Source organism: Zea mays, chromosome 9, assembly GCF_902167145.1.
Source record: "Zea mays cultivar B73 chromosome 9, Zm-B73-REFERENCE-NAM-5.0, whole genome shotgun sequence".
NCBI lineage: Eukaryota > Viridiplantae > Streptophyta > Magnoliopsida > Poales > Poaceae > Zea > Zea mays.
In genome coordinates this window covers 40618304-40679251 of record NC_050104.1, presented here as the reverse complement: position 1 = coordinate 40679251, position 60948 = coordinate 40618304, and the positions used below count along the sequence as shown (strand labels likewise).

At 49.0% G+C, this 60948-nt stretch overlaps 2 protein-coding genes across 2 annotated transcripts; both read right to left on the bottom strand.

Moving 5' to 3' along the window:
* Window positions 1–4482: 4482 nt before the first annotated feature.
* On the bottom strand, window positions 4483–40026 carry LOC111590160 (uncharacterized). The gene is made up of 4 exons (XM_023301084.1): window positions 39306–40026; window positions 39132–39222; window positions 4623–4868; window positions 4483–4525 (listed from the first exon to the last, which is right to left on the bottom strand). Exons 1-4 carry the CDS (start codon window positions 39928–39930, stop codon window positions 4483–4485), a joined length of 1005 nt encoding a protein of 334 aa, XP_023156852.1. The 5' UTR covers window positions 39931–40026.
* A 6773-nt stretch (window positions 40027–46799) lies between these two features.
* On the bottom strand, window positions 46800–47708 carry LOC118473441 (protein PRRC2C-like). The gene is made up of 2 exons (XM_035962821.1): window positions 46988–47708; window positions 46800–46906 (listed from the first exon to the last, which is right to left on the bottom strand). The coding sequence occupies exons 1-2, from the start codon at window positions 47685–47687 to the stop codon at window positions 46800–46802; spliced, it is 807 nt and encodes a 268-aa protein (XP_035818714.1). The 5' UTR covers window positions 47688–47708.
* Between the last annotated feature and the right edge of the window lie 13240 nt (window positions 47709–60948).

The following is a 60948-nucleotide window of genomic DNA, read 5'->3' as shown; positions in this document are numbered from 1 at the left end:
GGTCAATCGGCCTATTTATGAATCAATGGATGAGAAATAAAGTAGGCAAGAATTAGAAGGGAGAAACCCTCCTCTTGCTCGGCCGTGGGCAGAGGCCCCCAGCCGACGTTCCTGCCCATCGATAACCCCTCTCCAATCCCTCATCGATCTAGCAATCATAACAATCACGAACCGGAGTAGCATAGTAGTTGGCAGCGAACTAGGAACGACGAAGGTCTTGAAATGATGCAATGTTCTGGAACTCCATGTCGCTAGAGTTTAGGTCCAACTCGTCCACTCTACCAGATCATAGAGAAGGGATAAACTGCTGCCTATGAAGAATTGGCGCCACTTCATCTAAGAAGATACCCCTGTTCACACGATTTGAGGGAGACTAATAGGGGTTGTGTGGTACTCAGCCTCGTCGGAATCGAAGAACATGGCTACAATTAGAGAGACCAAACAGTCAATAACGAACGAGTATATACAACCAACCTATACTCATAATACATCTCATCAAATAGAGGAGTCCAACATTACAAAAAGGTATCCATAGCTAAGATAACTAGGTACTTGTCATACAGCTAAAAAGCACCCACAAATCCACTCCTAGCACAATTGGTTTGGTTACATGAAATATCTGTTTCACAGATGTGTAGAGCATGGTGTAAATGATTCCTATGTTGGCTGCTACTTTTGTTTTGACAAATTGATTATGTTGTTATGCTCTTGCCCTTAAGGTTTCATCTTTACATTTCGGTGTCTTGGACACATTCTTTTTTGTGATGCTACTGATGTTTTTTTGTAGGCTACTAATAGCCAATATTATGTTTGGTTTATATCCCCCTCTAAAAATCTTGTTACTTTATAGGAAACTGTTGTTTGGAGGGCAAACTTTGCTCACAATTAATCTTGATTAGAGCTGAAAATTTGAATGAAAACCATAGCTCAATCAACTACTATCTGAAGCTACTGTTAGGTGGTAATGTGGTCAGCTACTATCTCAACCATGGTAAGCTGTAGGTTGGATGGTCTGACGATATCACTCGCTGGCAAAACTGTGAGAAATAAATTAACTGGACTATATGTTCACTTGGAAATATAATCAGCTAATTGCAAAACAAAGTGAACATCAGTTAATTGCAAAACAAAGTGAACATATAATCGAGAGCATCCATCACTCTAGACTACTCATGTGTACTGAGTGGCGGCCATGCTCGTGCCCATGGCCAGGCATTCGAGTTCCCTGTTGTTCCTGCAACACCCTAACCATGTTCCCCACCTGGCCGATTCGAACATAGCACACACACACACATTCCTCGAAAGCACTCCCACATGTTTGCAGCGGTAGGAGACATGGAAAATCCAAGAGAATGAAACACAGAGGACTGGGAGAGGGGGCGTTACCTGGAACAGTGGACGGTGGCGGCGGTGTAGGGCACAACGGCGCCGTAGGGCTGCCGCGGTGGCCGGTGGGGGACCAACAATGGCGATGGAGTGAACCAGTGGAGACGGGCTGCCGGCGAGACACGTCCCACCCTACCGGCTTGGCGTCGCCGTGAAGTGCGGCGCCTGGCTCTCGCGGTCTCGGGTCGGTGGGGAGAAAGGGGTCGGACTCGTTAGCTGGTTTTAGCCGGTGTGGGTAGCTAGGGAACTAATGAATATTTGGGATATAACTAATTATTAATTATATTTTAAATTGTACCGTTTAGATGTACATAGCTAATATTAGTAACTAACTATTAGTTCTAATGCATTCAAACACCTCTTTGGCTATGTGAAACTTGGAGCTAATGTGAAGTCGAGTAAAGAAACAGAGGAAAGTAAGTGAAGGAAAAATGATACAATAAATATTTTATCATTTTCCACAGTGAGTAAAGAATATTAAATAAATGATTTTTATCTGAACAAAATAAAGCTAAAAATATGTTCTACTATAGAAACCATAAATAAAATTGTTTTGACTGTAATATCAAACATAACCATATATACTAGCCTGTTGTCCATGCTTTGCTATGATTTTTTATATCATATAAATAAGTATTGAGATAGTTATTTAAATAAGGTAGGTGTAGTATGATGGTTAGCCCCAAATTTTAGGACAGAGATGTAAGTTCAAGTGTTCGCTTTGTACTATTTTTTATATAATTATTGTTTATTTTTAAACACTAAGATACGTGTGGTTTGGTTGTAGGTGCGCAGGTGGGGTCGCCTGCTCAGGCGCTGCGGCCCACCGGGCAGTAGCTGTGCGGGCGCTGAGCGTGGGTGTAGGATCTAGGACACCGGCTAGAGGGGGGGTGAATAGACGGTTTTGACTAAAATAAAAAACACTAGAGAAATTTAATCAATATGACAAGAGGTATAAATTCTCTAGTGACAACAAGTAAGCAATCTATGAGAAACAACTATGGTAATTGTATACAAGAGAGACAATACACGAAATACTAATTACTTGCACGGTAATAAGTAATGCGAGAAGAGAAAGACACCAGATTTTATCCCGTGGTATCAGTGATTTACCGATCACCCCTAATCCACGTTGAGGTGGACTTCAAGCTCTCACTTGCTCCTCTATCAAGACGCGGCTTGATCTTTGAGCCAAGTGGACAAGAAATCTCTCAATACCTCATTTCCACTAGCGTCGCCTTTGCCGCTCCGGCGAGGTAGGCGCGAACCCCTCACAATCGACACCGCGGCTCCTCCACAATCTTCTTGGAGAGCTCGACGGAGACAACACCCGAGCCGTCTAGGAGGCGGCAACCTCCAAGAGTAACAAGCCGATGACGCTTGCCCGGTGTACCACCTAGTGCCTCAAGAATCACCAATGGATGCAAAAGCACTAGGAGCTCTCAATATCTCACTAGAATACAATCTCAAGCAAGGAGTGTGAGAGAATGAGTGGGAGGATCACAAATGAGCTCAAAGTGTGTAAGGAATGGCCAAGAGAGCTCTCACACACGAGCTCCGCTTCTATTTATAGCCCACTTCACATTTCTAACCGTTATGTGCAACTAGCACAACTTCTGCGCACACGCGGACGGTCCGCGCCCTTAGGCCGGACGGTCCGCCATACAAGTAACGACTAGATTTCTCATTTGAAATATGTCAGAGCTGTCAGAAAAAGCGAAGTCCGGACAGTCCGCCAACCTTGGCCGGACCGTCCGAAACCTGGCAACATGGAGCACCAAAGATCTGACCACGATGAGCTAACACACGCGGATTGTCCGCCATACAAGGCCGGACGGTCCGGACCTGGGAGTTAGTCTTGTCCAGGCTTAGGCCCCGGACAGTCCGTAGTACAAGTGCCCAAAAACACACAGTCCCTGCCCAAACTAATTTGGCACCTGCGGATGGTCTGCCGACCCCGGCCGGACAGTCCGCACAATTATACAGGGACTGTGCAGAGAGCGACCCTCTCTGGTCAGGACTGCGGACGGTCTGCAGTACAAACATACAGGACCAGCCCGAATTGAACATACTTCGGACCCCTCTGGATAGATCGCGGACGGTCCACCAACCCCATGACTTAACAACTTTTCAAACTCGCTTTCGAAAATATTTTTTAACTCTCGAAACCAGAAGCGCTGTTAGACCTCATGCAAATGCAACCACTTGATGCTCTATGAGGCACTAAGTTTTACACAGACCAAAGTCATTGACCCCTCTTAATAGTACGGCCATCTAGCCTACTAATCCGGTCAAATGTCTTCTCTAAACTCCTGGAGATCGGCAAAAACAAAAACCTATGTTATACCTTTGCCTTCACTTGATCCACAACCAATGCTTATAAGTCTCCAAGATTTTCTATTCTCTGTGGTCCAACCTGCATTCTTATTTCTCTAAGAACTGTTAGTCCACAAATAGTTGTCATTAATTACCAAAACATCACTAAGGGGCCTAGATGATTCACAATCTCTCCCTTTTTGGTAATTGATGACAACACTACACATTTTATCCAAGAGAGGTTTTTATTTTCAAATCTTCCTCATACCCTAGATATAAGAAGGATTTTAGAGATGAGTTTCAAAAGACTTATCTTGATTTGAAGTTCCATCTGAGAGATAGATAAGTCTCAACAAAACTCAGAGTGTAGGAATAGCCCCCCTATATGTGTGCATGATATTTCTAGTTGAAGATATGACACACATAATCGATCGGAGTTTTGATGGAGATCTTCCTACAATCATTATTATCGAGGCATACAAGAAGTATTATGTGAAATAAGCGCAACAAATTTAATCACTCCTCGATCAACCATTCACAGGATAATTCGAACTAATAGAAACATAAGATTTAACAGACATAGTTCGATCCACAAAATATCACCAGACATTTGTCCACAAACACAAGACATAGTTCAACAAATGAATAAGACAAAAAGTTCAAATAGTAAACATGCATATGCAAAGTCTCAATGTCCACATGAGCTCCCCCTGATTATGACATCTCCAACTTCAGCTTCTTCTCTCCCCCTTTGGCATCAGATGCCACAAAGGAGGGGTCTCACTGATCACTAGGTGGAGGGTACATGCTGTAGTAATGGGTGCTGAAATTGTCGAAGACAGAGGAGAACTGGCCAGAAGACATCAAACTGAAGCTGAGTATGAAAAAACTGAATGTTTGTATGAGAGGGCAGATCATACTGCTTAATTGTCCTCCTGGAGCAGTACTCAGCCATAGAGAATCTTCTCTTGGGATATGTCCATCCTGTGACATCAATTGGATAATCTGGATGAGCGTGTGGAGCATCCTCTGTGTCCATAGAAATGCTACCCCCAGCTGATGATTGGGCCTCAGAGTCTGTAGCTGGATTATAATCTGCATCATCTGCACGACGACGCTTTGACTGAAAACGGCCTGCAAGCTTCTTCTTAAGACCACCCAGACCACTGCAATATATATGAGGAATATCCACTGGTTAATAGTTGATGATGTCACAACATAGAGAAAGGAAGTGTAAGTTTCTGTCACGGACCGGACTGTTCGCGCTAGGGGGCCGGACTGTCCGCGCCATCTTGGCGGACGGTCCGTGACCGTCCAGAGGCGATTTCTAGAACCCTAGCCGCCCCCATCCATCCAATCATTGATTTGACAGAAAATAACCATCCAAATCCATTCAAATTTTTGCATCATATTCACAATGAGTAACACGAGCAATTCCACCAATCAAAATTGTAATTCCACTGCCTAATTCTAGATCAGAGAGAAAAACCTATGAATCCCCAAATTTGAATAAATTAGACATATTCCATGAGATTTGAAATACCGAGATGAAGACATGGTTGATGAACTCCAAACAATCTCCCGGTCAGTCCGTGCGCAATTTCGGTTCACCGTCCGCTCACAAACGACAAGAATCACCTTTGGCATGTGGAGTGTGAGAGAGAAAGAGACAAGAGTTGAAAGTGACAATCTGACTGCCTCTGCCCAAGTTATCTGTCTGTCACGGATGGTCGCGCGTGGGGTCTGCGGATGGTCCACGCCCTGTCAATTCAGACAGTCTGCTCTGCTGACTCGGACTGTCCAGAACCTGATACGTCGGACGGTCCGCAGTCATTACCCGGACGGTCCGCGACCTGATACTCAAATATCCAAACTTTGTCCACTTTCTGATTTTGAATTTCAAATTTGGTTTATCACTCAAATATGGATATTTTGACCAATCCAAGGGTTAGTATGCATGCATATACACATTATGTACTTGAGTAACACAAATTTTCATATAAAACTGTTTAGATCAAGCAAGAATCAAAAAATCATCAAAAATATCCATTAAATAGCCTAGAGAGCACATTTGGAATCTAAATGCAATACTACACATGTGTATTCAACCTCAAGCCACGTTTGAGAGATCTATCACGTTCATTTCACTTCTTAATTTGCAAAACCTCGTTTCATCTAATGGCTTTGTAAATATATCGGCCAATTGATCATCCGTGCCAATCGAATATATAGAGATATCTCCCTTTTCAACATGATCTCTCAAGAAGTGATGCTGTATATCAATATGCTTCGTTCTTGAGTGTTGGACCGGATTTGTAGCCAATTTTACTGCACTCTCATTATCACACATGAGAGGCACATTCTTGAAAGTGATCCCATAATCCAATAGAGTTTGTTTCATCCATAATAATTGAGCACAACAATTATCGGCCGGTATATATTCTGCCTCGGCGGTAGAGAGAGCAACGGAATTTTGCTTCTTAGAAGACCATGAAACAAGAGACCTCCCAAGAAATTGACAACAACCGGAGGTGCTCTTCCTATTAACTTTGCAACCCACATAGTTCGAATCCGAATATCCAATCAATTCAAATTGAGCACCTTTGGGATACCATAGACCAATATTGGGGGTATACTTCAAATATCTTAGAATTCTTTTTGTGGTTTTCAAGTGAATCTTTCTAGGTGAAGCTTGAAATCGAGCATACATGCAAACACTAAACATAACATCGGGCCTAGATGCGGTAATGTAAAGCAAACTACCAATTATTGAGCAAAAAAGTTTTTGATCAACCATTGTACCTCCCTCATCTAAGTCTAGATGACCATTTGTTGCCATAGGAGTCTTGATAGGCTTTGGATTTTCTAAGCCAAACTTCTTGAGCATATCCTTCAGATATTTTGATTGACTTACAAAGATTCCATCTTTCAATTGTTTGATTTGAAGACCAAGAAAGAAGCTCAATTCTCCTATCATAGACATTTCAAATTCCTTTGACATCATTTTTCCAAACTGAAAGCACCTAGAGGGGGGTGAATAGGTGATTTTGTAAAAACTTAAGACTTAAAGCCACAAAAACTTGATTAAGTGTTAGCACAATGAAATCAAGTGGTTAAGGACCGAGCTCTTGTGAAACACAATAGTCACAGTGAGAACAAGCACAAGAGACACGATGGTTTATCCCGTGGTTCGGCCAAGTACAACACTTGCCTACTCCACGTTGTGGCGTCCCAATGGACGAGGGTTGCACTCAACCCCTTTCAAGTGATCCAAAGATCCACTTGAATACCATGGTGTTTTTCTTTCTTTCACTATATCCCGTTTGCGAGGAATCTCCACAACTTGGAGCCTCTCGCCCTTACAAATGATGATCACAAAGAAGCATGGATGTAAGGGAGGGAAAAGCAACACACACAAGTCTCAAAAGCAACAGCACAAACACGCACACTAGTCACAACTTGAGCTCTAAGTTCACACACGGAGTTCTCAACCCAAGAGGAGCTCAAATTGCTATCACAAAGAATCAAATGCGCTAGAATGAAGTCTTGGTGCTTAGAGATGATCAAAGAATGCTTGTGTATCTCCTCCATGCGCCTAGGGGTCCCTTTTATAGCCCCAAGGCAGCTAGGAGCCGTTGAGAGCAATCCAGGAAGGCAATTCTTGCCTTCTGTCGGGTGGCGCACCGGACAGTCCGGTGTACCACCGGACATCCCCTGTTCACTGTCCGGTGCAGATCGCCTTCCTAAATTGGCGCAGCCGACCGTTGAAGATTTTGAGCCGTTGACGCACTGGACACTGTCAGGTGCACACCGGACGGTCCGGTGGCCCCATCAGACCGTGGGCTCAGCCACGCATCACGCGCGGATTGCGCGGCCGACCGTTGGCTCACCGGACAGTCCGGTGAATTTTAGCCGTACGCCGCCGACGAATTCCCAAGAGCGGCCAGTTGACTAGACTCCAGCCTGGCGCACCCGACACTGTCCGGTGCACCCAGACTGCGCAGAGACTTGGCTGCTCCAGCCAAGTCTTTTTCCTTTTGTGTTTTCTCTGATTCTAGCACTTAGACAAATATGTTAGTACACAAAAACCAATGTACTAAGTCTAGAATCATACCTTTGTGTTGATTTACACTTCATCCACCATTTGGCACAATTTAATACTTAAACCATTTGTGTTGGGCACTTAATCACCAAAATACTTAGAAATGGCCCAAGGGCACATTTCCCTTTCAATCTCCCCCTTTTTGGTGATTTATGCCAACAACACAAAGCAACACATAGAAGTGCAACATTAATGCAAACAAGAACAAGAATTGTTTTTTATTCAAATTTGGCATATTTGGATCATTCTTTGCCACCACTTGGTTTGTTTTTTGCAAATCAAACTCAATTTCCTATCTCTAAGTCAAATTCACTTGTTGAGGCATAGAGAGAGATATTCCAAGAGAAATTGATCAAAGATTCAAAAACTCCCCCTTTTTCTCATAATCAAACATTCTCCCCACAAGAGACCAACTTTTGACAAAAAGAGACAATAAGAGAATTTTGACAAACAAAGACTCTAACTCTACTATTTTCAAAATTCTCAAGTGGTAGCTGATCCATTTCTTGCTTTGGCCTTAATTTATCCCCCTTTGGCATTAAGCACCAAAATAGGATCATTTTTGGCCCTTGAACCCCATTGCCTCACCAAAAATCTTCAATTAAGAGCAAAAAGGCAATAAGAGCATGGAGATGAACTTGGAGTTAGTTACCCTCTCATCGGAGTGCAGTGGAAGTCTTTCATGGTCCAAGTCCACCTTTCCCTTTCAATCCATTTTTGAGACTAGAACAAGTAAACTCAAACACAAGGTTAGTCCCAAAGTGTCAAGTTGTAACATGCCTCCCCCTAAATAAGTGCATCACTTGCAAATGGACTTGTGAGGTTCGGGGATCATGTGTACAACTTGAGCACCATAAATAAGCAACAAAATGCATAAGGAACATGATCAAGGCATAAAACACATGTATGCTATGAATCAATCCAAGTTACGCGAATCTAAGACATTTAGCTCACTACGCAGCCTGCAAAAGGTCTTCTCATCTAAAGGCTTGGTAAAGATATTGGCTAGCTGGTTCTCGGTGCTAACATAAAACACTTCGATATCTCCCTTTTGCTGTGGTCTCTCAAAAAGTGATGCCGGATGTCTATGTGCTTTGTGCGGCTGTGTTCAATAGGATTATCCGCCATGCGGATTGCACTCTCATTATCACATAGGAGTGGGACTTTGCTCAGATTGTAGCCAAAGTCCCGGAGGGTTTGCCTCATCCAAAGTAGTTGCGCGCAACACTGTCCTACGACAACGTACTCGGCCTCAGCGGTGGATAGGGCAACGAAAGTTTGTTTCTTAGAACTCCATGACACTAGGGACCTTCCTAGGAATTGGCACGTCCTGATGTACTCTTCCTATCAACCTTGCATCCAGCATAATCGGAGTCTGAGTATCCAATCAAGTCGAAGGTTGACCCCTTTGGATACCAGATCCCGAAGCATGGCGTAGCAGCTAAATATCTAAGGATCCGCTTAACGGCCACAAGGTGACACTCCCTTGGGTCGGATTGAAATCTAGCACACATGCATACGCTTAGCATAATATCCGGTCTACTAGCACATAAATAAAGCAAGGATCCTATCATAGACCGGTATGCTTTTTGATCAACGGACTTACCTCCTTTGTTGAGGTCGACGTGTCCGTCGGTTCCCATTGGAGTCTTTGTGGGCTTGGCGTCCTTCATCCCAAACCGCTTGATCAAGTCTTGCGTGTACTTTGTTTGAGAGATGAAGGTGCCGTCCTTGAGTTGCTTCACTTGGAACCCAAGGAAATAGTTCAACTCGCCCATCATTGACATCTCGAATTTTTGAGTCATCACCCTGCTAAACTCTTCACAAGACTTTTGGTTAGTAGAACCAAATATTATGTCATCGACATAAATTTGGCACACAAATAAGTCACCATCACAAGTCTTAGTGAATAAAGTTGGATCGGCTTTCCCAACCTTGAAAGCATTAGCAATTAGAAAGTCTCTAAGGCATTCATACCATGCTCTTGGGGCTTGCTTAAGTCCATAGAGCGCCTTAGAGAGCTTACACACGTGGTCGAGGTACCGTTCATCCTCAAAGTCAGGGGGTTGCTCTACGTACACCTCCTCCTTGATTGGCCCATTGAGGAAAGCGCTCTTCACATCCATTTGGAACAACCTGAAAGAATGGTGAGCGGCATAGGCCAACAAAATGCGAATAGACTCTAGCCTAGCCACAGGAGCAAAAGTCTCCTCAAAGTCCAAACCTGCGACTTGGGCATAACCTTTTGCCACAAGTCTAGCCTTGTTCCTTGTCACCACTCCGTGCTCGTCTTGCTTGTTGTGGAACACCCACTTGGTTCCCACAACGTTTTGCTTTGGACGAGGCACCAGGGTCCAAACTTCATTTCGCTTGAAGTTATTGAGCTCTTCCTGCATGGCCAACACCCAGTCCGGATCTAGCAAGGCCTCTTCTACCATGAAAGGCTCAATAGAAGAGACAAAAGAGTAATGCTCACAAAAATTAGCTAATCTAGAGCGAGTAGTTACTCCCTTGCTTATATCACCCAATATCTGGTCGACGGGATGATTCCTTTGAATCGTCGCTCGGACTTGAGTTGGAGGGGCTTGTGGTGCTTCCTCCTCCATAACATGATCATTTTGTGCTCCCCCTTGATCACACGCCTCTCCTTGATGAACCTGTTCATCATCTTGAGTTGGGGAATGCACCATTGTTGAGGAAGAAGGTTGATCTTGCTCCTTTTGTTCCTGTGGTCGCACATCTCCAATCGCCATGGTGCGTATTGCGGCCATTGGAACATCTTCTTCATCTACATCATCAAGATCAACTTGCTCTCTTGGAGAGCCATTAGTCTCATCAAATACAACGTCGCTAGAGACTTCAACCAAACCCGATGATTTGTTGAAGACTCTATACGCCTTTGTATTTGAGTCATAACCTAACAAAAACCCTTCTACAACTTTGGGAGCAAATTTAGAATTTCTACCTTTTTCACTAGAATATAACATTTACTCCCAAATACACGAAAGTATGACACGTTGGGTTTGTTACCGGTTAGGAGTTCGTATGACGTCTTCTTGAGGAGGCGATGAAGGTAGACCCAGTTTATGGCGTGGCAAGCCGTGTTCACAGCTTTCGACCAAAACCGCTCGGGCGTCTTGAATTCTCCAAGCATCGTCCTCGCCATGTCGATGAGCGTCCTGTTCTTCCTCTCTACCACACCATTTTGTTGTGGTGTGTAGGGAGCAGAGAACTCGTGCTTGATTCCTTCCTCCTCAAGGTACTCCTCCACTTGAAGGTTCTTGAACTTAGACCCGTTGTCGCTTCTCATCTTTTTCACCTTGAGCTCAAACTCGTTTTGAGCCCGTCTTAGAAAGCGCTTGAGGGTCCCTTGGGTTTCTGATTTATCCTGCAAAAAGAATACCCAAGTGAAGCGGGAAAAATCATCAACTATAACAAGACCATATTTATTTCCCCCGATGCTGAGGTAGGCGACGGGTCCGAAGAGATCCATATGAAGTAGCTCCATAGGTCTTGATGTGGTCATCACATTCTTGTTGTGATGAGCACTTCCCACTTGTTTACCTGCTTGACAAGCTGCACAAGGTCTATCTTTTTCGAAAGTTACATTTGTTAGACCTAACACATGTTCTCCCTTTAGAAGTTTGTGAAGGTTCTTCATCCCCACATGTGCTAGACGGCAATGCCACAGCCAGCCCATGCTAGTCTTAGTGATTAAGCATGCATCTAGATCGGCCTCCTCCTTCGAAAAATCAACTAAATAGAGTTTGCCGTCTAGTACACCCTTAAAAGCTAATGAACCGTCACTCCTTCTAAAGACAGACACATCTACATTTGTAAATAAGCAATTGTAACCCATATTACATAATTGACTAACAGACAACAAGTTATACCCGAGCGATTCTACTAAAAACACATTAGATATGGAATGCTCGGATGAAATAGCTATCTTTCCTAAACCTTTAACCTTGCCTTGATTCCCATCACCGAATATGATTGAATCTTGGGAATCTTTGTTCCTGATTAGGAGGTGAACATCTTCTTCTCTCCTGTCATGTGGTTTGTGCATCCGCTGTCGATAATCCAGCTTGAGCCCCCGGATGCATAAACCTGCAAGGCAAATTAGGCTTGGGTTTTAGGTACCGAACTCTTGTTGGGTCCTAAAAGGTTAGTTATAATCGTCTTTGGGACCCAAATGCAAGTCTTGTCTCCCTTGCACTTGGCCCCCAACTTCCTAGCAATCACTTTCTTATTCTTACTATAAATTGCAAAGGAAGCATTACAAGCATGGTAAATTGTAGACGGTTCATTACTTACTTTCCTAGGAATATGAACAACATTTTTCTTAGGCATATTTCTACCATGCGCAACAGAGGAACTAGAAGCAGTCATAGCATGTGAATGATAAGCATAGTTCCTATAAGCATTTCAAGAGAATTTTCTATCACTATAAATGAAAGCATGATTCTTTTTACCACTATTTGCCATAGGGGCCTTCCCTTTCTCCTTGGCGGAGATGGGAGCCTTATGACTTGTTAAGTTCTTGGCTTCCCTTCGAAAGCCAAGCCCATCCTTAATGGAGGGGTGTCTACCAATAGTGTAGGCATCCCTTGCAAATTTTAGTTTATCAAAGTCATTCTTGCTAGTCTTAAGTTGGGCATTAAGACTAGCCACTTCACCGTTTAATTTTGCAATAGAAGTAAGGTGCTCAACACATGCATCAACATTAAAATCCTTACACCTATTACAAATTACTACATGTTCAATACATGAGCTAGATTTATTTGCTACTTCTAACTTAGCATTTAAGTCATCATTGACACTCTTTAGACTAGAAATAGACTCACGACAAGTAGATAATTCACATGAAAGCATTTCATTTCTTTTAACTTCTAAAGCAAGAGACTTTTGCACACTTACAAATTTATCATGCTCTTCATATAAAAGATCCTCTTGCTTTTCTAGCAATCTATTCTTCTCATTCAACGCATCAATTAATTCATTGATCTTATCAATTTTAGTTCTATCTAAGCCTTTGAATAAACTTGCGTAGTCTACTTCATCATCACTAGATTCATTATCACTTGAAGAAGCATATGAAATATTATTTCGAGTGCTTACCTTCTTCTCCTTTGCCATGAGGCAGGTGTGATGCTCGTTGGGGAAGAGAGATGATTTGTTGAAGGCCGTGGCAGCGAGTCCTTCGTCGTCGGAGTCGGACGAAGAACAATCCGAGTCCCACTCTTTTCCAAGGTGTGCCTCGCCCTTAGCCTTCTTGTAAACCTTCTTGTTCTCTCTCTTCCCATTCTTTCCTTGTTCCTGGTCACTATCATTATCGGGACAGTTAGCAATAAAGTGACCAATCTTACCACACTTGAAGCAGGAGCGCTTTCCCTTCGTCTTGCTCTTGTTGGGATGCTCCTTCGACCTTTGAGCGCCGTCTTGAAGCGCTTGATGATGAGGGCCATTTCATCCTCATTTATCCCGGCCGCCTCAACTTGCGCCACCTTGCTAGGTAGTGCCTCCCTGCTACTTGTTGCTTTAAGGGCAATGGTTTGAGGCTCGTGGATCGGCATTGGGCCATTCAATGCCTCATCAAAATATCTTGCCTCCTTGATCATCATTTGCCCGCTTACAAACTTTCCGAGTATTTCCTCGGGCGTCATCTTGGTGTACCTAGGATTTTCACGAATAGAGTTTACAAGATGAGGATCAAGGACAGTGAAGGACCTTAGCATAAGCCGGACGACGTCGTGGTCCATCCATCTCGTGCTTCCATAGCTCCTGATTTTGTTGACCAAGGTCTTGAGCCTGTTGTACGTTTGAGTTGGCTCCTCCCCCCTGATCATTGCGAACCTTCCTAGTTCTCCTTCCACCAACTCCATCTTGGTGATCATGGTGGCGTCATTCCCCTCATGTGAGATCTTGAGGGTGTCCCAAATTTGCTTGGCATTATCCAAGCCGCCCACCTTATGATACTCTTCCCTGCACAAGGATGCTAAAAGAACAGTGGTAGTTTGTGCATTTTTGTGAATTTGTTCATTGATAAACATGGGATTATCCGTACTATCAAATTGCATTCCATTTTTGTCGGGGACCATAATTAGGGGTACCCCCAAGACTCCTAATCTCAGCTGGTAACCCCCATCAGCACAAAGCTGCAAAGGCCTGATGGGTGCGATTAAGGTCAAGGCTCGGTCCACTCAAGGGACACGATCTCGCCTCACCCGAGCCCAGCCTCGGGCAAGGGCAGCCGACCCCGGAGGATTCACGTCTCGCCCGAGGACCCCCTCAAGCAACGGACACACCTTCGGCTCGCCCGAGGCCCAGTCTTCGCCAAGAAGCAACCTTGGCCAGATCGCCACGCCAACCGACCGTATCGCAGGAGCATTTAATGCAAGGGTGGCCTGACACCTTATCCTGACGCGCACCCTTCAGTCGACAGAGCCGAAGTGACCGCAGTCACTTTGCCGCTCCACTGACCGGCCTGACAAGAAGACAGCGCCGCCTGCGTTGCTCCGACTGCTGTGCCACTCGACAGAGTGAGGCTGACAGCAGCCAAGACCGGCCTCGGGCGCCATAGGAAACTCCGCCTCGCCCGACCCCAGGGCTTGGACTCGGGCTCGGCCCCGGAAGACGACGAACTCCGCCTCGCCCGACCCCAGGGCTCAGACTCGGGCTCGGCCCCGGAAGACGACGAACTCCGCCTCGCCCGACCCCAGGGCTCGGACTCGGGCTCGGCCCCGGAAGACGACGAACTCCGCCTCGCCCGACCCCAGGGCTCGGACTCGGGCTCAGCCCTGGAAGACGACGAACTCCGCCTCGTCCGACCCTAGGGCTCGGACTCGGGCTCGGCCCCGGAAGACGACGAACTCCGCCGCGCCTGACCCCAGGGCTCGGACCCAGCCTTGGCCTCGGACGATAGTCTCCACCTCGCCCGACCCAGGGCTCGGACTCGACCTCGACCTCGGAAGACAGACTCGACTTCGACCTCGGAGGAGCCTCCACCTCGCCCGACCTAGGGCTCGGATCGACCACGTCATAAGAGGGACCATCATTACCCTACCCCTAGCTAGCTCAGGCTACGGGGAACAAGATCGGCGTCCCATCTGGCTCGCCTCGGTAAACAAATAATGATGGCGCCCCACGTGCTCCGTGACGACGGCAGCTCTCAGCCCCTTATGGAAGCAAGGAGACGTCAGCAAGGACTCGACAGCCCCGACAGCTGTCCTTCCTCAAGGCTCCAGCGCTCCTCCGACGACCACGACATCATATGAACAGGGTGCCAAGACCTCTCCGGCTGCCACGACGGCATGTACTTAGGGCGCTAGCTCCTCTCTGCTAGACACGTTAGCACACTGCTACACCCCCCATTGTACGCCTGGGCCCTCTCCTTACGCCTATAAAAGGAAGGACCAGGGCTCTCTTATGAGAAGGTTGGCTGCGCGGGAGGACGGGACGGTGCGTGCAGGCCTCTCGCCCCCTCCCACGCGGATGCTTGTAACCCCCTACTGCAAGCGCACCCGACCTGGGCGCGGGACAAACACGAAGGCCGCGGGTTTCCCCTTTACGCCTGTCTCCTTGTTTCCCCCCTCCGTGCTCCGTCTCGCGCCGACCCATCTGGGCTGGGGCACGCGGCGACAATTTACTCGTTGGTCCAGGAACCCCCCGGGGTCGAAACGCCGACAGTTGGCGCGCCAGGTAGGGGCCTGCTGCGTGTTGACGAACAACTTCCCGTCAAGCTCCAGATCGGTAGTCTCCAGCAACCTTTCCAGCCCGGGACGGTGCTCCGTTTCGGGAGTCTCGAGTTCATGTCCCTCGACGGCAGCTACGACATGATACTCCTTCCTCCGCCGCGCGACAGCGACAATGGAGGCCGTCAGCCCGCCCGCCGGTGGCGGAATCAACGACATCTTCCCCACGTGGCGGAAGAACAACATTCGGGTTTGTCCCGTCGCCTCCCCCGCCGACGGAGGAGGAGGCGGGGCAACCAAGGCCAAGCAGGAGGCGGCGCCTTGTCGGCTGTTGAGCGAGTCGACGGCGCCGGCGCCCCAACGCGGGACGCGTCGAGCGTCGACCTCGCGTCTGAGACGAAGACGAGCGCCGTTTCCCCGCAACACGCCAACTCCAAGCGGACGGACGATGCCAGCACGCTCGCAAAGGACTTGCTGGGCGTCAGCCTCGTACCCGAGACGACGGTGCAGTCTGCCCCTGACACGACTTCGTCACCGCCCGTCGACTAGGAGGTACCGACCGATTCCCATCTCGTGCCTTTTGGATTCAGCCTCGACCCACCAAGCGACTTCGCTTCGGTGGGAGCCTTCATAGAGGCATGTCCAAACCCTCCGGGGTACGGTATGCGGTCACCCTGGGACCGGCTGACAGCCGTCTCGACCTACGGGCCCTCGAGTTCCGGGGAAGATGACGAGCCCAACTTTTGTTGGGATTTCTCCGGACTTGGTAACCCCAGTGCCATGCGGGACTTCATGACCGCATGCGACTACTGCCTTTCCGATTGTTCCGACGGTAGCCGCAGCTTCGGCGACGAAGACTGCGGCCCAAGTCGTGAATGTTTCCACGTCGATCTAGGGGGTCCCAACGAAGGCAACCATCTTGGTATACTGGAAAACGGTGATCCCCCTAGGCCTGCGCCTCGCGTTGACATCCTTCGGGAGCTAGCTGTGGTCCCAGTCCCTGCGGGGGGTCAGGACTCACAGCTCGAGCAAATCCGCGAGATGCAGGCCAGGCTCGACGAGGTAGCAGGAACACTTGAGCCGTTCCGCCGGGACATCGGGCAGGAATGGGCAGGCCAAGCTCCGGCCGGAGAAGCGTGTCATCTACCCCAGGGCATCCAGCACTGCATCGCCGACGATGTCAGGGCAAGGCCGCCACCGGCTTCCAGTGGGGTCGGCCAGAACCTGGCTGCAGCAGCGATACTTCTCCGCGCGATGCCAGAGCCATCAACCACCGAAGGGCGGCATATCCAGGGAGAGCTCAAGAATCTCCTGGAGGATGCCGCGGTCCGACGAACCGAAAGCTCTGCCTCCTGAAGGCAGGGGTACCCCTCGGAGCATCGCGCCGCGACTTCCCGATTCATGCGGGAAGCCTCGGTCCACACCGGGTGCACGCACAACACAGCGCCTGCGGCCCCGGGTCGCCTCGGCAACGAGCACCGCCACTGCAACCGTCAAACCCACCTCGATGAGAGGGTGCGCCGAGGCTACCACCCCAGGCGTGGGGAACGCTACGACAGCGGGGAGGATCGGAGTCCCTCGCCCGAACCACCCGGTCCGCAGGCTTTCAGCCGGGCCATACGACGAGCACCGTTCCCGACCCGGTTCCGAACCCCAACTGCTATCACAAAGTACTCGAGGGAGACGAGGCCGGAACTGTGGCTCGCGGACTACCGGCTGGCCTGCCAACTGGTGGAACGGACGATGACAACCTCATCATCTGCAACCTCCCCCTGTTCCTCTCCGACACCGCTCGAGCCTGGTTGGAGCACCTACCTCCGGGGTAGATCTCCAACTGGGACGACCTGGTCCAAGCCTTCGCCGACAACTTCCAGGGCACATACGTGCGCCCTAGGAACTCCTGGGATCTCCGAAGCTGCCGCCAGCAGCCAGGAGAGTCTCTCTGGGACTACATCCGGCGATTCTCGAAGCAGCGCACCGAGCTGCCCAACGTCACCGATTCGGATGTCATCGGCGCGTTCCTCGCCGGCACCACCTGCCGCGACCTGGTGAGCAAGCTGGGTCGCAAGACCCCCACCAGGGCGAGCGAGCTGATGGACATCGCCACCAAGTTCGCCTCTGGCCAGGAGGCGGTTGAGGCCATCTTCTGGAAGGACAAGCAGCCCCAGGGCCGCCAGCCGGAAGATGTCCCCAAGGCGTCCACTCAGCGCGACACCAAGAAGAAAGGCAAGAAGAAGTCGCAAGCAAAACGAGACGCCGCCGACGCGGACCTTGTCGCCGCCGCTGAGTACAAGAACCCTCGGAAGCCTCCCGGAGGCGCCAATCTGTTCGACAAGATGCTCAAGGAGCCGTGCCCCTATCATCAGGGGCCCGTCAAGCACACCCTTGAGGAGTGTGCCATGCTTCGGCGCCACTTTCACAAGGTCGGGCCACCTGCGGAAGGTGGCAGGGCCTACAACAACGATAAGAAGGAGGATCACAAGGCAGAGGAGTTCCCCGAGGTCCACGACTGCTTCATGATCTACAGTGGGCAAGTGGCGAACGCCTCGGCTCGGCACCGCAAGCAAGAGCGTCGGGAGGTCTGCTCGGTAAAGGTGGCGGCGCTAGTCTACCTAGACTGGTCCGACAAGCCCATCACCTTCGACCAGGGCGACCTCCCCGACCGCGTGCCGAGCCCAGGGAAATATCCGCTCGTTGTCGACCCCATCATCGGCAACGTCAGGCTCACCAAGGTCCTCATGGACGGAGGCAGCAGCCTCAACATCATCTACGCCGAGACCCTCGGGCTCCTGCGGATTGATCTGTCCTCAGTCCGGGCGGGCGCGACGCCTTTTCACGGGATCATCCCCGGGAAACGCGTCCAGCCCCTCGGACAACTCGATCTGCCCGTCTGCTTCGGGACTCCCTCCAACTTCAGAAGGGAAACCCTCACGTTCGAGGTGGTCGGGTTCCGAGGAACCTACTACGCAGTGCTGGGGAGGCCATGCTATGCCAAGTTCATGGTCGTCCCCAACTACACCTACCTCAAGCTCAAGATGTCGGGCCCCAACGGGGTCATCACCGTCGGCCCCACGTACCGACATGCATACGAATGCGACGTGGAGTGCGTGGAGTACGCCGAGGCCCTCGCCGAATCCGAGGCCCTCATCGCCGACCTAGAGAGCCTCTCCAAGGAGGCGCCAGACGTGAAGCGCCATGCCGGCAACTTCGAGCCAGCGGAGACAGTCAAATCCGTCCCTCTCGACCCCGGCAACGACGCCTCCAAGCAGGTCCGGATCGGCTCCGAGCTCGACCCCAAATAGGAAGTAGTGCTCGTCGACTTTCTCCGCGCAAACGCTGACGTTTTCGCGTGGAGTCCCTCGGACATGCTCAGCAAACCGAGGGAAGTCGCTGAGCACTCGCTGGACATCCGAGCCGGAGCCCGACCCGTGAAGCAGCCTCTGCGCCGATTCGACGAAGAAAAGCGCAGAGCCATAGGCGAGGAGATCCACAAGCTGATGGCAGCAGGGTTCATCAAAGAGGTATTCCATCCCGAATGGCTTGCCAACCCTATGCTTGTGAGAAAGAAAGGAGGGAAATGGCGGATGTGTGTAGACTACACTGGTCTGAACAAAGCATGTCCGAAAGTTCCCTATCCTCCGCCTCGCATCGATCAAATCGTGGATTCCACTGCTGGGTGCGAAACCCTGTCTTTCCTTGATGCCTACTCAGGGTATCACCAAATCAGGATGAAAGAGTCCGACCAGCTCGCGACTTCTTTCATCACACCTTTCGGCATGTACTGCTACGTTACTATGCTGTTTGGTTTGAGGAATGCGGGTGCGACATACCAAAGGTGCATGAACCACGTGTTCGGCCAACACATCGGCCGAACGGTCGAGGCTTACGTCGATGACATCGTAGTCAAGACAAGGAAAGCCTCCGACCTCCTTTCCGACCTTGAAACGACATTCCGGTGTCTCAAGGCGAAAGGCGTAAAACTCAATCCCGAGAAGTGCGTCTTCGGAGTCCCCCGAGGCATGCTCTTGGGGTTCATCGTCTCCGAGCGGGGCATCGAGGCCAACCCGGAGAAAATCGCGGCCATCACCAACATGGGGCCCATCAAGGACTTGAAAGGCGTACAGAGGGTCATGGGATGCCTTGCGGCTCTGAGCCGCTTCATCTTGCGCCTCGGCGAAAGAGGCCTACCCCTGTACCGCCTCTTAAGAAAGGCCGAGTGCTTCACTTGGACCTCTGAGGCCGAGGAAGCCCTCGGGAACCTGAAGGCGCTCCTCATGAACGCGCCCATCTTGGTGCCCCCCGCTGCCGGAGAAGCCCTCTTGATCTACGTCGCCGCTACCACTCAGGTGGTTAGCGCCGCGATCGTGGTTGAGAGGCGAGAAGAGGGGAATGCATTGCCCGTCTAGAGGCCGGTCTACTTCATCAGTGAGGTACGGTCCGAGACCAAGATCCGCTACCCACAAATTCAGAAGCTGCTGTACGCGGTGATCCTAACGCGGCGGAAGTTGCGACACTACTTCGAGTCTCATCCAGTGACTGTGGTGTCATCCTTCCCCCTGGGGGAGATCATCCAGTGCCGAGAGGCCTCGGGTAGGATCGCAAAATGGGCGGTGGAAATCATGGGCGAGACAATCTCGTTCGCCCCTTGGAAGGCCATCAAGTCCCAAGTCTTGGCAGACTTTTGTGGCTGAATGGGTCGACACCCAGCTTCCAGCAGCTCCGATCCAACCGGAACTCTGGACCATGTTTTTCAACGGGTCGTTGATGAAAACAGGGGCAGGCGCGGGCCTGCTCTTCATCTCGCCCCTCGGGAAGCACCTCCGCTACGTGCTGCGCCTCCATTTCCCGGCGTCCAACAACGTGACTGAGTACGAGGCTCTGGTCAACGGGTTGCACATCGCCATCGAGCTAGGGGTCCGACGCCTCGACGCTCGCGGCAACTCGCAGCTTGTCATCGACCAAGTCATGAAGAACTCCCACTGCCGCAACCCGAAGATGGAAGCCTACTGCGACGAGGTTCGGCGCCTGGAAGACAAGTTCTACAGGCTCGAGCTCAACCACGTCGCCCGACGATACAACGAGACTGCGGACGAGCTGGCTAAGATAGCCTCGGGGCGAACAACGGTTCCCCTGGACGTCTTCTCCCGAGACCTACATCAACCCTCAGTCAAGTCTGGCGACACGCCCGAGCCCGAGAAGGCCTCGGCTCAGCCCGAGGCACCCTCGGCTCAGCCCGAGGCACCCTCGGTTCAGCCCGAGGCGCCCTCGGCTCAACCCGAGGCACCCTCGGCCCCCGAGGGTGAGGCACTGCGCGTCGAGGAAGAGCGGAATGGGGTCCCACCTAATCGAAACTGGCAGACCCTGTACCTGCAATATCTTCACCGAGGAGAGCTGCCCCTCGACCGAGCCGAAGCTCGACGACTGGCGCGGCGCGCCAAGTCGTTCGTCTTGCTGGGGGACGGGAAGGAGCTCTACCACCGCAGCCCCTCACGCATCCTCCAGCGATGCATATCCATCACCGAAGGCCAGGAGCTCTTACAAGAAATACACTCGAGGGCTTGCGGTCATCACGCAGCGCCCCGAGCCCTTGTTGGAAACGCCTTCCGACAAGGTTTCTACTGGCCGACTGCGGTGGCTGACGCCACTAGAATTGTCCGCACCTGCCAAGGGTGTCAATTCTATGCAAGGCAGACCCACCTGCCCGCTCAGGCTCTGCAGACGATACCCATCACCTGGCCATTTGCTGTGCGGGGTCTGGACCTCGTTGGTCCCTTGCAGAAGGCACCCGGGGGCTACAAGCACCTGCTGGTCGCCATCGACAAATTCTCCAAGTGGATCGAGGTCCGACCCCTAAACAGCATCAGGTCCGAACAGGCGGTGGCGTTCTTTACCAACATCATCCATCGCTTTGGGGTCCCGAACTCCATCATCACCGACAACGGCACCCAGTTCACCGGCAGAAAGTTCCTGGACTTCTGCGAGGATCACCACATCTGGGTGGACTGGGCCGCTGTGGCTCACCCCATGACGAATGGGCAAGTAGAGCGTGCCAACGGCATGATTCTGCAAGAACTCAAGCCACGGATCTACAACGACCTCAACAAGTTCGGCAAGTGATGGATGAAGGAGCTCCCCTCGGTGGTCTGGAGCCTGAGGACAACGCCGAGCCGAGCCACGAGCTTCACACCGTTCTTTCTAGTCTATGGGGCCGAGGCCATCTTGCCCACAGACTTAGAATACGGTTCCCCGAGGGCGAGGGCGTATGACGACCAAAGCAATCAGACCGACCGAGAAGACTCACTGGACTAGCTCGAAGAGGCTCGGGACATGGCCTTACTACACTCAGCGCGGTACCAGCAGTCCCTGCGACGCTACCACGCCCGAGGGGTTCGGTCCCGAGACCTTCAGGTGGGCGACTTGGTGCTTCGGCTGCGACAAGACGCTCGAGGGCGGCACAAGCTCACGCCTCCCTGGGAAGGGCCGTTCGTCATCGCCAAGGTTCTGAAGCCTGGGACATACAAGCTGGCCAACAGTCAAGGCGAGATCTACAGCAACGCTTGGAACATCTGACAGCTACGTCGCTTCTACCCTTAAGATGCTTTCAAGTCATTCGTACACCTCGTTCACATACAAAGTCTAACCATCAAGAAAGGGTCAGCCTTGCCTCGGCAAAGCCCGACCCTCCCTCGGGTGCTAAAAGGGGGGAACCCCCTCTGCGTCAAAATTTTCCTCGGAAAAGATCTTTTCTGCCAGAACGTCTTTCGTGCTTTTCGACTACTTCGAAAGTGGGATCCTGAAAACGACGGAGTACACGTAAGCAGCCAAGGTTGACCGAGCCGAGGGACTCCTACGCCTCCGGGATACGGATACCTCACTCATCACCTTCTGCGATAAGTAACTCACGCTCGGATAAGCGATTCTATGGACCGAACAAGTCTTAACGCTCGAAAACTCTTCTGTCGAAACAAATTTTCGTGCCTTCTAGACTATATCGATAGCAGAATCCTATGGACGAGTAAGAGTACACGTAAGCGGCCAGGCCGACTGAGCCGAGGGACTCCTACGCCTCCGGGATACGGATACCTCACTCATCACCTTCCGTGAAAAGTAACTCTCGCTCGGACAAACAATTCTGTTACCGACAAATAAGTCTTGATATTTGAAACAAGAGGAAAAGAAACACAGCTTTACAACACGACGATAGTATGTTTTGGGCCTCGGCGGCCGCAGAAAACATACGCACACTACAAGATGAACCGATCCTGCAGGCTCAGACGTCGACGGAAGGGGAGCAGCAGCACCCTCGGCGTCAACTCCACCTTCAGCGAAGTCCGACCGAGCCTCGGACGGCAACACGGTCGGAGGATCTCCACTCCGAAGGACGACGTCAGCGCCACGCCCGGGCTATCGCCGCCAGGGTCTTCTTCAGGAATCCGGCCCGAGCAGACGGCTCGGCCGGCCGCCCCAAAGCCTCAGCCAGCTGCCTTTCCGAGGACATCAGCCCGGCTCATGGCCTCGGCAACTCAACTCCGGCGCCGGTCCCGCCAGTGGACGGCCCGGCCAGGCTCCGGCCGACGAAGTCTTCTTTTTGAGCCAACTCAGCCTCGGTCCATGCTAACACCGCTGCCTCCGGCTTCGGCTCATCGAAGAGCGGCCGAGGGTTCCCTTAACTAAGCAAGAGAAGCCTCGGGCGGCAAGGCCGACCGAGCCGAGGGACTCCTACGCCTCCAGGATACGGATACCTCACTCGTCACCTTCGCACGAGGCAACTCACACTTGGTTAAGCGGTTCAGTTAGCCGACAGGCGAGTCCTAGTGCTCGAAATGAGGAAAAAACACGGCTCTGTGCCAAAAATACATACATGTTCAGGCCCCTACAGCCACAATGAACAGACACCGGCACTCGAGGTGCCATTACAAACGGAACTCCGGTTCCGTCCCCGCGGGTACGAACAACCCTCCACGTTGGAGGGCCCGCGGGGCGACAAGGCTCCAGGTGGCTCACCGTCGCCCGCTCCGGCAGCAGCGACAACGGCCTCTGCTCCAGGTGGCCAAACTGCAGCGGCGATGGCCTCAGGGCACGCCGCTGCAACAATGCCCTCGCCCACGTCTCCACTCGAGGGGTGAGGACAAGCTATCAAAGCCAAAGAGCCAGAGGCCCGGAGCACGGATGGTGGCGGTGATCCCGTCGGCGACGAGGACTTCTTCAGCCGCCACCACCTCAGCGCCGACGGCGGAAGCCATCTGCCCACCGGCAGATCCCCACTCGGATCCTCCCGGGCGAACGAAGCACCGACCTCCGCACAGAGGCGTCGTACCGGGGCAAAGGCAGGACAGCCCCAGAACACGAACGCCGCCCTAGTATCGCGCGACGTCTTGGGCGGTCCTCCGGTGCGCGCGGCGCGACAACCGCTCTCGCGGCGGGAGGGGGCACCAGGAGCCGAGCCAGAGCCAGCTGAGCCAGCGAGCCCAACGCGCTGAAGCTGACGACGCTCGCCGCCGACCAGCCCCACGTTGTCGAAGTCCGACCCTCCCGCTAGGCCGGTGAACGTCCTCTCCCTTGAATGCTGAGGGAGAAGGTGACCCACGAACCTACGCGGGAGGTAGAGCTCCGGCTCAACCTGGCCTTCGCCCCAGCCAGGATGATGAAGATCCTTGAAGCTGAGGGCGGGACCAAGATCGCAGCCCGGCTCGCTTCTCCCCACCATCGAATTGGTGGTCACCGTCTTGGGTGACCACCAGCGAGGGGATGCAGCCGGGCTGCCTGATGAAAATCCTTGAAGCCGAACGATGGCTGAAAGGTACCAACTTCTGCGAAGTTGCGTTCCTCCAACGACGACAAGGCGGAAGAACTGCGGGCGCCCCCCATCCGGGGGCTCGGAAGGTGGAAAGACGCGATGCATGAGGGGAGCGCAAAGACATGGTTGCCTTTCGAGGGGGTCACCCTCCTTTTAAAGGCGACTCTCCCCACTTGCATCCTCAACCGTCGCAGACTGAGTCTCCTCCAACACGCTCCAAGGTCCTCCCCCTACGACATGGGGGCTGGGTCCCACGCGTCATGCAAGCTGGCCCAGGGCAGAAGAAGCCAAACCGCCGCGCGTGGTGCGCGCAACTGCCCAGCGGTTACGAGCATTCCTCCACTTTCGCCCAGACCAGCGGGTGAAAGGGCGGACCGCCATGCAGGCGGCATGCAACCACACCAAGGGGGCGTACCCTTTCGACTTCGACGCGTCCAACATGGAGGCCCAGGCCCACACATCATGTAACTGGCGCGCCGGTTACTACGTGTGAGAAACTGCACCGCCACTTGCGCTAGTGCCGCACCCTCTCGACTGTGGAACCGGTACCGCGACTCGAGGCGACCCTGCGTGTGACCTAACAGTGCCAACCGAGCACATCGGTCACGGGTCAGTCAGCCGCGGGAGAAGGCGCGACGGTCGATACGGCCAGAAATGGGCCGGCAGTAATGGCGGTGGCAGGCGGGCGGAAGCAGCGGTCAAGTCGTCAGCAAGCTCACGTCCCCTCCTGGGACAGCGAGAGAACCCTCTCCCACGGCGTGAAGACGCGCCCGTGTTCCGTTCCTCGAACGGCTCGCGCGCGCGCAACGGCTGCCCCGCGAACCACTCGTCCCGTCGCATTAACTCTGCGACAGGACAGGCGGCACCTTTGGCAGGCGAAGCAGGCGACGCTTCACCTCCGCCATAATGACCGCGTCAAAAAAGGTGCGCCACGTCATTTGATTTTGTATCCTTTTCCACTTCCTCTTTCTCTCTCTTGCCTCAGGGATCGGGAAAGGGGATACTCCAAAAGGGATCCTTCTCCGCGAAGGAAGCGGGCCCCGAGCCCCCCTACTGATCAGAGGTTCGAAGGCTGGCCCCTCGGAAGGGTTCAACAGCCGCCTCAGAGCACTCGGGCTCCGCACCCACTACTGGTCAGAGGTTCGAAGGCCGGCCCCTCAGAAGGGTTCAACGGCCGCCTCAGGCCACTCGGGCTCCGCGCCCACTACTGATCAGGGGTTCGTAGGCTGGCCCCCGAAGGGTTCGACAGCCGCCTCAGACGCAGAGCGAGGGATGACCCTGGGTACGTTCGATACATAACCAAGGCTCGGGCTACGCTCCCGAGGTACCCTAGGACATTTCCGAGACCAACGAGAACGATTTTGTAACGGAATCCCACCAGAGGGAGGCATCGAGCCCTCGGACCCCGTCAAAAGGGGACCGGGTCCGGCAAATCACCCGCAGGTACTTTTGGAGCGCGCCTCCGGGCCACTAGCCGACCCCTAACAAATGGGGCACGAGCGTCCACTCGGATTACCCGTTAGCAACTCACTGTAGACACCATGTTCGGTGCCCTCCTAGGGCAACATGGCGCTTCCCCCCCTCCTCCTTGCGGAAAGGCGATGCAGGGGCGTATGTAAAAAGCCGAGTCTGTCCCTAACCGTCCTCTCGCTCTATGCGGAGGCTCGGGGGCTGCTCTCGCAAACCCGGCTCCGGCCAAACCGTTGACAGCGTCAACATACCAGCCCGAGAACTTGGGACTCGACTGTGCACCCGGGCTACGGCCAGTTCGCATGAGGGAACAACCAGACCGGCCTAAGCATCACGAAACGCACTAAGACCTCGAAGGAGTCAAACCACTCCTCCGAGGCCTCGGGGGCTACACCCGGCGGGTGCGCTCGCGCGCACCCACCGGAACGAAACGCAACCGAGAAAGGTCGGTCCCCTTGCAAAAAAGTGCGACAAAAGCCTCCAAGCGAGTATTAACACTCCCTTCAAGGCTCGGGGGCTACTGTCGGGGACCATAATTAGGGGTACCCCCAAGACTCCTAATCTCAGCTGGTAACCCCCATCAGCACAAAGCTGCAAAGGCCTGATGGGTGCGATTAAGGTCAAGGCTCGGTTCACTCAAGGGACACAATCTCGCCTCACCCGAGCCCAGCCTCAGGCAAGGACATTCGACCCCGGAGGATTCACGTCTCGCTCGAGGACCCCCTCAAGCAACGGACACACCTTCGGCTCGCCCGAGGCCCAGTCTTCGCTAAGAAGCAACCTTGGCCAGATCGCCACGCCAACTGACCGTATCGCAGGAGCATTTAATGCAAGGGTGGCCTGACACCTTATCCTGACGCACGCCCTTCAGTCGACAGAGCCGAAGTGACCGCAGTCACTTCGCCGCTCCACTGACCGGCCTGACAAGAAGACAGCGCCACCTGCGTCGCTCCGACTGCTGTGCCACTCGACAGAGTGAGGCTGACAGCAGCCAAGACCGGCCTCGAGCGCCATAGGAAACTCCGCCTCGCCCGACCCCAGGGCTCGGACTCGGGCTCGGCCCCGGAAGACGACGAACTCCGCCTCGCCCGACCCCAGGGCTCGGATTCGGGCTCGGCCCCGGAAGACGATGAACTCTGCCTCGCCCGACCCCAGGGCTCGGACTCGGGCTCCGCCCCGGAAGACGACGAACTCCGCCTCTCCCGACCCCAAGGCTTGGACTCGGGCTCAGCCCCAGAAGACGACGAACTCCGCCTGGCCCGACCCCAGGGCTCGGACTCAGGCTCGGCCCCGGAAGACGACGAACTCTGCCTCGCTCGACCCCAGGGCTCGGACCTAGCCTTGGCCTCGGACGACAGTCTCCACCTCGCCCGACCCGAGGCTCGGACTCGACCTCGACCTCGGAAGACAGACTCGACCTCGACCTCGGAGGAGCCTCCACCTCGCCCGACCTAGGGCTCGGACCGACCACGTCACAAGAGGGGCCATCATTACCCTACCCCTAGCTAGCTCAGGCTACGGGGAACAAGACCGGCGTCCCATCTGGCTCGCCCCGGTAAACAAATAATGATGGCGCGCCGCGTGCTCCGTGACGACGGCGGCTCTCAGCCCCTTACGGAAGCAAGGAGACGTCAGCAAGGACTCGACAGCCCCGACAGCTGTCCTTCCTCAAAGCTCCAGCGCTCCTCCGACGGCCATGACATCACATGAACAGGGTGCCAAGACCTCTCCGGCTGCCACGACGGCATGTACTTAGGGCGCTAGCTCCTCTCTGCTAGACACGTTAGCACACTGCTACACCCCCCATTGTACACCTGGGCCCTCTCCTTACGCCTATAAAAGGAAGGACCAGGGCTCTCTTACGAGAAGGTTGGTCACGCGGGAGGAAGGGACGGCGCGTGCAGACCTCTCGCCCCCTCCCACGCGGACGCTTGTAACCCCCTACTGCAAGCGCACCCGACCTGGGCGCGGGACAAACACGAAGGCCGCAGGTTTCCCCTTTACGCCTGTCTCCTTGTCTCCCCCCTCCGTGCTCCGTCTCGCGCCGACCCATCTGGGCTGGGGCACGCGGCGACAATTTACTCGTCGGTCCAGGGACCCCCCGGGGTCGAAACGCCGACAATTTCTACTATCTCCCATATACTTGGATGAAGAGAGAACAAGTGGCTACACATTTTGTGACTCCAAAATCTGTAGTCCTCTCCATCAAAGTGTGGAGATTTACCAAGAGGAATGGAAAGCAAATAAGCATTGGAATTTTGCAGAATACGAGAATAATCAAAAGAAAAGTTTGAGTTGACCATTTTCTTTTTATCGTCGTCGTCGTCTCTTTGGGAAGAGGAGGACTCATCGTTGTCGTAGTAGACTATCTTCTTGATGCGCCTCTTCTTCTTCCCATCCTTCTTCTTATGACTTGAGCCCGAGTCAGTGGGCTTGTCGTCTTTTGGCTCATTGATGAAGGATTCCTTCTCCTTGTCATTGATCACCATCCCCTTTCCCTTAGGATCCATCCCTTCGGGCGATAAGTCCCTTTCGTGAAGAGAATGGCTCCGATACCAATTGAAAGCACCTAGAGAGGGGGGGGGGGTGAATAGGTGATTTTATAAAAACTTAAGACTTAAAGCGACAAAAACTTGATTAAGTGTTAGCACAATGAAATCAAGTGGTTAAGGACCGAGCTCTTGTGAAACACAATAGTCACAGTGAGAATAAGCACAAGAGACACGATGGTTTATCCCGTGGTTTGGCCAAGTACAACACTTGCCTACTCCACGTTGTGGCGTCCCAATGGACGAGGGTTGCACTCAACCCCTTTCAAGTGATCCAAAGATCCACTTGAATACCACAGTGTTTTTCTTTCTTTCACTATATCCCGTTTGCGAGGAATCTCCACAACTTGGAGCCTCTCGCCCTTACAAATGATGATCACAAAGAAGCACGAATGTAAGGAAGGGAAAAGTAACACACACCAGTCTCAAAAGCAATAGCACAAACACGCACACTAGTCACAACTTGAGCTCTAAGTTCACACATGGAGTTCTCAACCCAAGAGGAGCTCAAATTGCTATCACAAAGAATCAAATGCGCTAGAATGAAGTCTTGGTGCTTAGAGATGATCAAAGAATGCTTGTGTATCTCCTCCATGCGCCTAGGGGTCCCTTTTATAGCCCCAAGGCAGTTAGGAGCCGTTGAGAGCAATCCAGGAAGGCAATTCTTGCCTTCTGCCGGGTGGAGCACCGGACATCCCCTGTTCATTGTCCGGTGCAGATCGCCTTCCTAAATTGGCGCAGCCGACCGTTGAAGATTTTGAGCCGTTGGCGCACCGGACACTGTCCGGTGCACACCGAACGGTCCGGTGCCCCCATCAGACCGTTGGCTCGGCCACGCGTCACGCGCGGATTGTGCGGCCGACCGTTGGCTCGGCCGACCGTTGACTCACCGGACAGTCCGGTGCACCACCGGACAGTCCGGTGAATTTTAGCCGTACGTCGCCGATGAATTCTCGAGAGCGGCCAGTTGACCAGACTCCAGCCTGGCGCACCGGACACTGTCCGGTGCACCTAGACTGCGCAGAGACTTGGCTGCTCCAGCCAAGTCTTTTTCCTTTTGTGTTTTCTCTGATTCTAGCACTTAGACAAATATGTTAGTACACAAAAACCAATGTACTAAGTCTAGAATCATACCTTTGTGTTGATTTACACTTCATCCACCATTTGGTACAATTTAATACTTAAACCATTTGTGTTGGGCACTTAATCACCAAAATACTTAGAAATGGCCAAGGGCACATTTCCCTTTCACAAACTCCTCACAAAACAACTCATTAGTGGATCCAAAAATAATATCATCAACATAAATTTGACAAACAAACAAATCTTTGCCAACCCTTTTAGTGAATAGGGTAGTGTCAACCTTCCCAATTTTAAAGTCTTTGGAAAGCAAGAAATCCCTAAGCCTTTCATACCAAGCGCATGGGGCTTGCTTAAGCCCATAGAGAGCTTTAGAAAGCTTGTACACGTGGTTAGGTCTTTTGGGGTCCTCAAAACCGGGAGGTTGTTCAACATACACTAGTTCACTAATCTTACCATTTAGAAAGGCACTATTTACATCCATTTGGTAGAGCTTGATATTATGAGCACAAGCATAAGCAAGAAGGATCTGGATTGCTTCCAATCTTGCCATGGGATCAAATGTCTCACCGAAATCCAATCCCTCTATTTGAGTATACCCTTGTGCCACTAATCTTGCCTTGTTTCTTACTACTAATCCATCTTCATTGTGCTTGTTGCGAAACAACCATTTGGTACCAATAACATTGTGGTTCTTTGGTCTCTCAACAAGCTCCCAAACTTCATTTCAGGTGAAGTTATATAATTCCTCATGCATTGCATTCACCCAATCAACATCAAGTAGAGCTTCATCTACACAGTTAGGTTCCATACAAGATACAAAAGAGAAATGTTCACAAAATGAAGCTATACGAGAGCGAGTTTGAACACCCTTACTAATGTCACCCACAATTTGATCAACTAGGTGATCCTTCACAATAGAATGATGTATTCTTGATACCATTTGAGAAATACTAGTTGAAGCATGAGGAGGGACCGAATGACTTGAAGTATCTTGATCATGAGCATCCACAACTTCATCATTTTGTTGGCTTTGGTGATTTTCTTCATTTAGGGTTGAAGAGGATGGAATGACAACCACACTATTATCATCATCATCATCTTTTGGCTTTATTTCACCAATAGCCATTGTTTTCATAGCATTTCTCAATTGAGCTCCACCAACATCACCAAGATTATCGTTTTCATCTTGAGACCCATTTGTTTCATCAAACTCAACATCATATGCTTCTTCAATAATACCATGAGTCTTGTTGAAAACTCTATAAGCCTTGCTATTTGATGAATATCCAAGTAGAAAACCCTCATCACATTTCTTCTCAAATTTAGAGAGTCGGCTTCCCTTTCTCAAAATATAGCATTTGCAACCGAATACTCTAAAATATGAGATATTTGGCTTTCTACCAATGAGCATTTCATAGGGAGTTTTCTTTAAGAGCTTGTGACAATATAGCCTATTTGATGCGTGACAAGCGGTGTTTATGGCTTCGACCCAATAAGAATCCGACACATTATATTCCGCTAGCTTAGACCTAGCCATATCAATGAGAGTCCTATTCTTCCTTTGAACAATACCATTTTGTTCCGGAGTATATTTGGAAGGAAATTCATGTTTAATACCCTTGTCATCACAATATTCATCAATTCTAGCATTTTTGAATTCCGACCCATTATCACTTCTAACTTTCTTGATATCAAAATCAAATTGGTTTTGAGCCAATATAGCAAATGACTTGAATGTTTCAAACACATTAGATTTATCCCGAAGAAAATAAACCCAAGTGAATCTAGAATAATCATCCACAATCACAAGGCAATAGGAATTACCGCCAATACTCACAAAAGATGTTTGTCCAAATAAATCCATGTGAAGTAATTCTAAAGGCCGATGAGTAGACATTTGACTCTTATTTGGATGAGTATTAGGACAATTCTTGAGCTTAGGACAATTCTTCTTGATATGTCCCTTCTTGTGACACTTGTGACACACTTTGTCACATTCTTTCACAAACAATGTCTTTTGCTTTACAAAAGCATTCTTTCCTTTCTTGGGAACTGTTGGGGACTTGTTCTCAAATGCTATGAATCAAGAACAAGGCAACATAAAATGTTTAATATTAACGCCCTTCGTCCTTCGAAACATTATTTCCCTTAGGATATAATGATCTTCAGACGAAGGTCATGAAGGACATACCTTCGAACATCGAAGGTATGAAGGTAATAGAAGGAAGCGTGTAAAATACAAAAGATAACATAAACAGTCATATAGCATCATATAGCATTATTTCCCTTTAAGTCGGTTCCCTTCCCTGCTGTCATGCCGAAGCTCCCTTGCGCGTAGCTTCGGCGCTGCATCAATCTTCGTATTGTTCGTGCTTCTCCCACTGTGGTTCTAATCCGAGTTCGAAGGTACCTGTTCATGTATTACAACTCCGGAAACATTGTTAAATCACGTTTTTGAGGACCTTCGGAAGACGAAGGCCCCCTAACAGTAGCCCCTCGCAAGATTAATTTGTTGGAATAACGAATTCAGATTGCAATATGGACGAAGGCCTTAAGCCAAAGGTCCGAAAAACACCTTCCCTTTGCTAGAATAGCAACAGTCAATGACAGACGGGGCCCTCTAACTTGGAGCGCACTGGGCGTATAAATAAGAACCCACCCCGAGCACATTTGGTACGCTATTTGCCGCCTGCTTTGCTTGCTCAATTTTTTAGCTCTTGCCTACCAACGCTTGCTTGGTTTCTTAGACTTTCTAAGCTTCGGCTTTAAGGACACATTTTCACCATTTCCGAAGAAAAGATGTCTGAAGACAAAAAAGTTGCTGCTGAGACGAAGCTGAGCGAGGAGGAGAAGATCCTTGAGGAGAAAACTGCTGGATTTATCGAGTCAATTGCAAAAACAAACACAGAAAAGATAACTAAAGAGATATTAGAAGGCTTGTCTGAAGATACTGATGATAGCGACAGCTATGATGTGGAGAGTGGGGGCGAAGACTCTAAAGATCGTCCTTGGCGACCAAGTCATGCAGTCTTCGGGAAATCAACTATCAAACAGAGTCATCTTGATAATATGAGAGGAATGTACTTTCGAGATATGTCTATTATGAGGGCTGACGCAGAGCCGTTCCTGCTCTTGAAGAAGACGAAGTTGTAATCTACCGAAGTTTCTTCAAAGCTGGACTTCGGTTCCCATTAAGCAGATTTGTGGTTGAAGTTTTAAAGATATATCAGATTTTCCTTCACCAGATTACTCCCAAAGCAATTATCAGAATGGGGATCTTCGTCTGGGCTGTGAGAAGTCAAGGTCTGGAGCCAAGTGCAAAATGTTTTTGCAGTATGCATGAACTTTCCTATGAGACGAAGCCTTGGGGTAAGGAACAATATCATAACAATTTTGGTTGCTATAGCTTCGTTGCTCGTTCTGGCTCAAGCTACCCAGTGCCAACTTTTCGGAAGAGGTGGCCCGGGGCCTGGATGGAAGAGTGGTTTTACGTGAAGAATGATTTGAAAGCAAGAGAAGATATTAAAGAAATCATTATGCGACCCATATGGTCCCGCTTCGGCCTCCGAAAGCCGAAAGTAGAAACTGATGAGGCAGCCGAAGCATGCCGAAGGGCCTTCAGCACAGTTTGTTCTTTTATTGGGACAAGGGACTTAGTCCAAGAACATGTAGCCTACAGGATATGGCCACTGATAGATAGCTGGGAAATGCCAAAAGAGACCATCAGCAACCCTAGCGAAGGTGGTTTAGTTCGATTGAAATATACCTTTAGGTTTGGAGACCAATTTATCGAACCAGACGATGACTGGCTGAAGTGTGTTGAAAATACTAGTGATGAACTACTTGGAGCATACTCCAAGTCTGAAGATAATGCACTATCTGCGGCCTTCGGGAGCCGAAAAAAGAAAAGGCTAAATAGAGTTTTTGATGCTATTGGATTTGTGTATCCTGATTATCGCTACCCGTCGCGGGGGCAAAAAAAGAAAGGGTGCAACTTCTGGGAAGGCTGCTGCTTCGGCTGCTCCAAGCGAGCCCACACCGAAGAGGAAAAAGTTGAAGGTCCTTACTCACCGACCGTGCTACATTGAACCGACCATAGTGCCTGACTTTGGCGGTGAGACTTCTTCAGCTATTGAAGCCAAAGGACTTTCTCTTACACAGAGGATTGAAGAGCCGGCTGCAATACCGAAGACTGACAAAATTAAAGAACCGAGAATCGAAGGGTAAAAAACATTAGAAGTTCTAAGCCCTTCGGCAGGAGTGGAGGTGCCGAAGACACAAAAAGGTCTAGCAGCGACCCCCAAGAGAAAAAGGATGGCTAGTGTACTAGATGTGCTGGAGACGATAAAAGCTTCAAGCTCTACTCCAGGGAAAATTGTCAAGGCTTTGAAAATGCAAATTGAAACCGAGACAAAGCTGACCGAAGCCGAAGCTACAATGAGCCAGGCCGACGCCGAAGCTGGGCCTTCAGAGCCCGCCAAAGAGAAATCCTTGGAAACTGGAGAAAAGGCAGCGGAAGAAGAAGCTATAGAACAAATTCTGCCTGAAAAAGCTGTCGCTCCTACTCCCGAAGCGCCTTCCGAAGTCCTTGATTATATTATTTGACACGCTTCGGGAAAAAGATTATCTGAAGAAGAAAATTTTGAAGCTAAGCACTATGCCCGAGAACTAAAGTACCTGAAAGGGGCCTTAGTGTTTAATGGCACATATGAAGATGACTTCTTGTATTGCCTCAAAGACAACAAAGAATTATCTGTCTGCCGGGAGATGGCTAGAAGTATGGGGTTCCCGAAGCTTGAAGCTGGCCTCTTCGCCATGATGAAGGACGATCTTGCGGATAGCCTTGCATATAACAGTCTGAAGGTACAAAAATTGTGTATTTGGAAATTTATGAATTTTGAATTATTCTTTTGTTCTTATATTAACCCGGTCATTCTTTTCATATAGGGCTTAATACTTAGCAACGCCTTAAGGGTGCAAAAGAATGCCGAAGACGAGAGTTGCACTATTGCCCTCAATAACCTTCGAACAGAGGTTATCAAGCTGAGGAACGAAGCTTTGGAAAAAGACAAAATTCTACTTACATTGGTGGACAAAATAAAGGAGGATGAAGCTAAATACAAGGCTCAATCTGAAATCCAAAGGAATGAGACTGAAAACCTCCAAAAACAACTGGCCGAAGCCTAATTGAAATGCGCTATTGCTGAAGCTGACCGAGATGCCTGTGGCGGAACCGCCCGAATTATTCCAACTTAAGTGCCTAAGCCCCGCCTTAGAGGCTAGACCACACTTAAATAGGAATAAATCGCCAGTCCCTCGGATCTAGTCCGATAAAGCCACTTAACCAGGATCGAATACCACTAGCTCACTCGAAGGTGAGGAACAGAGAAATACAATAAAACATAATACCACAAATTTAATAAGTATTAGTAGTAATTACATTATCGGAGTTTCAGAAATAATAACCATAAATTTTAATGCAGCGGAAATAACTAACGGAGAAAATCGGGTAACATGGCGAAGCCTAGCCACGCTACTCCTCCTGGTCCTCTCCTGCGGAAGCAATAACCCTCTCGACCGCCTATCCCGGTGGCAGGGATGAAGGCCAAGTCACACCATCAACCAATCATCCTAAGGAGTACCTGCAAAAATTATGCCACAAGCAAGGCTGAGTATACTAATACTTAGCTAGACTTACCCGGTGTGAGGAGTCTACTCCTCTACCTCTAGACATGCAGCTGTTTGGCTGAGGGGTTTGGTTTGCCAAAAGCACTAGCTGAGTCTGAAAACAAGTTTTAGCTTTTCAAGTTTTAGTAAAATCCTTTAGACTAGATGAGTACCTAGCTATTCATACATGGTATCAAACATTTTATCAATCAACATCTTTTTGCCAGTCACCTCATTTCCACTTATTACTCAATGCAGTAAAATGGATCAAGCAGTCTCATTAGCTGCGAGAAGCAGACGATTCGAATCGAGTTTTTATCCTTGCAAGGTAAACCTAAACACACGACATGTAGGGGCACTCCGTCCCCACACACATCAACCGTCCCCATCGATTCCCCGTCAGCGGATCAGGGCTCACCGCCTTGGCGTACAATGCCTCACTGACCCCGACTGCCGTCGTGCAGTGACCGCACTTGTACCCACCATAACCGGAATAGGAGACCTCGTCTCAGGTCGTGTGAGGGGATATGTCCACTGCCAGGTTCACTCAGGTACTAGGCTTACCAATTTACCATATTTCTCGGCATATGTTTAGTACATTCAAACGCTTGACACAGGTATCCACACGTTAATCCTTATTCCAATTTCATCTCGTAGACCACGCATCCCCATGGATCCGTGTCCACAGACCAACATCAGTATGATATGAAAGTGGGTACAATCAATGTCCTGACCTCGCGCGAGTGCTAGAAAAATCACTCGACTTCTACCGAGATCCCTATTTAATAAAGCAGCTACTCGACCTAGCATACTAGTATTCATCTCAATAGGAATCCTGAGTTCATGCAACTAAGGTTCCAGTCAACTCCTACACTTAAGTGCATAGTACAAGCCTACAAATATTAAGTGTAGTAAAATAGCATATATAAACGGTTATGCATAAAACCGGGGCTTGCCTTTAATTTGACACTTAGATAGCGTTTGCTGGGGAAGGTACTCGCTTGGCGAGCATCAACTGGGTAAGTCCACCATTCTTCAGGTCGTCCACCAACTGCATCCTGTGGTTGGCACCACATCGTTTGCACGATCTTCATCTCTCGGTCCTAAATGAGATGCAAGATGCATATGTATGAATATAATGAAATAGCACAAGATACTTTAAATACATGCTAGCGAATTAAACACTAAGTAGCGAGACATCATAAGCAACCACACACACTAGCGTTAGCTAACTACATATCATCGAGCGCACAACATTAACACCACTAAAAGACGACAAACATTTTGTATATTTACGCAACACAAATACAACATCACTAGTACACACATTTACTACGCTCATCTTAATCCTTCATTTGTTCTCCTATTGACCACACAAGCGCAACCAAAACAACGTAAGTTTAAACAGGACATAGGCATCAATAACTACGGAACTTCTATCCATCACCAACTATAGCAAGCAAGCACATTAATCATGGAACACATGTTAACCTAAGTTTAGCCATCACAAGTCTACGTCCGTTAAGTGCTAACTAAGCATTTTTAGCCAAAAGGGGTGAACTAACAATTAAGTGAGACATGCAGATTTTTAGGACAGCAGCACAGTAGTTAATTGTTTTAATCATAACTTTTCAAATATTAATCCAAAAATAACAAACTAGGACTTTCTGGAAAGCTTAAAAAGTGCTCTACAGCTTTGGTATTTTCACCTCAACAAGATTCAACACTTAGCAAGGTTAAAATTGCTAACACAAGAGATCTGTCCAGGTTTGGACAGATTCAGACTTGCAACTTCAACAATTCACAACTGAAGATTCAGACGTCCAAACAAAGTGATTCTAGACTTTCTGGAAAGATAATTAAATGTTCTACAATTTATTTATAAACATCACTGGCTAGTTTAGTATGTATCAAGGATAAAATACACTATGAAGGTTGTGCTGTCCAGAAATAGACAGATTCAGTCTTCACACTTTAAGCATCCACAACTTAATCTTCAGATCACCAAAAAGAGTGATCCAAGATGTTTTGGAAAGCTAAGCAAAAGAACTACATAACTTTTATAATCACTAAGAAGTGATTCTATGTTTAACCAAATCAAATAATTCAGTTTTTGAAATCTGTTCTGACAGTGGACAGAACACAACAACCGTTTTGTAAAATTCATAACTCTTAAACCGTCAGGCCTATGGTTATGAAATTTTAACACAAACAAGATGAGAAAAGCATCTACAACTTTCTTATAACGACCATGAACAGGTGGCAAAATTAAATTGAGCAAACAATGCAGTTTCTGAAATCTGTACAGAATTTGGACAGATTCAGTTACTGAATTTGTAAAAAGCACAACTCCTAAACGGTCAGACCTATGGCTGTCAAATTTTAACACCAGCAAGATAATAAAGTTATCTACTACCTTTCTATATCACATATCTACAGAAAACACAAGTTAGTTCATCAAACATACAGCACACCGAAAACAGTACGTGCAGCCCAAAACAGCAATCAATAAATTTCAGCTCATATATAATTCAAGAACCGCCGCGTTCGAGAGACTTGAATTACTCTAACGCTTTACTATTTGTTCGAGTTAAGACAATCAAATTAGAACCAATAATTTGACTTGCAAATTTTATTCAAGTCATTTAGTGCACTAAAATTACTACAACCAATTAACAACGCATTCTTCACGACAATCACTCAACAATTTGCGTTTTAAATTAGACATCACATGAGCACTACTACTTTTCATCCGCGACCATAAACATACACATTTAGACTACAATAAGCAAATCATCGTGACTACGAGCTTAACCAAGTCATCTATTAATTCGGCTAACTAGCACAACAACATAGGCCGCTATACATCCTACACGTCGGCTTGCCTCTTATCATCGCAATCCGAAACAACACATATATAACAAACACTTAACGAAATTGACTCCTATTTAACATGAGTTGGCTAATCACAGTAGAAGACCTAGCGAACCATTTTAGACATCGTAACTCAAGAACATGGGTTGGAGCCGATTGATCAGTGTTTCTCAACCATTGCTCAACTTGAATTAGTTAACACACAAGTCACCTAAATAGCACATTTTTGGGATCTATCGTGGAGGCATTTACACATGGCGTAAAACTCCATAAGACTACATTTGCTACTGGCATCAACAATACCTACCGACCTATTATTCACCATACGAACGCAGTTACACGCCGCCTACTAGTTTTTAACATAATCCTCATATAGCTCGGAATTCCAACTACTCACTAACAATAAATCACGCACAACCACTACCACATCGACCGGTTAATTTATTTGGACACCGCCTAGCGTACCACTAGTACCCCGCATTTTGACTCGACATATAAACATAGAGGAAGCGATGACTACTTTGGCATGTCACCATCTCTCTATTTAAGCAAAGACAATTTCCACCTACAACGACTGAACATCCCCATCGAGCACACCTTATTTTACTATGTCTCGCATACAACCATATTGTGGTGTGCACTCGAGACACTACCGATTAACTTAACGCAATTACCACTACAATGCACTTCGATATACACGTTCGACATCATGGTGCTTCGACAAACCCACACTTGTAATCTACTTATCACATCCAACCAACACCACATGCCCACTGCACTCTTATGACCAATTTTTAGCGCAAATATTTATAACAACTATCGACTAGACGAGTGAACCACCAAACTGATTATTTGCACATCTCATCTTCAAACAACAACATGTTGCATAACTTATATTTTCAATCTACTCTAACCTACACCAACGATGAATACATAAAATATAATTATCTTAGACTAACTCATTAGCCGACTACGGAAGTCACCGAGCATGCTTTAGGCTTTATTTAAATTTGCCGCGCGAACACAATATTTTATGACGAAGCATTTTAACAATCAATTAATACAACCGCGACCAATTCCTATGACGTACAAAATAACTATCGCAGCCACACATCTTCAACATCAATATACACCATATTTGTATGCATGCCATCAATCGAAACACATCAATTGTAAATCATAAATCTATCAACCTGTCAAACTCGGATTCGGGTTGCACATGCGTCCACGGTTTAGGGGCTTCACCGAAACAGGCATCGCGCGTGGCTCCGCGGCAACGTCTAGCTGCAATTAACATCACTCAGTGGTTCAACAGTTTTACCGCGCACAAAAAAAATGACAGCAGTAAGGGCAGCGAGGAATCTCACCATGGGTTTTGACGGCGTCGCGAATGGGCTGCGCAGCGAGCACGAGAGTGATGTCACGTGACGAGGGGAGAGGCTGCTCGCCATGGACGACGGCGGCTCGCTGCGGCTGCTGTTTTGTGGGGAAGAGGGGAGGAGCAGGGGCCTGGGCGGCATTGCTCCTGCTGCTGTCCATGGAAAAAAATAGGGCGCAAGAAACAGCAGGGTGCTTTGGCGTGCTGGGAAGAGGAAAACAGGGAAGGGCGTTTTCCTGGCCGGACAGGGAAAAGCAGGGGCGCCATGGGAGTGGGAGCCGTGCATCCATGGAGGCCGGCGTTGGGGAAGAAGACCGGCTGTTCGAGCTCAGGCCAGGGGAGGTCACTACAGCCGAGCGCTTGGAGGAAGGGAGCTCGCCACGACAAGAGCAGGGAAGGGGAGGCTGGCTATCGGCCTTGGACGCGGCCAGGGAAGGAGACGCCATGGAGGGCTCTGTGCGTCCTGCTGCATTAGCATCGAGCAAATGGCGAGGAGGAGCTGGGCTCCCTGCTGCTGGCGTGAGGGAGCAGTGGGAGAGCTGCAGCCGTGGGGAGGAAGGGAGGAAGAAGGTGAGAGGTGACGCCCATGGAGCAGTCCTGCTGCCGAGCGCCATGGAGCAAGGAACAGAGAGCACGTAGGGAGGTTGATCTGAGCTCCCTGCTGCACGCCGTGTGGAAGAAGAAGACAGGGAGAAAAAAGAAGAAGAAGGTGGCGGCTAGGGGGGTAGGTGAATAAAAGCCAAGTGCAAGTGAGGGGTCCTTCTATTTATAGACAAGTCCTAGGGTTAGGGTTTCCTAGTGGGCCTATTGGGCTGGGTTGGGCTGGCCCAAAACATGTAATTGGGCTGCGCTAATTTATTTCCCGGAATAAAAATGTTCCTGCGAAATTTGTTTCTACAGAGAATAGAGCGAATTAGAGTTTCGACGAACGGACGATTGAGCGATTAATTTGGCCGAGAGTTTGATTTGAATTCGCTGGGAAATAATTCACTACGCAAGATTTGAAAATAAATTGTCTTAAGATATGACTGGCTTTTGGATTTATGATTGAAAGAGATAAATCGCGATATTTAAAATTATCGCCGAGGTTGATTTTTAAATCGGGATCGAACACAGAGGTATGAGTCGAGTCGGATAAGAATTAATTAGAGGGCGACATACTGAGTATCCCGTTGAAGAATACGGACTCGGATAAAATAGTCGGACATCGATCGAAGTTCGAGGAGTTGGATCCGGACACAGATCAAATAACAGTCGTTGAGAGTTTGATTAAATGAGCTTCAAATGAGATTTATAATTCGAGAATGATCTTCGAGTTTGCATTCGTGCTGAGGATAAAAGTTTTAACAGGCTCCAAAATTAGCCTTCCATGAGACTGAATAATTCTGAATTTCATGAAATGTGTACGAATAGTCTGGATAATCAGAGACATATGCGAGCGAGAAATAGAGATTTTCACTGAGCATCCGAGATTAGGATAAATCTCCCGACATATCCTGAAATTGACACCTGGGGTGTCACAGCCTTCCCCCCTTAAAAGAATCTCGTCCCGAGATTCGAATGAGGATCTTTAAGGGTGGAGAAGCATGTAACTCCCAGACTGAAGATAGATGCAAATTCATGAGAGGGTATCTGACAATATACTGAAGACAGGTTTGGATAGAATATCGCGACATATAGAGACAAAATGCAGCGATCATTTTGAGAGAATATCCACAAAAGATAGCACATCAGTATAGTCTCGTAATGGATCACAACTATTAACCACGATACCAGCACGTGCCGAGCAGCTCAACCATGTGTGCACCATAGTAGGCTCTCGGTTTTGTCGCGGCACCATCAGTCGTTAGTCATAATACCATTACCAAACATAACCAATGAGAATTCCACATAGCATAATTAGATGGAGCCCATGAGAGTATGGCTCAGAAAATGTGACTAAAGTTGAAGCGAAGATTGTTGGCAAAAGAGCATCACATGAGAATTTTTATTTAACTCAGAGAACTATTTTGTGATCAACATAGAGATTATCAGATCAGATATGAGCACGAGATTTGATATGAGGATGAACCGACCATGAGATCAAAATAGATTGTTGAGCTTTTAGAGACATGAGAGAACCAAAGATAACATCAACATCCATAAATCCACATGGATATGCCGTTTAGAGAGAAGTTGATAAAACAGTGTCATGATCCTCAAAGAAGGGGGTATGAGAATGATCATAAATGAGAGATTTAGCCGAGATCAACATCTGATACTTGAGAACAGGTTATAGCAGATAACCAGATAATAGGGCAGAATCAATAGGGGATCCCGAGATTCGGATGACAAAGCCAACATGATTCACAAGAAAAAAGGATTACCAGATCCAAGTGAAAAAGAGAGGTAGTCGCATGAGATCGCTTAGGACGAGCACTAAAAAGGTTACGAAGATTCGGGGTTGGATCTATGGAAAGAAACATGGCCTTGATAGGGTTTGCGCAACTAGACACCAAACGTTTTTTTGACACAACAAGTGCACAAGGAGACTTGGGTTGGTCTAGCGGTCAAGCTGTGGGGTTCTATAAGCTGTGCAGGTGTAACTTTATGGGTAAAACACACAAGGGCTAGAAAACACTAACACAAGCATAAATATTTTTTTTTGAGGTTTCACTCGCTAAACTCAAGGTTGTTTAAAGTGGGGGTGTCTTTTTATGAGCAGGACAAACAACACTTTTTTTTGCAAAAAGGGTTGAACAATTACAATATCACCTAGATAGCAAGACAAGGGAAGCACACAACACAACCTAACAAGGTTCACCAATCTGACATGAGGTAAGGCATTTCTAACATAGCAGTACATCACATTATTCACAAGTTTTTATTATTGGAATAAAGGTGAGAGAAGCATGTTGGTGCACAAAAGACAATTATAATGCGACAATCATGATGCATGCTCATTCTAGTTGTCTTCTCAGACCTAACTAATTTTTCGGGTGCTCTTACAGCATCCTAATAGTAGTAATAGTAGCCTTTATGGCCTATATAAATAGCCACCTAGCTACCCATCTATTTCCTAGGGCTTCACGTCCTAAGTCTAACTTATCGTCCTGACAACCTAACCAACTTAGTTTCTAAGCAAGTTTTAGTTTTGAAAAGTTGGTATTTATGACTTATTGACTTCTCTGTGATGGTATTCGCTCCGATACCAGCTGTGGCGGAACCGCCCGAATTATTCCAACTTAAGTGCCTAAGCCCCACCTTAGAGGCTAGATCACACTTAAATAGGAATAAATCGTCAGTCCCTCGGATCTAGTCCGATAAAGCCACTTAACCAGGATCGAATACCACTAGCTCACTCGAAGGTGAGGAACAGAGAAATACAATAAAACATAATACCACAAATTTAATAAGTATCAGTAGTAATTACATTATCAGAGTTTCAGAAATAATAACCATAAATTTTAATGCAGCAGAAATAACTAACGGAGAAAACCGGGTAACATGGCGAAGCCTAGCCACGCTACTCCTCCTGGTCCTCTCCTGCGGAAGCAATAACCCCCTCGACCGCCTATCCCGGTGGCAGGGATGAAGGCCAAGTCACACCATCAACCAATCATCCTAAGGAGTACCTGCAAAAATTATGCCACAAGCAAGGCTGAATATACTAATACTCAGCTAGACTTACCCGGTGTGAGGAGTCTACTCCTCTACCTCTAGACATGCAGCTATTTGGCTGAGGGGTTTGGTTTGCCAAAAGCACTAGCTGAGTCTAAAAACAAGTTTTAGCTTTTCAATTTTTAGTAAAATCCTTTAGACTAGATGAGTACCTAGCTATTCATACATGGTATCAAACATTTTATCAATCAACATCTTTTTGCCAGTCACCTCATTTCCACTTATTACTCAATGCAGTACAATGGATCAAGCAGTCTCATTAGCTGCGAGAAGCAGACGATTCGAATCGAGTTTTTATCCTTGCAAGGTAAACCTAAACACACGACATGTAGGGGCACTCCGTCCCCACACAAATCAACCGTCCCCATCGATTCCCCGTCAGCGGATCAGGGCTCACCGCCTTGGCGTACAATGCCTCACTGACCCCGACTGCCGTCGTGCAGTGACCGCACTTGTACCCACCATAACCGGAATGGGAGACCTCGTCTCAGGTCACGTGAGGGGATATGTCCACTGCCAGGTTCACTCAGGTACTAGGCTTACCGATTTACCATATTTCTCGGCATATGTTTAGTACATTCAAACGCTTGACACAGGTATCCACACCTTAATCCTTATTCCAATTTCATCTCATAGACCACGCATCCCCATGGATCCGTGTCCACAGACCAACATCAGTATGATATGAAAGTGGGTACAATCAATGTCCTGACCTCGCGCGAGTGCTAGAAAAATCACTCGACTTCTACCGAGATCCCTATTTAATAAAGCAGCTACTCGACCTAGCATACTAGTATTCATCTCAATAGGAATCCTGAGTTCATGCAACTAAGGTTCCAGTCAACTCCTACACTTAAGTGCACAGTACAAGCGTACAAATATTAAGTGTAGTAAAATAGCATATATAAACGGTTATGCATAAAACCGGGGCTTGCCTTTAATTTGACACTTAGATAGCGTTTGCTGGGGAAGGTACTCGCTTGGCGAGCATCAACTGGGTAAGTCCACCATTCTTCAGGTCGTCCACCAACTGCATCCTGTGGTTGGCACCACATCGTTTGCACGATCTTCATCTCTCGGTCCTAAATGAGATGCAAGATGCATATGTATGAATATAATGAAATAGCACAAGATACTTTAAATACATGCTAGCGAATTAAACACTAAGTAGCGAGACATCATAAGCAACCACACACACTAGCGTTAGCTAACTACATATCATCGAGCGCACAACATTAACACCACTAAAAGACGACAAACATTTTGTATATTTACGCAACACAAATACAACATCGCTAGTACACACATTTACTACGCTCATCTTAATCCTTCATTTGTTCTCCTATTGACCACACAAGCGCAACCAAAACAACGTAAGTTTAAACAGGACATAGGCATCAATAACTACGGAACTTCTATCCATCACAAACTAGGACTTTCTGGAAAGCTTAAAAAGTGCTCTACAGCTTTGGTATTTTCACCTCAACAAGATTCAACACTTAGCAAGGTTAAAATTGCTAACACAAGAGATCTGTCCAGGTTTGGACAGATTCAGACTTGCAACTTCAACAATTCACAACTGAAGATTCAGACGTCCAAACAAAGTGATTCTAGACTTTCTGGAAAGATAATTAAATGTTCTACAATTTATTTATAAACATCACTGGCTAGTTTAGTATGTATCAAGGATAAAATACACTATGAAGGTTGTGCTGTCCAGAAATAGACAGATTCAGTCTTCACACTTTAAGCATCCACAACTTAATCTTCAGATCACCAAAAAGAGTGATCCAAGATGTTTTGGAAAGCTAAGCAAAAGAACTACATAACTTTTATAATCACTAAGAAGTGATTCTATGTTTAACCAAATCAAATAATTCAGTTTTTGAAATCTGTTCTGACAGTGGACACAACACAACAACCGTTTTGTAAAATTCATAACTCTTAAACCGTCAGGCCTATGGTTATGAAATTTTAACACAAACAAGATGAGAAAAGCATCTACAACTTTCTTATAACGACCATGAACAGGTGGCAAAATTAAATTGAGCAAACAATGCAGTTTCTGAAATCTGTACAGAATTTGGACAGATTCAGTTACTGAATTTGTAAAAAGCACAACTCCTAAACGGTCAGACCTATGGCTGTCAAATTTTAACACCAGCAAGATAATAAAGTTATCTACTACCTTTCTATAGCACATATCTACAGAAAACACAAGTTAGTTCATCAAACATACAGCACACCGAAAACAGTACGTGCAGCCCAAAACAGCAATCAATAAATTTCAGCTCATATATAATTCAAGAACCGCCGCGTTCGAGAGACTTGAATTACTCTAACGCTTTACTATTTGTTCGAGTTAAGACAATCAAATTAGAACCAATAATTTGACTTGCAAATTTTATTCAAGTCATTTAGTGCACTAAAATTACTACAACCAATTAACAACGCATTCTTCACGACAATCACTCAACAATTTGCGTTTTAAATTAGACATCACATGAGCACTACTACTTTTCATCCGCGACCATAAACATACACATTTAGACTACAATAAGCAAATCATCGTGACTACGAGCTTAACCAAGTCATCTATTAATTCGGCTAACTAGCACAACAACATAGGCCGCTATACATCCTACACGTCGGCTTGCCTCTTATCATCGCAATCCGAAACAACACATATATAACAAACACTTAACGAAATTGACTCCTATTTAACATGAGTTGGCTAATCACAGTAGAAGACCTAGCGAACCATTTTAGACATCGTAACTCAAGAACATGGGTTGGAGCCGATTGATCAGTGTTTCTCAACCATTGCTCAACTTGAATTAGTTAACACACAAGTCACCTAAATAGCACATTTTTGGGATCTATCGTGGAGGCATTTACACATGGCGTAAAACTCCATAAGACTACATTTGCTACTGGCATCAACAATACCTACCGACCTATTATTCACCATACGAACGCAGTTACACGCCGCCTACTAGTTTTTAACATAATCCTCATATAGCTCGGAATTCCAACTACTCACTAACAATAAATCACGCACAACCACTACCACATCGACCGGTTAATTTATTTGGACACCGCCTAGCGTACCACTAGTACCCCGCATTTTGACTCGACATATAAACATAGAGGAAGCGATGACTACTTTGGCATGTCACCACCTCTCTATTTAAGCAAAGACAATTTCCACCTACAACGACTGAACATCCCCATCGAGCACACCTTATTTTACTATGTCTCGCATACAACCATATTGTGGCGTGCACTCGAGACACTACCGATTAACTTAACGCAATTACCACTACAATGCACTTCGATATACACGTTCGACATCACGGTGCTTCGACAAACCCACACTTGTAATCTACTTATCACATCCAACCAACACCACATGCCCACTGCACTCTTATGACCAATTTTTAGCGCAAATATTTATAACAACTATCGACTAGACGAGTGAACCACCAAACTGATTATTTGCACATCTCATCTTCAAACAACAACATGTTGCATAACTTATATTTTCAATCTACTCTAACCTACACCAACGATAAATACATAAAATATAATTATCTTAGACTAACTCATTAGCCGACTACGGAAGTCACCGAGCATGCTTTAGGCTTTATTTAAATTTGCCGCGCGAACACAATATTTTATGACGAAGCATTTTAACAATCAATTAATACAACCGCGACCAATTCCTATGACGTACAAAATAACTATCGCAGCCACACATCTTCAACTTCAATATACACCATATTTGTATGCATGACATCAATCGAAACACATCAATTGTAAATCATAAATCTATCGACCTGTCAAACTCGGATTCGGGTTGCACATGCGTCCACGGTTTAGGGGCTTCACCGAAACAGGCATCGCGCGTGGCTCCGCGGCAACGTCTAGCTGCGATTAACATCACTCAGTGGTTCAACAGTTTTACCGCGCACAAAAAATGATAGCAGTAAGGGCAGCGAGGAATCTCACCATGGGTTTTGACGGCGTCGTGAATGGGCTGCGCAGCGAGCACGAGAGTGATGTCACGCGACGAGGGGAGAGGCTGCTCGCCATGGACGACGGCGGCTCGCTGCGGCTGCTGTTTTGTGGGGAAGAGGGGAGGAGCAGGGGCCTGGGCGGCATTGCTCCTGCTGCTGTCCATGGAAAAAAATAGGGCGCAAGAAACAGCAGGGTGCTTTGGCGTGCTGGGAAGAGGAAAACAGGGAAGGGCGTTTTCCTGGCCGGACAGGGAAAAGCAGGGGCGCCATGGGAGTGGGAGCCGTGCATCCATGGAGGCCGGCGTTGGGGAAGAAGACCGGCTGTTCGAGCTCAGGCCAGGGGAGGTCACTGCAGCCGAGCGCTTGGAGGAAGGGAGCTCGCCACGGCAAGAGCAGGGAAGGGGAGGCTGGCTGTCGGCCTTGGACGCGGCCAGGGAAGGAGACGCCATGGAGGGCTCCGTGCGTCCTGCTACATTAGCGTCGAGCAAATGGCTAGGAGGAGCTGGGCTCCCTGCTGCTGGCGTGAGGGAGCAGTGGGAGAGCTGCAGCCGTGGGGAGGAAGGGAGGAAGAAGGTGAGAGGTGACGCCCATGGAGCAGTCCTGCTGCCGAGCGCCATGGAGCAAGGAGCAGAGAGCACGCAGGGAGGTGGAGTTGAGCTCCCTGCTGCACGCCGTGTGGAAGAAGAAGACATGGAGAAAAAAGAAGAAGAAGGTGGCGGCTAGGGGGGTAGGTGAATAAAAGCCAAGTGCAAGTGAGGGGTCCTTCTATTTATAGACAAGTCCTAGGGTTAGGGTTTCCTAGTGGGCCTATTGGGCTGGGTTGGGCTGGCCCAAAACATGTAATTGGGCTGCGCTAATTTATTTCCCGGAATAAAAATGTTCCTGCGAAATTTGTTTCTACAGAGAACAGAGCGAATTAGAGTTTCGACGAACGGACGATTGAGCGATTAATTCGGCCGAGAGTTTGATTTGAATTCGCTCGGAAATAATTCACTATGCAAGATTTGAAAATAAATCGTCTTAAGATATGACTGGCTTTTGGATTTATGATTGAAAGAGATAAATCGCGATATTTAAAATTATCACCGAGGTTGATTTTTAAATCAGGATCGAACACAGAGGTATGAGTCGAGTCGGATAAGAATTAATTAGAGGGCGACGTACTGAGTATCTCGTTGAAGAATACATACTCGGATAAAATAGTCGGACATCGATCGAAGTTCGAGGAGTTGGATCCGGACACAGATCAAATAACAGTCGTTGAGAGTTTGATTAAATGAGCTTCAAATGAGATTTATAATTCGAGAATGATCTTCGAGTTTGCATTCGTGCTGAGGATAAAAGTTTTAACAGGCTCCAAAATTAGCCTTCCATGAGACTGAATAATTCCGAATTTCATGAAATGTGTACGAATAGTCTGGATAATCAGAGACATATGCGAGCGAGAAATAGAGATTTTCACTGAGCATCCGAGATTAGGATAAATCTCCCGACATAACCCGAAATTGACACCTGGGGTGTCACAGCGCCAGCAAGTACTAGAAAAATTATTTTGAAAAAACAGTCGCAGAGCTTCGCTCATCAAAAGAAAGATGTTTTGAAAAATCTGTAGAATGCGTCAAAAAGATAAAAACTAGCTTCGCCAACGTGGGCGCGTACTCGAGTGAAGACAACTTCATAAGAGGCGATCCTGAGGGCCCAATTGAGTGGATCAGCAGCGAAGCCGAAGCTTTTGAAGAAATTTTGAGCGACCGCGGGGACGTCTGCGCGTTCTCTGGCGCGAGGGGAGTTGCAGCTATTTTGGAGAAAGCAGGGTGTGAACATGTTAAAACTTGGGCCCAAGCCGAAGCTGCTTTGTCTATTGATGATACGAAGGACCCCTCGGCCGAAGCAAGCTTAATAGGGGGAAAAATTTTCACTGATATCTGGGAAAATGGCGACCAAGGGATGGCCCATGAAATAATGAAAAAGAGTGAAAAAGATATTCATGACACTCGAGAAGCAACAAAAGCAGCTGAAAAAGCTGCTGAACTTGAAAGACGGATAGGTATTACTTAATGGTTTTTAACTTTGTTATTTATTTTTGTGATTTCGAACTAATTTATATCTTCTACTGCAGCTGAACTATCTCCTCCCCCAGAGCCCTTCGACCCATTGGCCGACCCAGAGACAAAGAAGGCAATAGAAATTATTAATATGGTCGAAGCTATTGTGGACGAAGTTGTCACCAAATTACTAACCGAAGCTGCAGAGAAAGTCCTGAAAGAAGAAGACTAGCTATTTGTAAAAACATTGCTAGAATATTAATGTTACATTTGCTGGACTATGCTTGTAATATTCGGTGCTCATAGGTTTTGAATGTAATATATGAATGGTTTTGTAATTCATTTCTTTGCGATGCACGAAACTTTTTTGTACATACCGTTTTTGAGCCTTCGGCGAAAAAACACATTCCCTTCTTTTCATGCTTCGTAAAGAAGAGCTTTTATGCTTCGTAAAAAATCCTCCAATCGTCGTAAAAACATTAATGCTTCGTCAGCAATAGAGTTTTTCCTCCACATCAGAGCTGATGAAGCTGTATTTCTTCAAAACTTATTTTGTGCCTCAGCACAATTTCTCTTTTTCGAAGCATTCTTCGAAGGTCAACATTGTATCCCCTTCTTGTGCCATTGATGCAATATGATGTATGATGTTATGCTATGTGAAATGATGTGATGATGTTATGTTATGCAAAATGATATTTATGCCGAAGACACACGCTCACACCACCATAGTGGAATACACAATCTCTTTGCCGCTTATTTTTCGGCTTCACCGCTTATTTTTCGGTGTATCAGCGTTGACTTTTCGCTGTAAGTTCTGCATTCCCTTAGGAACGTCTTTTGAACTTCTTCGCCTTCTATTTCGGCGGTATTCGCGTTGACTTTTCGCGCTTCGCCTTATATTTCGGCGGTATTTGGCTCTGCATTCCCTTTGGAACGACTTTTGAGCAGAAAACTTACACTGCGCCCCCTTAGGAACGACCTTTTGTATCTTCGGCAAACTTACGTGGCGTTCCTTAGAACGACTTTTGTAGCTTCGGTGGTTGTAATGTGATTTTTAGCCCCACGTTCCCTTAAGAACGACTTTTGTGCTTCAACGACTTTTTGGACTTCGTGAGTCTGTGGAGAAGATATATTTCACTATGACAAAAATGAAGCTATTACAAGAAATTGAAAATGACAAGAGAACTAGGTTTTCAATAATTGTTCCTTATTGAAAAAGAAAATTACAACGAATGTAAAAACTGTTTCAGGGGTAGGATATCTCTCAATAGATATGCTTCGATTCTGGCACAGTACTGTTGACTATGCGAGCTTCGGACTCCTCCCTGAAATCTTGCTGCTGATGGGTCTGTTGGCTCCCTTCTGGCTGCTGGCTTCGTGAATATACAGGCTGTAGTGGTGGCAGAGGTGGGGGCTGTGGCCAAGATGCCTGTGGCTGACTAGCCGAAGCAACAGACGCTGCAGGATGTTTACCCACATACTCTGGTATGTAGGGTGAGTGATACAAAGCAGTATGCATGACCTGCTTCGGCTAGTTCTGCTGAGCTGCGACTTCTGCTATTTCCTTTTGTTTCTGAATGGTGACATGGCACATCCTTGTAGTATGGCCCTTGTCCTCACCACAGAATAAGCAATAAATTTTTCTAGGCTGATCCCCAAACCTTCCTCCGAAGCCCCTGGCGCCCCTGCCTCTTGGAGCTGGCGGCCGGAAAGAGCTTTGTTGCTGCCCCGAAGCTTGCGAGGAATACTGTGGCCTCTATTGTTGATTTCCTCTGTCGTCACTCTAGGTGGAGTGAATTGACCTGACATGCCTTGGGTGGATTCTTCCTCCGAAGCCCCTGGTCATCTCAGAGAACCTGTAGGCTTCCTCCCTTCTTTGGCGAAAGTCATTGTCGGCTCGGATGTATTCATCCATCTTTTGAAGCAGCTTCTCCAAAGTCTGTGGAGGCTTTCTAGCAAAATATTGGGCGGTAGGTCCTAGACGAAGCCCCTTAATCATGGCCTCAATAACAATTTCATTGGGCACTGTAGGCGCTTGTGCTCTCAGGTGCAAGAACCTTCGGACGTATGCTTGGAGATACTCCTCATGGTCTTGCGTGCATTGAAACAAAGCCTGAGCTGTGACTGGCTTCGTCTGAAAGCCCTAGAAACTTGTTACCAGCATATCCTTGAGCTTCTTCCATGAAGTAATAGTTCCTGGCCGAAGAGAAGAATACCACGTTTGGGCCACATTCTTAACTGCCATGATGAAGGACTTGGCCATGACAGCTGCATTGCCTCCATATGAAGATATAGTTGCTTCATAACTCATCAAAAACTGCTTCAGATCTGAATGTCCATCATACATGGGGAGCTGAGGTGGCTTGTATGATGGAGGCCATGGGATAGCCTGCAGTTCTGCTGCCAAGGGAGAAGCATCATCAAAAGTAAAGGTATCATGATTAAAATCATCATACCATCCATCCTCGTTGAAGAAGCCTTCTTGGTGAAGCTCCCTATGTTGGGGCCTTCGCTCTTGTTCGTCTTGGGCAAGATGGCGTACTTCTTCAGTGGCTTCGTCAATCTGCCTCTGAAGATAGGCTAGTCGGGCCATCTTCTCCTTCTTCCTTTGTACTTGTTGATGAAGCATCTCCATGTTTCTGATTTCTTGGTCCAACTCCTCCTCCTGGAGTGTTGGACTAGTGGCCTTCCTTTTCTGGCTTCGGGCCTCTCGAAGAGAAAGGGTCTCCTAGTTTGGGTCCAATGGCTGTAGAGCGGCAACCTCTGTCGCTGAAGCTTTCTTCGGTGGCATGACGAAGGTCAGTGCTTGCCGAAGGTGGTCGAAAAGGATTCACCGGAGGTGGGCGCCAATGTTGGGGACTTGTTCTCAAATGCTATGAATCAAGAACAAGGCAACATAAAATGTTAAATATTAACGCCCTTCGTCCTTCGAAACATTATTTCCCTTAGGATATAATGATCTTCAGACGAAGGTCATGAAGGACATACCTTCGAACATCGAAGGTATGAAGGTAATAGAAGGAAGCGTGTAAAATACAAAAGATAACATAAACAGTCATATAGCATTATCAACTCATCTCTATTAAATTATCATGAGAAAATAAAAACAATATTGAATTACATTTGGTACCTTCGACTTGATAGACAACAAAGGTACAAGCGTGATGCAAAAGCAAATGCCAAGTCAGCGTGAACAGTATGGGGGTACTGTTCATCTATTTATAGGCATGGGACACAACCCATGTGAAATTACATCCATGCCCTTTACATTTGCTAATGTTTATAAGGTAATTCATCGAGGTCTAAATAGCCTTTTCCCCTTTAAGTCGGTTCCCTTCCCTGCTGTCATGCCGAAGCTCCCTTGCGCGTAGCTTCGGCGCTGCATCAATCTTCGTATTGTTCGTGCTTCTCCCACTATGGTTCTGATCCGAGTCCGAAGGTACCTGTTCATGTATTACAACTCCGGAAACATTATTAAATCACGTTTTTGAGGACCTTCGGAAGACGAAGGCCCCCAATAGGAACATATCCAAGACCCTCACGATTAAGTGAGCACCGTTGACTTCCCAATATGAAATCCAATTTAGCCTTTCCACCATATGCCTTCTCTAGATCATGGGTTAGAGCATCCACTCTCTCTACTAATACTTCATTCTCAACAATGATTTGTGATTCATCACGAGCAATATTATCATTCACAAGAGAAATTTTGCATTGATCACAAATAGAGTTAGTAGGTTGTGGTTCACTTGTAGGACTATCAAGTAAGTCACAAGTGACTCCAACATCCTCGGTGACCACCACAACTTCATGCACAATAGATGAGTTTTGAGCTTCCACAAGCTTCTCACAATTCTCTTTTAGATTGTTGTGAGAGGTCTTGAGCTCCTCAAAAGAAACTTGAAGGTTTTTATACAATTCCTTCAAGGTCTTAAACTTTTCTTTTTCTTTGTGCATGTAGTCATCGGCCTCACCTAACATTCTAACAAGATCATCATATGAATAGCCATCATCATCAACATCATCATCATTTAAATCGGTTATGATTTTTACCTTAGCATTTTCCTTTGCCATGAGACAATGAGGGGATGAGAAAAGTGAAGGGGCTTCCTTGATGGCAATTCTGACATTAAGCTTGGATGAGGTGTCATCATCATCCGAGCTAGCATCCGAATCCCATTCAACTAGGTAGGCTTTGCCATCTTTCTTCTTGTTGTAGAATTTCTTCTTCTTATCATCTCCATCTTTGCCCTTCTTCTTCTTGTTAGGACAATTCACGATGATGTGACCGGGTTCCCCACACTCAAAACACTTTCTATCATTGAAAGCATTTCTTCTTGATGTTTGGCCTCTTCTAGGTTGACCCCTCTTCTTCTTCATGAATTTGTTTAATTTCTTTACAAATAGAGCCATATCTCCATCACTCTCACTTTCATTTTCTTCATCATCACTATCTTCTTTTTCAATTGCCTTAGAAGCTTTAGCTTTGAGAGCGATTGATTCATTCTTCACTTTCTTTGCCAAACTTATAGCATCGGCTTGAGATTTCTTGAATATATCTTGAGTAAGAATTTCTCCCAATACTTCGGTTGGAGAAGTTGTAGATAAATCACTTCTTACTAGCATGATCACAATAGTCTCATACTTCTCCGGAAGGGATCTAAGGAACTTATGAGTGAAATCCACATCCGGTACATCAAAACCAAGTCCCTTGAGCTCATTCACTATCTCATTTAACCGGTTGAACATATCGGATATACTTTCATCTTCTTTCATAATGAATTGCTCAAATTTTTCTTTGCACACATATAGCTTTGCACTCTTCACAATTGTAGTTCCTTCATGAATTTCCATTAGCTTAGTCCAAATCTCATGAGCAGTTGTGAGATTCTTGATACGGTTGCTCATTTATGTCAAGAGCATCATAGAATACATTCATGGCTTGATCATTTGTAAGAATGCTTCCATTGTCACTAGCCGATGGTTCATCTTGTTTCAACACAACAAACCCATCCTTGACAATTTGCCAAATTTTTCCACCCATTGCTCTAAGATGCATTGACATTCTTATTTTCCAATAGTCATAGTGTCACACCCGGTTTTGGAAGGTAAACCGAATGCGAACCATGTACGTGCCAGGATCAGAACTCATGTACACAGCGATTACATAATTGGACATCATCACACAATGCTTAAATTAAATAGCGGAAAGGTACTTAGTTACATCAAGATGTCTGAGACATCCACAGAGTCTAATACATATCTACAGTGTTCAACATTAAATCAAAGTGCGGAGTAATGAAACGTAGAATGTAAGCCTACACAGGCAGCTGACTGGGGGTTTGCCACTAAAGTAAACTAGAATTCGTCATAGTCATGGAACTCCTCAAAGTCCTCCATGTTAGCAGCTTCACCTCCTGAGCACTGAGAACAGTGGGGACAACCTGGGGTGGGGTAGTTTGAAAAGCAAGGGTGAGTACACATCAACGTACTCAGCAAATGTCCCGTTTGGCTAAAGTGGACTAGCTGTATGTGGAGTTAAGGTTAAGCAGTTGCTTTTAGTTGGTCAAGTTTTATTACTATAAGTATAGCCAAATTTTAGTAATATCCCAGTTATTACCCAGAGGCACTCCCTCCAAGAGGAAATACCAGAGATCAGAATTATAATCATCATTGCTAATCATCACCTGTCGGCGTTTCGACCCCGGGGGGTCCCTGGACCGACGAGTAAATTGTCGCTGTGTGTCCTAGCCCAAATGGGTCGGCGCAAGACGGGACACAAAGGGGGGAGAACAGTAAGGGGAAACCGCGGCCTTCGTGTTGTCCTACGCCCAGGGCGAATGGATGCGCTTGCAGTAGGGGGTTACAAGCGTTCGCGTGGGAGAGAGAGAGAGTGAGAGCCTTATGCGTCGGCCCGTACTCCCGTGCGGCCAACCTTCTCGTACGAGAGCCCTGGACCTTCCTTTTATAGACGTAAGGAGAGGGTCCAAGTGTACAATGGGGGGTGTAGCAGTGTGCTAACGTGTCTAGCAGAGAGGAGCTAGAGCCCTAAGTACATGCCGTCGTGGCAGTCGGAGAGGTTTTGGCACCCTGTTCATGTGATGTCGTGGCCGTCGGAGGAGCGCTTGGGCCCTGTGGAAGGACAGCTGTCGGGGCTGTCGAATCCTTGCTGACGTCTCCTTGCTGACGTAAGGGGCTGGGAGCTGCCATCGTCATGGAGCGCGCGGGGTGTCATCATTACTTGTTTACTGGGGCGAGCCATATGGGACGCCAGTCTTGTTCCCCGTAGCCTGAGCTAGCTAGGGGCAGGGTAATGATGGCCCCCCTAGCGACGTGGCCGGTCCGGACCCGAGTTTGGGCGAGGTGGCGATTCCTCCGAGGTCGAGGTTGAGTCCGAGCCCTGGGTCGGGCGAGGCGGTGTTCGTCGTCTTCCAGAGCCGAGGCTGAGTCCGAGCCCTGGGGTCGGGCGAGGCGGAGTTCGTCGTCTTCTAAGTCGTGGTTGAGTCCAAGCCCTGGGGTCGGGCGAGGCGAAGTCCATCTTCCGAGGCCGAGACGGGGGCCGAACCCTGGGGTCGGGCGAGGCGGAGCTTCCTATGTCGCCCGAGGCTGGACTTAGCCGCTGTCGACCTCACTCTGGCGAGTGGCACGACAGTCGGAGCAGGGCAGGCGGCGCTGTATTCCTGTCAAGTCGGTCAGTGGAGCGGCGAAGTGACTGCGGTCACTTCGGCCCTGTCGACTGAAGAGCGCGCGTCAGGATAAGATGTCAGGCGATCCTTGCATTAAATGCTCCTGCGATACGGTCGGTTGGCGTGGCGATCTGGCCAAGGTTGCTTCTTTGCGAAGACTGGGCCTCGGGCGAGCCGAAGGTGTGTCCGTTGCTTGAGGGGGCCCTCGGGCGAGACGTGAATCCTCCGGGGTCGGCTGCCTTTGCCCGAGGCTGGGCTCGGGCGAGGCGAGATCGTGTCCCTTGAGTGGACTGAGCCTTGACCTTAATCGCGCCCATCAGGCCTTTGCAGCTTTGTGCTGATGGGGGTTACCAGCTGAGTTTAGGAGTCTTGGGGGTACCCCTAATTATGGTCCCCGACAGTAGCTCGCGAGCCTCGAATGGAGTGTTGATACTCGCTTGGAGGCTTTTGTCGCACTTTTTTGCAAGGGGACCGACCTTTCTTGGTTGCTTTTCGTTCCGGTGGGTGCGCGCGAGCGCACCCGCCGGGTGTAGCCCCTGAGGCCTCGTAGGAGTGGTTTGACTCCTTCGAGGTCTTAGCGCGTTTCGTGATGCTTCGGCTGGTCTGGTTGTTCCCTCATGCGAACTGGCCGTAGCCCGGGTGCATAGTCGAGTCCCAAGTTCTCGGGCTGGTATGTTGACGCTGTCAACGGTTTGGCCGGAGCCGGGTTTGCGAGAGCAGCCCCCGAGCCTCCGCACAGAGCGAGAGGACGGTCAAGGACAGACTCGGCTTTTTTCATACGCCCCTGCGTTGCCTTTCCTCAAGGAGGAGGGGGTAAAGCGCCATGTTGCCCTCGGAGGGCGCCGAACATGGTGTCTCCAGTGAGTTGCTAGCGGGTAATGCGAGTGGACGCCCGTGCCCCATTCGTTAGGGGTCGGCTAGTGGCCCGGAGGCGCGCTCCAAAAGTACCTGCGGGTGATTCGCCAGACCCGGTCCCCTTTTGACGGGGTCCGAGGGCTCGATGCCTCCCTCTGGTGGAATTCTGTTACAAAATCGTTCCCGTCGGTCTCAGAAATGTCCTAGGGTACCTCGGGAGCGTAGCCCGAGCCTTGGTTATGTATCGAACGTACCTAGGGTCATCCCTCGCTCTGCGTGCTCTGAGGCGGCTGTCGAACCCTTTGGGGGCCAGCCTACGAACCCCTGATCAGTAGTGGGCACGGAGCCCGAGTGGCTTGAGGCGGCTGTCGAACCCCTCCGAGGGGCCAGCCTTCGAACCTCTGACCAGTAGTGGGCGCGGAGCCCGAGTGCTCTGAGGTGGCTGTCGAACCCTTCTGAGGGGCCAGCCTTCGAACCTCTGATCAGTAGGAGGGCTCGGGGCCCGCTTCCTTCGCAGAGAAGGATCCCTTTCGGAGTGTCCCCTTTCCCGGTCCCTGTGGCAAGAGAGAGAAAGAGGAAGTGGAAAAGGATACGAAATTGAATGACATGGCGCACCTTTTTTTGACGCGGTCATTATGGCGGAGGTGAAGCGTCGCCTGCTTTGCCTGCCAAAGGTGCCGCCTGTCCTGCCGTAGAGTTAATGGGACGGGACGAGTGGTTCGCGGGGCAGCCGTTGTGCGTGCGCGAGCCGTTCGAGGAACGGAACACGGGCGCGTCATCTTCACGCCGTGGGAGAGGGTTCTCTCGCTGTCCCAGGAGGGGGCGTGAGCTTGCCGACGACTTGACTGCTGCTTCCGCCCGCCTGCCACCGCCATTACTGCCGGCCCATTTCTAGCCGTATCGACCGTCGCGCCTTCTCCAGCGGCTGACTGACCCATGACCGATGTGCTCGGTTGGCACTGTCGGGTCATGCGCAGGGTCGCCTCGAGTCGCGGCACCGGTTCCGCAGTCGAGAAGGCGCGGTACTGGCGCGAGTGGCGGTGCAGTTTCTTGCACGTAGTAACAGGCGCGCCGGTTACATGACGTGTGGGCCGGACCTCCAAGCTGGATGCGTTGAAGTCGAAAGGGTGCGTCCCCTTGGTGCAGTGGCATGCCGCCTGCATGGCGGTCCGACTTTTCACCCGCTGGTCCGGGCGAAAGTGGAGGAAAGCTTGTAAACGCTGGGCAGTTACGCGCTTCGCGCGTGGCGGTTTGGCTTCTTCTGTCCTGGGCAAGCTTGCATGACGTGTGGGACCCAGCCCCCGTGTCGTAGGGGGAGGACCATGGAGCGTGTTGGAGAAGACTCAGTCCGTGCCGGCTGAGGACGCAAGTGGGGAGAGTCGCCTTTAAAAGGAGGGTGACCCCCTTGGATGGCAACCATGTCTTCGCACTCTCCTCATGCATTGCGCCCTTCCACCTTCCGAGCCCCCGGATGGGGAGCGCTCGCGTTGCTTTCGTCTTGTCGTCGTTGGAGGAACGCAACTTCGCGGAAGTTGGTACCTTTCAGCCATCGTTCGGCTTCAAGGATTTTCATCAGGCAGCCTGGCTGCATCCCCTCGCCGGTGGTCACCCAAGACGGTGACCACCAGTTCGATGGTGGGAAGAAGCGAGCCGGGCTGCGGCCTCCGCCCCTCCCTCAGCTTCAAGGATGTTCATCATCAGTGCTGGGGAGGGGAGTGTGCCGAGTTGGGGCCTATTTCCGTGCGGGCAGCGGCCCGCTCCTTCCCTCAGTTATCGGGGGAAGGGCGTTCGCCGTTCGTGGCGCTGGCAGCTGCCGCGTGTCTGGCTCTCAGGCCTGAGCGGCTTCGGCGCTGCTTCCGGTGCCGCCTCTCACCGAGGCAGCCGGAAGAGGTTTCTCCACCGACGAGATAGCCGGAGCCACCCGCGGACTAACCTCTGACTCCATGGCCTTGGCAGCTTGTCCTCACCCCTCGAGTGGGGTCGTGGGTGAGGGCCTTGTCGCAGCAGCGTCTACCCTGAGGTCATCACTGCTGCTGTTTGGCCGCCCGGGGCGGAGGTCGTTGTCGTCGCTGCCGGAAAGGGCGGCAGTGAGCCACCTGTCGGTGTTTCGTCGCCCCGCAGGCCCTCCAGTGTGGGGGGTTGTTCGTACCTGCGGGGGTGGAATCGGAGTTTCGTGTGTAATGGCACCTTGAGTGCCGGTGTCTGTTCATTGTGGCTGTCAGGGCCTAAACATGTAGGTATTTTTGGGTGTAATACTGTGTTTTGTCCTCATTTCGAGCACTAGGACTCGCCTGTCGGCTAACTGAACCGCTTAACCAAGTGTGAGTTGCCTCGTGCGAAGGTGACGAGTGAGGTATCCGTAACCCGGAGGCGTAGGAGTCCCTCGGCTCGGTCGGCCTTGCCGCCCAAGGCTTCTCTTGCTTAGTTAAAGGAACCCTCGGCCGCTCTGCGATGAGCCAGAGCCGGAGGCAGCAGTGTCGGCATGGACAGAGGCAGAGTTGGCTCGAAAAGAAGACTTCGTCGGCCGGAGCCTGGCCGGGCTGTCCACTAGCGGGACCAGCGCCGGAGTCGGGTTGTCGAGGCCATGAGCTGGGCTGGTGTCCTCGGGGGACAGCTGGCTGAGGCTTCGGGGCGGCCGGCAGAGTTGTCTGCTCGGGCTGGGTTCCTGGAGGAGACCCTAGCGGCGATGGCCCGGGCGTGGTGCTGACGTCGTCCTTCGGAGCGGAGATCCTTCGCTCGTGTTGCCGTCCGAGGCTCGGTCGGACTTCGCCGAAGGTGGAGTTGACGTCGAGGGTGCTGCTGCTCCCCCTCCATCGACGTCTGAGCCTGCAGGATCGGTTCGCCTGTAGTATGCATATGGTTTTTGCGGCCGCCGAGGCCCAAACATACTGTCGTCGCGTTGTAAAGCTGCGTTTCTTTTCCTCTTGTTTCGAGTATCAGGGCTTGCTCGTCGGTAGCAGAATCGTTTATCCGAGCTAGAGTTACTTCTCACGGAAGGTGATGAGTGAGGTATCCGTATCCCGGAGGCGTAGGAATCCCTCGGCTCGGTCGGCCTTGCCGCTTACGTGTTCTCTTGCTCGTCCGCGAGATTCTATTATCGACGTAGTCGAGAAAACCCGAAAAACCGTTTCGGCAGAAAGTCTTTTGAGCGTTAAGGCTTGTTCGGTCAGCAGCATCGCTCATTCGAACGCGAGTTACTTCTCACAGAAGGCAATGAGTGAGGTATCCGTATCCCGGAGGCGTAGGAGTCCCTCGGCTCGGTCGGCCTTGCCTGCTTACGTGTACTCCATTGTTTTTCATGATCCTACTACCGAAGTAGTCGAAAAGCACGAAAGATATTCTGGCAGAAAGACTTTTTCCGAGGAAAATTTTGACGCGGAGGGGGTTCCCCCCTTCTAGCCCCCGAGGGAGGGTCGAGCTTTGCTGAGGCAAGGATGACCCTTCCTTGATGGTTAGACTTCATATGTAAACGAGGCATATGAACGGCTTGAAAACATCTTAAGGGTAGAAGCGACGTAGCTGTCGGATGTTCCAAGCGTTGCTGTAGACCTCGCCTTGACTGTTGGCCAGCTTGTACGTCCCGGGCTTCAAAATCTTGGCGATGACGAACGACCCTTCCTAGGGAGGCGTGAGCTTGTGCTACCCTTGGGCGTCTTGTCGTAGTCGAAGCACCAAGTCGCCCACCTGGAGGTCTCGGGACCGAACCCCTCGGGCGTGGTAGCGTCGCAGGGACTGCTGATACCGCGCCGAGTGTAGTAAGGCCACGTCCCGAGCCTCTTCCAGCTGGTCCAGTGAGTCTTCTCGGTTGGTTCGATTGCTTTGGTCGTCGTACGCCCTCGTCCTCGGGGAACCGTATTCTAAGTCTATGGGCAAGATGGCATCGGCCCATAGACTAGAAAGAACGGTGTGAAGCCCGTGGCTCGGCTCGGCGTTGTCCTCAGACTCCAGACCACCAAGGGGAGTTCCTTCATCCATCGCCTGCCGAACTTGTGGAGGTCGTTGTAGATCCTCGGCTTGAGTCCTTGTAGAATCATGCCGTTGGCACGTTCTACCTGCCCATTCGTCATGGGGTGAGCCACGGCGGCCCAGTCCACCCGGATGTTGTGATCCTCGCAGAAGTCCAGGAACTTTCTGCTGGTGAACTGGGTGCTGTTGTCGGTGATGATGGAGTTCGGGACCCCGAAGCGATGGATGATGTTGGTGAAGAACGCCACCGCCTGTTCGGACCTGATGCTGTTTAGGGGTCGGACCTCGATCCACTTGGAGAATTTGTCAATGGCGACCAGCAGGTGCGTGTAGCCCCCGGGTGCCTTCTGCAATGGACCGATGAGGTCCAGACCCCACACAGCAAACGACCAGGTGATGGG

Coding starts and splice junctions, on each gene's coding strand:
- LOC111590160 (XM_023301084.1), bottom strand. CDS start 39,930: ATGGCGCTCGGCAGCAGGACTGCTCCATGGGCGTCACCTCTCACCTTC. Junction 4,869..39,131: donor CCCGAATCCGAGTTTGACAG/GTTGATAGATTT, acceptor TATATATTGCAG/TGGTCTGGGTGGTCTTAAGA. Junction 4,526..4,622: donor TCCAGGAGGACAATTAAGCA/GTATGATCTGCC, acceptor CGACAATTTCAG/CACCCATTACTACAGCATGT.
- LOC118473441 (XM_035962821.1), bottom strand. CDS start 47,687: ATGTCTTCTTCTTCCACACGGCGTGCAGCAGGGAGCTCAACTCCACCT. Junction 46,907..46,987: donor CGACGCCGTCAAAACCCATG/GTGAGATTCCTC, acceptor TGTTAATCGCAG/CTAGACGTTGCCGCGGAGCC.